General features: G+C 50.5%; 4 protein-coding genes across 8 annotated transcripts in view; all 4 read left to right on the forward strand.

Moving 5' to 3' along the window:
• The window catches only part of S100A16 (S100 calcium binding protein A16), a 6,905-nt gene extending 1,176 nt beyond the window's left edge, over positions 1-5,729 (forward strand). For 2 of the 4 annotated variants that reach the window (XM_003941881.2, XM_010329652.3), the window contains exons 2-3: positions 4,474-4,652; positions 4,962-5,729. In XM_003941881.2, coding sequence (XP_003941930.1) covers positions 4,500-4,652; positions 4,962-5,120 — 312 coding nt within the window. In that variant the 5' untranslated portion in view covers positions 4,474-4,499 and the 3' untranslated portion in view covers positions 5,121-5,729. Of the gene's footprint in view, positions 1-2,819; positions 2,924-3,424; positions 3,578-4,473; positions 4,653-4,961 lie in introns of those variants that run through there. The other 2 variants (XM_010329651.2, XM_010329650.3) reach the window with 2 other exon arrangements.
• A 30,736-nt stretch (positions 5,730-36,465) lies between these two features.
• S100A2 (S100 calcium binding protein A2) lies at positions 36,466-41,192 on the forward strand. The gene is made up of 3 exons (XM_003941889.4): positions 36,466-36,806; positions 38,085-38,238; positions 40,940-41,192. The coding sequence occupies exons 2-3, from the start codon at positions 38,098-38,100 to the stop codon at positions 41,090-41,092; spliced, it is 294 nt and encodes a 97-aa protein (XP_003941938.1). The 5' UTR covers positions 36,466-36,806; positions 38,085-38,097; the 3' UTR covers positions 41,093-41,192.
• Positions 41,193-53,467: 12,275 nt separating this feature from the next.
• S100A3 (S100 calcium binding protein A3) lies at positions 53,468-56,331 on the forward strand. 2 transcript variants are annotated; one of them, XM_010329655.2, is made up of 3 exons: positions 53,468-53,552; positions 55,235-55,380; positions 55,879-56,331. In XM_010329655.2, the coding sequence occupies exons 2-3, from the start codon at positions 55,240-55,242 to the stop codon at positions 56,041-56,043; spliced, it is 306 nt and encodes a 101-aa protein (XP_010327957.1). In that variant the 5' UTR covers positions 53,468-53,552; positions 55,235-55,239; the 3' UTR covers positions 56,044-56,331. The 2 variants fall into 2 exon arrangements, with proteins under 2 accessions (XP_010327957.1, XP_010327956.1); XM_010329654.3 differs by lacking the exon at positions 53,468-53,552 and adding an exon at positions 54,030-54,261.
• Positions 56,332-58,252: 1,921 nt separating this feature from the next.
• S100A4 (S100 calcium binding protein A4) lies at positions 58,253-60,456 on the forward strand. The gene is made up of 3 exons (XM_003941890.4): positions 58,253-58,353; positions 59,303-59,452; positions 60,156-60,456. The coding sequence occupies exons 2-3, from the start codon at positions 59,312-59,314 to the stop codon at positions 60,318-60,320; spliced, it is 306 nt and encodes a 101-aa protein (XP_003941939.1). The 5' UTR covers positions 58,253-58,353; positions 59,303-59,311; the 3' UTR covers positions 60,321-60,456.
• Positions 60,457-60,948: the final 492 nt, after the last annotated feature.

Raw genomic sequence — 60,948 nt, forward strand, 5'->3', positions numbered from 1 at the left:
CGAATTAGACGCAGGAAGATGGTGGTGAGGGTGACGGGGGGCTACCTCACGGCCAAAGCAGGCCTCACCGTGCTCCAGGAACTGTTTCTGGAGAGGGCCTCGTGAAACTGGAGAAAGAGCACAGGAAGGAGCAGAGAATGGAACAGCTGAGGCTGGAGAGATTTCCTTTGAAAGAGCCTTGCTGAGAGAGGTGGTATTGTCAGCCCAGTTCGGATAGCACCTTCCCTAGATATTGAAGGCAGAGGGGACAAATGAGTAAACGAAAAAGGGAATGAAGGAATGAATGTGCAAGAGAGTGAATGCATTATTGAACGCGCAAGTGAATGAATGAGAGTGAAGAAATGAGCCAATGAATGAATGAGTCAGCAAACCATGGTGCCCGAGTGAGCGAACGCATTCCAGGTAGATGGAAGGGACACAGAGAATCCACACTTAGGCTGGACAGTGGGCTAGACTCTGGAGAGAACGGTGGCTAGGAGGGACAGGAGTCTGGGGACATGTCCCAACACTTGGAAAAAATGTAAGACTCGAGAGGTGTGTGTGGGGTGGGAAGAGAAGGTGGACTTAGGAGGGTGCGGTGGACATTCGGGACTCCACCACGTGGGAAGGAGCCTGGGGAGGTGGGTGGTTAGGAGGCATTTGGAGGGCGTGGGGCCCAAACCTGGGGGTGGGAGGGTGCGGTTGGGGTGGCTGGGATCCAGGGGCATGGTGTCAGGGCAATTTGGGCTTTTGGAGAAGTCAGCAAGCTGGGCTGAGGTGGGCGGGGTGGGGGTGGGAGACTGCTGGTTGCTCAGTGATGAATCAGCCAAGCGGAAGACAATGAGAGCACTGGGGTAGGGCCGGAGGCCTGAGGTGAGCGGGCCCGTTGGAGGACACGTGGTCCTCCTGTTCCCACATTTCTAAAAGGCTCTAGTCTACACTGTTCTCTCAGGCCGGGACCTTCGTGTGGCAGGGCCAATGCAGGGATGACCTCCTACTTGACCTTTCTAGGAAGGGGCTGATGGTCTAGAACATCTGCCCAACCCCCTACCCAGGAGACCTGGGCCCTGGCTGGTGGGGGAATGGGGTAGCCTGGAGGAGCAGGTGGCTGTGGGATGGGTGGGGTGGCAGATCCTGTCTTCTGGCCTTAAGGGGAGGGAGGTGGTGGAGGGTAATGCTCCTTAACTGTGCTATCCTAACCTTCCTTCAGAAAAAGCTCCAGAAAAGCCCTTGTCAGATGTTATCTCCAGGGCGGCTCATTTCACAGAAAGTGGGAGAGGGGCAGATTCCTGGGAGGAGGAGCTGGGAGCTGAAGCCCTGAGGTGCCTGGGTCTCCCAGTACTCCTGGGAGCAGGTGGCAGAGTCATCTCTGGGGCTTACCTGTGTCTTGTCTGCTTGGTTGCTGCTGGAGGCAGGCAGGGGTTGGGTCATGATATTGAGGAAGACCAGGAGGAGATAGCTCAGAGAAATGACTGGTGGTGGGAGAGGCTGGCTGGCCCGTGGGAAGAAGGGCACCCATTTCCTTTCCTCTTTCTCTCCCTGACCATTTCCCAAAAGATCCCTCACTTAGGGAACAAGGACTGGGATGGTTAAGTGTGGGGATGTTCTCTGAATTATGATCCCATTCCCAAGGCTTGGTTGGGAATTGGCTTGGCACAGTCCTTCCAGAAAAGGGCACGCTTTTCAGAATCACCTGGAACACTGGTCATGAACCTGAGCCACCTCCAACCCAAGGATGGCACAGCAGACAGACCATGGGTTGAACAATGGTCTTCCTCCTCATTTGTAAATGTTAAAGAGTTTGTATGAAAGTCTTACAACAGTATAGACGTGAAACCACGCAGTTACACACTTAAATCAAAGAATATGGTGCTGTGTTCCATCCTCCCAACCAGGGGCCAGTGGGTTCAGGCAGGCGGAGAAGGGGAGACAAGGGTGGGATTTTCCCTCAGAGAAGCCACAGCCTGAGTCTCCCTCTTAACTGTCCTTCCTTCTTGCCTCCTGGCCTATCCCCTCCTGGTCCCACCCTTACTTCAAAAGAGGCTTCATTAAAGAAAAAGCTTTAAAGGTGGTCAGGGACCTGCAATACCTGTTATGAGGGCTGGAAGGAGGTGGAATATTTATAGAATGTCTACCTTAAGCCAGGCTTCAGGCAGGCGATGTGGGCTGGAGAGGTGCAGAGATTAAAACCATGGGGCAGTATATATCCAGGATTTAAAGACAAGTCTGGGAGTCCTGCTGTTTAGTTCGGAAAATACATTGGCCGTGTTTAAGAAAAACTACGGTTGTCTCAAGGACCGAGGCAAGACACTGTGGCCTCACCAGTTAGTGGGCCCCCGCCAGTGCCAGCTGAATGGTGATGACAGATATGACTGTGGGAGTCAGCGAGGGTGGTGCCCAGGGCAGGGGTCAAGGCTGGCTCCCCTTGGAGGTGTGGTTTGGGCAGGGACTGAGTGATGGGCAGGCTTCAGCTGGCTGGAGAGGGCAGGACAGCCTGCATGGGAGTCGGAATGGCCATGAGGGGCCAATGGCAAGCAGGTGACAGGACAGGAGACTGTGGCCGGGGCCTGATCGAGCAGCCTTTCCTTCCAAATCTGACTGTGGCTCGCTCAGGCCCCTGTGGTGGCTGTGTCCCTGCTTTGTCCATCTCCTTTCGTCAGGACCGGCCAGGCGAGGGTGGCTGGAGCTCATTCCTGGGCTTGGGGGTGGGAAGGGAGTCTGATTTCTCCAGTTTGACAGGCAGGGGCTCTGGGCATGGGCTGTGACTAACAGAGTCTATCCAGACCCGCCTGCTCCCCTCATATCCTGTTATTCAGAAGGCTGTATCCGCTTGGAAAGTGTCTTTTGTCTTGGGGTGAGGGGGTGACGCATGTGCCCTTTGGCAGTCTGCTGTGTCCAGGGTCCGTCTCCTGCTGCGGCAGAACAGGGCCTGGCCCCGCCTTAGGTAAAGCGGACGAGGGTGTTCTTGGGTCCTGCTGTGTATTTAGGGATGGGCGTAAGGGAGGAGAGGCTAGCAGGGTGTGGCGGGGGCGGGGGTGGTGGTGGGAGAGCCGCACAAAATCTGATCCAATGGATCTGGATCTTGCCCTTTCCCAAAAGGGGCAGCCTGGGCCTGAGACGTGGGACTCACTGCCCTGGAGCCCGGCCAGGGCGTGGGGAAGGCCTAGGTTTTCCTTTCTGCTTTGTTGCCTGGGGCTGGGGTCTCAGCCAGTCCTGGGAGTGGGAGGCAGAAGCCTCTGCTTCTTTTTTTTTTTTTGGAGACGGAGTTTCACTCGTTACCCAGGCTGGAGTGCAATGGCGCGATCTCGGCTCACCGCAACCTCCACCTCCTGGGTTCAGGCAATTCTCCTGCCTCAGCCTCCTGAGTAGCTGGGATTACAGGCACGTGCCAACATGCCCAGCTAATTTTTTGTATTTTTAGTAGAGATGGGGTTTCACCATGTTGACCACGATGGTCTCGATCTCTTGACCTCGTGATCCACCCGCCTCGGCCTCCCAAAGTGCTGAGATTACAGGCTTGAGCCACCGCGCCCGGCCAGAAGCCTCTGCTTCTATCCTCCAAGGCTCATCTCAGCAGTCCCAGCCATGCTTGCCCCAGGTGAGGTGGGCCAGCTGCGGAGCAGGGTGGGAGAGCAGGTGGACCCTTCTCCACTTCCCTTGGGAGCCTCTTGTCCCCTAGGGCTCTGACACCAGGGATCTTGCTCCCTAGGGCTGGAAGCTGGTGCCTGGGGCTGGGGCGGGGCCCGGAGAACCTGTCGAGGCAGTTGAACTGGGGAGCACCTGGATTAGAGGAGCCGCATAGTTCTCGTTCCAGGGCTTGCCTCCTTTCCCCCACCCACTCTGTGTCTCCCTTTTCCTGCCACCTTCTTCTCCAGGGACTAGAAGCAGGGGAGGAGGAGGACCAAGGGCCTAGGGTGGGCGTGGACGAGGAGGTATGGCCTGTGGGGGCTGTCAGGCCTCCCAGTCCAAGCCTGGCCATTATAGCCTTGGTGACCCCCGGGGGCCAGAAAGTCTGAAGTAACCAGATGGCCACAAAGAGATGTGAAACAACTTGTTCCTGCCTCAACTAATTGCTCTCCCCCCCGGCAACCTGCAACCATTGCTCCTGCTGAGCCTTTCGAAATTTTCCCCCTGGACATTGGGTTTCTCAGGACCCCGACCCCTGTAACTGTGTAATTTACCCCACCCTCCCCTCTGCTTGCAACCAATAACCCTCACCCTTATAATACCCCTACCCTTGTGACCATGCATCCCGTGACGCCCTTCCCCTCCCTAAAATAGATGACTACCTTTAACTAACCATTTGCCCCAATCTACATAACCAGTCCCCTTTCCCACTCCCCTTGCCTAACTCCTGTCTCAGACTTGGCCCGCTTGCATCCAAGTGCGAGATAAAAAGGCTTCGTTGCCCACACCAAGCCTGCCTGGTGGTCTCTATGCGAGAGACACGCCTAACAGGGGTCTCCTCTCATCTCCCCTCCTCTTGGTGCCCAGGCCCGGCGAGCAGGCGAAGCAGGGAGATGTCAGACTGCTACACTGAGCTGGAGAAGGCGATCATCGTCCTGGTGGAAAACTTCGACAAATATGTGTCTAAGTACAGCCTGGTCAAGAACAAGATCAGCAAGAGCAGCTTCCGTGCGATGCTGCAGAAAGAGCTGAACCACATGCTCTCGGTAAGGCCTCACACCTAAGGGCCTTGCCTCCCTCTCCCCTTCCCTCCCCTGCAAGCCTCTGACCTCTCAGAGTGTCCTTCCCTGCCGAGGCCTCTATCCTTCCATAGCTCCCCTAGCTCCAGGGTCTCCTCCACCCCCAGGCCTCTGTCTTCTCAGGATGCAAAGGCCTAGCCAGAGAAGACGGTGTTTGTATTTTCCAAGGGAAGCAGCTGTCCATGCCAGATCCTGGGACTCTGCCTAGGGTCCTCCTGCCTGGAGTCTCTCTGGGGCTTCCACCCTCAGCATTGCTGACTCTTGCTTCCTCCCCAGGACACAGGGAACCGGAAGGCTGCGGATAAGCTCATCCAGAACCTGGACGCCAATCATGATGGGCGCATCAGCTTCGACGAGTACTGGACCTTGATAGGCGGCATCACCGGCCCCATCGCCAACCTCATCCGTGAGCAAGAGCAGCAGTGTAGCAGCTAGAGGACTCCTCTGGCCACACCTTCCTGGCACCGGCCTGATGCCCCGCCCTGGTGTTGCCCCAGGCTCCCTCCTCAGCTTCTTGCCCACCCGGGACCCTTTACTCTCTTATCCCTCCAGACCTTCCTCTGACCCTTGCTGAACTGGGGTCCCTTTGTGAGTGTCTCAGTCTAGGGGTACCTCCCTACCTGGGAGGTCTTAGTCCCTGGAGTTAGCAGGCCCTTGGGGCCCCTCTATAAGATCTCAATGCTGTCTGGGGACCCTAAGAGTTTTCTCACCTGTTCAGTCTCATCTCACCTTCCAGTGTCTCATGTTCCTGCCCAATTCCTGCCTGATTCTGGGTCCGTCCTGACTTTCAGCTTATTGCTTGAGGTCTCCCTGCTCTTGGTGGGAACAGCAGCAGAGACCTCTCCACTTTCCCCTAGCCCCTCTGCTGGGTAGAGAGGCACTTTCAGGGACTTCCCTCCGGCTGCCTCTTCATCTGGGAATGAGCTAAGCAAGGCTGAGCCTCCTCCCGTTGCCTGAAATAATGGTGATACAAAGGCTGGATTTGGAGTTTGTATCCCCTGGTCCCTTTGGGATGATCATTAAAACCTTCCCACCCCTTGGAAACGTTTTATGCCTTGTTAGTCTTAGCCCTGGGCCCTGTGACAAGGGAGAATCTCACAGAAAAAGCTCAAAGCAGAGCAAGAAAGAAGCCAGGATTCCTGGATTCCAACAGGCACTGTCAGCTGTGGGTCAGCACCTCCCTCCATCCCCCTCCATGAAGGGCCAAAGGCCTTAGGTCACCATCTCCAGGCCCTTTTAGCCCAGACTCAGACTCATATTCAACTTCCAGGCGCACAGTAAGACAGTAAGTCCCATTTAGTCCTCACTGCAATTCCACGAGAGAGGGACCATGACTCTTAGTCTTTTTTTTTTTTTTCTTTTTGGAGACAGAGTCTCATTCTGTTGCCCCGGCTGGAGTACAGTGGTGTGATCTTGGCTCACTGCAACTTCTGCCTCCCAGGTTCAAGAGATTCTCCTGCCTCAGCCTGTTGAGTAGCTGGGACTACAGGTGCACACTACCACGCCCGACTAATGCTTGTAATTTTAGTAGAGACAGGGTTTTACCATATTGGTCAGGCTGGTCTCAAACTCCTGACCTCAGGTGATCCACCCGAAGTGCTGGAATTATAGGCGTGAGCCTCCAAGCCCGGCTTTTTTGTTTTGTTTTGTTTTTTTCAAGGAGTGGGGAGTTTAATAAGTAAGAAGGGAAAGAAGGAAGAGAGAAGATTCCAGTACAGAGACAGAGGGAGGGGCGCGCTAAAGTGGAGAGAGAGAACCCCAACCTGCCACAGACACCAGCTAGGTATATATACAGAGGCTGGAGAAGGCGGTGTCTGATTTGCATAGAGCTCAGGGGATTGGTTTGACTGAGCTGTCATTCACGTAGCCCTCGGAAAAAGCTGGCCCTCCCACCCGTCTTTTAATATGCAAATACAGGGCACCAAGAATTTCTTCTACACACTACATACAGGATATGTGGGGGCGGTCATGTTGCCAGGAACAAGTGGGGAAAGGCCAAGAAGGCGGCCAGAATCGTTCTGTTTGGGTGGACCAGTTTCTGATGGCTTCCATATGCATATCAAAGGTTGCTCGCCTGGCTCTCAGAGCTGGGGGTTTACAAGAAACTTTTCTGGAGATGCTTTAAAAAAATGAAAACTTCCCAATGACTCCTTTTCCTCTCTATCTGCCTAAGATAATTTCTATTTACTTATTTATTTATTGAGATGGAAGTTTCACTCTTGTCCAGGCTGGAGAGCAATGATGCGATCTCTGCTTGCTGCAACCTCGCCTCCTGGGTTCAAGTGATTCTCCTGCCTTAGCCTCCCGAGTAGCTGGGAATACAGGAGCCCACCACCATGCCCAGCTAATTTTGTATTTTTAGTAGAGACAAGGTTTCACCATGTTGGTCAGGCTGGTCTCGAACTCCTGACCTCAGGTGATCCGCCGGCCTAGGCCTCCCAAAGTGCTGGGATTACAGGCGTGAGCCACTGTGCCTGGCAAGATAATTTCTTAATAACTCCTACAAAAGGCTATAGTACAGGGTCCAAATATCAATACAAGGCATACAAGCAAGAGAGCGCTTAATAAAGGGGTTAACCAATTCCATAAAGAAGACTGGAATTTATTTATTTATTTATTTATTTTATTATTTATTTATTTATTTATTTGACTGGAATTTATTTAAGAGGGATTGTAGCCACTTGGGGCTGAAGCTGGCATTTTCCCTGAGCCTGTCAATAATTTTGATTTGATTTTTAAGTACCTATAGATTTTCCCTTCCTTTACTAGAGGTGTTAATCCAAAAGCAGCATGTTTCGTTCAAAACTGCATCACTAGCCGTGTGCGGTGGCTCATGCCCGTAATCCCAGCATTTTGGGAGGCTGAGGTGGGTGGATCACAAGGTCAGGAGTTTGAAACCAGCCTGGCCAATATGGTGAAACCCTGTCTTTACTAAAAGTACAAAAATAAGCTGGTCAGCCAGGCGCGGTGGCTCAAGCCTGTAATCCCAGCACTTTGGGAGGCCGAGGCGGGTGGATCACGAGGTCAAGAGATCGAGACCATCCTGGTCAACATGGTGAAACGCCGTCTCTACTAAAAATACAAAAAATTAGCTGGGCATGGTAGCGCGTGCCTGTAATCCCAGCTACTCAGGAGGCTGAGGCAGGAGAATTGCCTGAACCCAGGAGACGGAGGTTGCGGTGAGCTGCGATCACGCCATTGCACTCCAGCCTGGGTAACAGGAGCGAAACTCTGTCTCAAAAAAAAAAAAAAAAAAAAAAAAAGCTCCAAAGTTTGTTCATAGGAGTACACCTTACTCAATTATTAAAGGCCATACATAGTTTAAAATAAATTTATTTGACTCAGTCTGTTGAATGAATTTCCTTTCCCGGCCAACGCACCAAAATGGTACCGCTCCGATGAATGTAGGAACACCAGGATTCTTGGTCCTCAGGCCGGTTTAGGTAAAATGACACAGACACATGTAGAGTGGTTTTAAGGAGTAGAGAGTTTAATAGGCAAGAAAGGGCAAGAAGAAAGAGAGACGGAAGAAGCTCCCCTGTACAGAGACAGAGGGAGAGGGGCTCCAAAGCCGAGAGAGGGAACCTCCATGACCCTTAGTCTTGAACCATAGCGTCACTTAAGTTCTGAGTTCTCATTAGTAGACTATCCTGATACAGGGAGAAGTTGTGGGATGGGGAGGAAGAGATGCAAGGAAGAAGGAATGTGGGAGGCCAGGGGAAGGGAAGCTATGACTTGCAGCTCCTAGAGGAAACATTGCCAGTTCCTTGGTTTCTCCCCGGCTCTTGCCCTGAGGGAGATCCCAGGAGGAAACTCAGACAGCAGAACTGGGGACCAGTGTTTTTAAATGGGGACAGCTTAAGACTTCCCAAAAGATGCACGGGCGCAATAGTTTTATTGGCAGCTACTTACAGATCCTCAGCCTTCTAAGGTTGATCTGGCATGGAACAGGGTGGCACTCAAGGTGTCGCCCCTCCTTTCCCACCCCAGTAGCTGGAATTACAGGCTGGTGCCATCACGCCCAGCTAATTTTTGCATTTTTAGTAGAGAAGGGGTTTCACCATGTTGGCCAGGCTGGTCTCGAACTCCTGGCCTCAGGCAATCCATCTACCTCAGCCTCCCAAAGTGCTGGGATTACAGGTGTGAGCTACCACGCCCAGCCTACTATATTACCTTGACTAAAAGGTAAAGAATGAGTTCACATTTTTTTGGGGGTATATCTATATCTATATCTATATCTATCTATCTATCTATCTATCTATCTGTATATATCTATCCATCCATCCATCTATCTATATGTCTGTCAATTTATCATCTATCTATCTACCTATCTTCTATCCATCAATCATCTGTCAACTGGTAAAAAAAGACATAACTCATAAATCACTCTTTTAGTGTACATTACAGTATCGTTAATTGTGTATACATTGTACAACAGATCTCTAGAACTTTTTCATCTTGCATGACTGTAACCCTACCCTTTGAACAACAACTGTTTCTCCCTCCCCACAGTGACTACAATTCTACTTTCTGTTTCTTTTCTTTTTTTGAGACAGAACCTTGCTCTGTTGCCGAGGCTGGAGTGCAGTGACATGATCTCAGCTTACTGCAACCTCCACTTCCCCTGTTCAAGTGATTCCCCTGCCTCAGCCTTCTGATTAGCTGGGACTACAGTCGCTTGCCACTGCCCCCGGCTAATTTTTGTATTTGTAGTAGAGAGGGGGTCTCACTATGTTTCCCAGGTGGGTCACAAACTCCTGGGCTCAAGTGATCTGCTTGCCTTGGCCTCCCAAAGAGCTGGGATTACAAGCATGATCCACCATGACTGGCCCTCTACTTTCTGTTTTATTTACTTTGGATACCTCGTATAAGTTGCATCGTATAGTACTTTTCTTTCTGTAACTGACTTAGTTCACATCGCATAACGTCCTCAAGGCTTATTCATGCTGTAGCATATGACAGAGTTTCCTGGAATTCAGTGGCATGATCTCAGCTTACTGCAGACTTGATCTCCCGGGCTCAGGTGATCCTCCCACGTCAGCCTTTTGAGCAGCTGGGACAATAGGTATGCACCCCCATACCTGGCTAACTTTCTATTTTTTTGTAGAGATGGGGGTCTCATTATGTTGCCCTGATTGGTCTTGAACTTCTGGGCTCAAGCAATCCTCCCACCTTGCTTCCAAAATGTTGGGCTTACAGGAGTGAGCCACCATTCCTGGCCACCACATTTTCTTTATCCATTCATCTGCTGGTGGACATTTGGGTTGTTTCCATGTCTACTGCTACTGCTATGAGATTGGTGTGCAAATCTCTCTAAGATCTTGTTTTCTTTTGAGACAGAGTCTTTCTCTGTTGCCCAGGCTGGAGTGCAATGGCACGATCTTGGCTCATTGCAACCTCCACCTCCCAGGTTCAAGCAATTCTCCTGCCTCAGCCTCCTGAGTATCTGGGATTATAGGCGTGCGCCACCACGCGGGGTTAATTTTTATATTTTTAGTAGAGATGGGGTTTCACCATGTTGGCCAGGATGGTCTTGATCTCTTGACCTCATGATCTGCCCGCCTCAGCCTCCCAAAGTGCTGGGATTAACAGGCATGAGCCACCGTGCCCAGCCAAGATCTTGTTTTCTATTCTTTAGGAGCTGTATTCAGAAGTGGAACTGTGAGGTCAAATGTAGATCTGTTTTGAATTTTTTGAGAAACCCCCATGCTGTTTTCCATGGCGGCTGCACCATTTGACAATCCTGACGACAGTGTGCAGTGTCCAGTTTCTCCACATCCTCACCAATGCTTGTTATATTCTGTTTTTTTGGGAGTGGTCATCCTAATGGGTGTGAGGTAATTGTGGTTACCTCCATTGTGGTTTTAATTTGTATTTTTCTGATGATTAATGATGTTGAGTATTTTTTTTACCTACTTGTTGGTCATTTGTATATCTTCTTTGAAGAAATGTCCGTTCAAGTTCTGTGCTGGTATTAGAGGTGTGAGCAACCGTGCCTGGCCTCTATTATACATATATATTTTAAATAAATAATCTGGGCTCACTGCAACCTCAGCTTCCCGGGTTCAGGCACTTCTCCTGTCTCAGCCTCCCGAGTAGTTGGGACTATATTTATAGGTGCATGCCACCACGCCTGGCTAATTTTTGTATTTTTAGTAGAGATAGGGTTTCGTCATGTTGGCCAGGCTGGTCTCGAACTCCTTATCTCAAGTGATTCATCCGTCTTGGCTTCACAAAGTGTTGCGATTAAGTGGTATGAGCCACTCTACCTGACTATTCTTTTACTTATTTCTGCTCTAAACTTTATTATTTCCTTTCTTCTGCTAACTTTGAGATTAGTTTATTCTTCTTTTTCCAGCTCCTCGAAGTGTAAATTTAGGTTGTTGATTTTGTTCCTCCTCCTCCTCCTCCTTCTCCTCTTCCTCTCCCTCTTTATCTTCCTCTTCTCCTTCTTTTGAGATGGAGTCTTGCTCTGTTGCCCAGGCTAAACTGCAGTGGCACAATCTGGGCTCACTGCAACCTCCACCTCCCAGGTTCAAGCAGTTCTCGTGCCTCAGCCTCCTGAGTAGCTGGGATTACAGGCGCGCACCACAAAACCTAGCTAAGTTTTTTTTTTTTTCAATTTTTAGTAGAGACGAGATTTCACCATGTTAGCCCGTCTGGTCTCGAACTCCTGACCTCAGGTGGTCTGCCCACTTCAGCCTCCCAGAGTGCTGGGATTACAAGCGTGAGCCACCACACCCAGACATCTTTCTTTTATTTAAATTTAGCATTTACCACTATAAACTTCCCTGTTTATACAACTTTTGCTGCATCTCATAAGTGTTGATATGTTTTTGTTTTTATTTTCTCAAGATATTTTATAATTTCCCTTGTGACCTACTGGTTGTTCAAGAGCGTGTTGTGCAATTTCCACATATTTGTGATTTTTCCAGTTTTCCTACTGCTATTGATTTCTAGTTTGATTTCATTGTGATCATAAAAAATACATGGCATGCGAGATCGAGCCATTGCACTCCAGCCTGGGTAACAAGAGCAAAACTCTGTTTCAAAAAAAAAAAAAAAAAAAAAATACATGGCATGATTTCAATCTTCTTAAATCTGGGAGTACAGGCGTGAGCCACACCTTATTACGTATATGTATATATATATAGACAGAGCTTTGCTTTTGTTGCCCAGGCTGGAGTGCAATGGCACCCTCTTGGCTCACCCACAACCTCCACTTCCTGGGTCCAGGAAATTCTCTTGTCTCAGCCTCCTGAGTAGCTGGGATTACAGGCATGTGCCACCATGCCCAGCTAATATTTGCATATGTTTAGTAGAGATTGGGTTTCTCCATGTTGGGCAGGCTGGTCTCAAACTCCCGACCTCACGTGATCTGCCTGGCTCAGCTTCCCAAAGTGCTGGGATTACAGGCATGAGCCACTGTGCCTGGCCTCTATCATATATATATATATATATATATATATATATATATATATATATAATTATTATTATTATTATTATTTTTTGAGACGGAGTTTTGCTCTTGTTACCCAGGCTGGAGTGCAATGGCACGATCTCGGCTCACCGCAACCTCCGCCTCCTGGGTTCAGGCAATTCTCCTGCCTCAGCCTCCTGAGTAGCTGGGATTACAGGCACGCACCACCATGCCCAGCTAATTTTTTGTATTTTTAGTAGAGACGGGGTTTCACCATGTTGACCAGGATGGTCTAGATCTCTCGACCTCGTGATCCACCCGCCTCGGCCTCCCAAAGTGCTGGGATTACAAGCTTGAGCCACTGCGCCCGGCCTCATACATATATATTTTAAATAAATGTTGAAGGCAGGACGCAGGGGCTTACACGTGTAATCTCAGCACTTTGGGAAGCCGAGGTGGGCAGTTCACCTGAGGTAGGAAGTTCGAGACCAGACTCGCCGACATGGTTAAACCTTGTTTCTACTAAAAATATACAAATATTATCTGGTTATGGTGGCATGCGCCTGTAATTCCAGCTACTCAGGAGGCTGAGACACAAGAACTGCTTGAACCTGGGAGGTGGAGATTGTGGTGAGCTGAGATCTCATCACTGCACTCCAGGCTGGGCAACAGAGTGAGACTCTGTTTCAATAAATAAATAAATAAGGCCAGGTGTGGTGGCTTATGCTTATAATTGCAGCACTTTGGGAGGCCAGGGTGGGCGGATTGCCTGAGCTCAGGAGTTTGAGACCAGCCTGGGCAATGTGGTGAAACCCTGTCTCTTAAAAAAATAAAATAAAAAAATAAATGGATGGGTGGTGGAAGGTATCAAATCATTGTAATATTTAGAGTTAATTGAACATACATTTAGGACAGAATCTTAGCAATTTTATTTTAAAATGTTGCAATATGTAAAACATTTCAGAAATTACGCACTTGGCAATGATTTAAACATGATGAAAAAAATCTTAGCTGTCAACCTGAAAAATGTGCGAACCAGTACATAGTTTAAGAAATTCCTTTAGGGCTCAAGAAGAAAACAATTTCTTTAGGGCGCACAGAAACACATCTTGTGAAGACAGACTGCTGCTTTAGGGAACAGCAGGATCACCAGCAATGCAGTGGGTGCTACCTGGGAAAGTTTCCTAGAGGAGGCAGGAGCTGAGCTGGAACAGAAGGCAGGAGAGAGGCAGGCCTGGAGGGGGAGAGGAGGAAAAAGCCAAAGAGCCTCTGGAAGATAGAGCAAGGATGATGGTGCCAAGGCCTTGGGGTGGTGAAGGAGGTGGATCCTTGAAGCCCAGGGGATGGGAGATCTGCTGAAAAATCCTGGAGGCGGCCGGGCGCGGTGGCTCAAGCCTGTAATCCCAGCACTTTGGGAGGCCGAGGTGGGTGGATCACGAGGTCAAGAGATTGAGACCATCCCGGTCAACATAGTGAAACCCCGTCTCTACTAAAAATACAAAAAATTAGCTGGGCATGGTGGCACGTGCCTGTAATCCCAGCTACTCAGGAGGCTGAGGCAGGAGAATTGCCTGAAGCCAGGAGGCGGAGGTTGCGGTGAGCCGAGATCGCGCCATTGCACTCCAGCCTGGGTAACAAGAGCGAAACTCCGTCTCAAAAAAAAAGAAAAAGAAAAATCCTGGAGGCAATTCAGGATAGAGCTTCCCTTTCTGCCTTCTCCCTCATTTTCCAGTCCTCAGTACTGTGCCTGCCTGCTCCCTCTCACCCCACTCAGCATTCCTATCTTTCCTTCTGAAGGAGAAGGGGCCAGACAGGATCACCCACGCCTGTAATCCCAGCACTTTGGGAGACCAAGGCAGGCAGATTGCTTGAGGTCAGGAGTTCAAGATCAGTCTGGCCAAGATGGTGAAATCCTGTCTCTACTAAAAATACGAAAAAATTAAGCAGGGCGCGGTGGCTCATGCCTGTAATCCCGGCACTTTGGGAGGCTGAGGTGGGCGGATCACGAGGTTAACAGATCGAGACCATCCTGGTCAACATGATGAAACCCCATCTTATTAAAAAAAATAAATTAGCTTGATGTGGTGGCTCATGCCTCTAGTCCTAGCTACTCAGGAGGTTAAGGCAGGAGAATCGCTTGAACTTGGGAGGTGGAGGCTGCAGTGAACCGAGATTGCACCACTGCACTCCAGCCTGGGCAACAGAGGTAGACTCTGTCTCTAAATAAATAAATTAATAAATGGAGATGGAAACTGAGGAGAGAGGGCAATGTTATCTCTGTATCAGAGACAAGACAGAGACTCTTTCAGGAGGGTTGAGGGAGCAGCTGCAGGCTGGATAGGCTAGCTCCAGCCCTGTCCCAGGACCACTTCTGCCTCCTTGAGGGAAGATGGGCTTTGCTCCCCTCACTGCCCTTGGTACTTGGATGGATTCCACCCCACCAAGACTGTAGAACAGCTGGCAGGAAATGAGTCTGTGTGTGATTCTAATTAGAAGCCTGTTGCTAGGGGGTTTAAGGGCTCTGGGGAGGAAGCCGAACTTCAGAGGAGGTCAGAGGACTGTAACAGCAGGCAGGGCTTTGGCTTCAGAGCCTGGAGCCAGAGAGGTCCCAAAGGAGAAAAAGCAGCCACTGGAGGGTCAGTGGGCTCAGCCTGCGGTCTCCCTCGGGACTGCTGGGGCAAAAGAACGGCATGCCTGCCTCACCCAGGAGCTGTGAACCAGATGCTTCCCTGAGCAGATCAGGAGAGAGAAGGGCCAGAAGCACGTCTCTGTGAGACTTCACAGTGGGGCTGAGAAGGCGCTTCCTCTGTCTGGGGTCCAGTGCTGGCCTGGCCCAGTGTTTAACCCTCTTGGGACTGAAGTGGTGGATGCCCCATAAGTTGTGCCTGTCAAACCCATTTGTAACAGAGCTGTCATTGTTTTTTTTTTATTTTTGAGACAGGGCCCCGCTCTGTTGCCCAGGCTGGAGTAGGGGTGCAATTACGGCTCACTGCAGCCTCAACTTTCCCAGCTCGAGCAATCCTCCCACCTCAGCCTCCTGAATGGCTGGGACTACAGGTGCAGGGTTACCATGCCTGGCTAAATTTCAAAAGTTTTCTGTAGAGATGATGTCTCTTTATGTTGGCTAGGCTGGTTTTGAACTCCTGGGCTCAAGTGATCTTCCCACCTCGGAGTCCCAAAGTGCTGGGATTATAGGTGTGAGCTACCACGCCTGGCCTCAGACCTATCATTCTTTAGGGTGAGAGCCTGGCTCATTTTGCCACATAGAGTAAGAAACCTAAAACTATCTGTGTCAACTTTTTTTTTTTCTGTAAATTTGGTTTTAGTTTACATTTAGATTCCTAGTAAAGTCCCTTTTGAAAAACTAAACAAGACTTTCTTTGCCCAGTGTTAAAAGTGTTGTTTTTCGCTCAGCATGGTGGCTCATACTTGCACTTGTGAGCTCCTAGCACTTTGAGAGGCTGAGGACAAAGGATTGTTTGAGTCCAGGAGTTTCAGACCAGCCTGAAAAACATAGACTACACACATACACACACACTCATGTGCACACATGCACACTCACACACACCCCCCACACTCAGGCACGCACACACTCACACACACACTCACGCGCACACACACGCACGCACGTATACACTCACGCGTACAGTCATGCACACACGCACACACACTCACACGCACGTGCACACACACACTCACACGCACGTGCGCACACACACACACACGGATTTCTTTCTTCCATTTTCTTTCTTTTTTTTTTTCTTGAGATGGAGTCTGACTCTGTCGCCCAGGCTGGAGTACAGTGGCATGATCTTGGCTCACTGAAACCTCTGCCTCCCAGGTTCAAGCGATTCTCCTGCCTCAACCTCCTGAGTAGCTGGGATTACAGGCATGTGCCACCACGCCTGGCTAATTTCTGTATTTTTAGTAGAGTTGGGGTTTCACCATGTTGGTCAGGCTGGTCTCGAAGTTCTGACCTCATGATCTGCCCGCCTTAGCCTCCTAAAGTGCTGGAATTACAGGTGTGAACAACTGCACCTGGTCTCTTTTCTTTTTTTTTAGAGACAAAGTCTTACTCTGTCACCCAGGCTGGAGCGCGGTTGTGTGTTCCTAGCTCACCACAGCCTCAAACTCCTGGGCTGAAGTGATCCTCCTGCTTCAGCCTCCCAAAGTGCTGGAATTACAGGTGTGAGCCACTGCATCTGGCAAAGTTTTTTTTTTCTGAGATAGAGTCTTGCTTTGTTGCCCAGGCCGGAGTGTAGTGGTGTGATCTCCACTCACTGCAATGTCTGCTGCCCAGATTCAAGCAATTCTCCTGCCTCAGCCTCCCAAGTAGCTGGGTTTACAGGGATGCACCACCATGCCTGGCTTATTTTCTTGTATTTTTAGTAGAGACGGGGTTTCACCATATTGGCCAAGTTGGTCTCAAACTCCTGACCTTGTGATTCGCCTGCCTCGGGCTCCCTAAGTGCTGGGATTACTGGTGTGAGCCACTGCGCCCGGCCCGGTAAAAGGTTTTTTTTGTTTTGTTTTGTTTTTTGTTTTTTTTTTTGAGACAGAATTTTGCTCTTGATTCCTAGGCTAGAGTGCAATGGCATGGTCTTGGCTCACTGCAACCTCCGCCTCCCAGGTTCAGGTGATTCTTCTGCCTCTTCCTCTCTGGTAGCTGGAATTACAGGTGCCCACCACCACCACCAGCTAATTTTTTGTATTTTTAGTAGAGATGGGGTTTCACTATGATGGCCAGGCTGGTCTCGAACTGCTGATCTCTGGCGATCCACCTGCCTCAGCCTCCCAAAGTACTGGGATAGGCGAGAGCCACCATGCCTGGCTCGGCAAAAGTTTTAAGGAGCACTTTCACATCCAAGGTTCATTTGGTCCTCCTGACAACCAAAGTGAGATAAGAATCATGATCCACATTTTACACGTGAAGATATCAAGGTTTAGACAAGTGATGTGACTCAGCCAAGGACTCACTGCTGGTGACCAGAAGACTTGTGACTCACACCCCATCTTTTACTAACTCTGTGTGGACTGCCCAAAGGGGAGAGGTTCTTGTCAGGTCTTGGCCCCAATAATTATGGAGGACTAAGAGTGCCCCCAAGAGGCCCTGTATAGTGGCTTGTTTCTTCTGCAGACTCATGTACTCATTCAATAAGAATAAAGGATCTGGGACATGCCAGACACAGTAGATACTATAGCAAAAAGAGTAAAAACAGCATGCCTCCTGATTATATGGGGCTTACAGTTTAGAGGAAAAGTCAGCAGATAGTCACATGGTCACACAAACAAGTGGATAATTATAAACTAAGACAACTTCTTTTTTTCTGAGACAGAGTCTCACTCTGTTGCCCAGGCTGGAGTGCAGTGGTGTGATCTTGGCTCACTGTAACCTCTGCCTCCCAGATTTAAGCAATTCCCCTGCCTCAGCCTCCTGAGTAGCTGAGATTACAGGTGCATGTCACCATGCCCAGCTAATTTTTTTGTATTTTTAGTAGAGACAGGGTTTCACCGTGTTGGCCATGCTGGTTTCGATCTCCTGAACTTGTGATCTGCCTGCCTCGGCCTCCCAAGGTGCTGGGATTACAGGTGTAAGCCACCATGCCTGGCCCAAACTGAGACGAATTCTGAAGGATCACATCTGTAGGAATTTTTAACAAAGAAACCTGACTTAGTTTTGGTGTGGAAGATCCTCGTGGAGGGACACTTGAGCTGAGATCAGTGTCCTTCAGATGAGCATAAGTTATCCATGCAAAGGGTGCAGGTGAGAGTGGAGTTGGATTTTCCAGATAGAGGGACCATGATGGGCAAAGGCCCTGTAGCAGGAGAGAGCACGATGAGTTTGTTAGAGAGAGCAGGCATGGTTGAAGGTCAAGAGCAAGGTGGAGGGAGATACCAGGCAAGGCTGGAGAAGGAGGCGGGCCTTGGGGCACACAAAAACGATGGAATGTTTTTTCTAGCGATGTGAATGAATGTGTGTGTGTGTGTGTGTGTGTGTGTGTGTGCATGCGTGTGCGCTTGTGCATATGACATAGACTTGCATTTTGGAAAATGTCACTCAGTCTGCAACATGAAGAGGGGAAGAATAGATGAAGGGGGACCAGCTAGGTGGCAAAAAATAACACCTAGTGCACACACACACACACACACACACACACACACACATATATAGTTTTTGTTTGTTTTTTGAAATGGAGTTTCACTCTGTTGCCCAGGCTGGAGTGCAGTGGTGCGACCTTGGCTTACCACAACCTCCATCTCCTGGATTCAAGTGATTTAAAAATTAGCTGGGTGTGGTGGCAGGCACCTGTAATCCCAGATACTTTAGAGGCTTAGGCAGGAGAATCACTTGAACATATGAGGTGGAGGTTACAGTGAGCCGAGGTTGCACCACTGCACTCCAGCCTGGGTTACAGAGCAAGACTCTGTCTTGGAAAAAAAAATAGTTATGAAAATAGACAATAATAAATGTTATTTATCAAAAAAGTACAATTTAAATTATTTTACTTGTAGTTGCCAAAGGGAAAAGAACAAAATCTTGAACTTCAGGTTTTTTTTTTGAGATGGAGTCTCGTTCTGTCACCCAGGCTGGAGTGAGGTGGCCTGATCTCAGCTCACTGCAACCTCTGCCTCCTGAGTTCAAGCAATTCTCCTGCCTCAGCCTCCTGAGTAGCTGGGATTATAGGTGTCTGCCACCATGCCCAGCTAATTTTAAAAAATATTTTTGTTAGAGATGGGGTTTCACCATGTTGGCCAGGCTAGTCTCAAACTCCTGAGCTCAGGTGATCTGCTCACCTCGGCCTCCCAAAGTGCTGGGATTGCAGGCATGAGCCACTGTGCCTGGCCTCACTACATGTTTTTATTTTAGACAGTGACTTACGAATTCTTCTGGGGGATGAGGAAAATAATATATTTGCATTTCCGTTTCCCGTACCCCAGTCTAGCACTATCTGATAGTTACATATACAGTATTTACATTCTGTTTTTTTAACCATGGTTTCCATGTAAGTTTAGTCTCAGTTCTGTGAATGCGATGCTCACAGACAGACCGTTTAGCTTGGCTTCTTAATTCCTGCATCCTTAATGTGATTTATTATTTGGTTGGTTGGATTTCAAAGGGCCCTTGTTTTATGTATTCCCCAAGTTCTTTCAGCTTGAGACTGTTGCTGCTTGGCAGGGAATACAATTCTTCGGTCACTCTTTCTCTCTGAGCCCTGTAACTATTGCTCTACTGTTTGCTGACATTGTGTGTTTCATGGGAAAATCTCAGGGGAACTGGACTTTCCTCCCTGATATGCAACTTGCTTTTTGTTCATGGATGCTCTTCCTTTTTAAAGATTCTTTTTCTTTTCCTACTGTTCTAATGATGAAGTATTTCAAATGTACAGAAAAGTACAGAAAGTAACACAGTATTTCATCATCAGCTTTGTTGAATTTGTTCATTTTTCTATATTTGTGTTAGATCACTTTAAATAAATAACTAGGCTGGACGTGGTGGCTTATGCCTGTAATCCAAGCACTTTGAAGGTCAAGGTGGGTGGATCACCTGAGGTCAGGAGTTCAAGACCAGCCTGACCAACATGGTGAAACCCCATCTTAAAAATAAATAAATAAATAAATAAATAAATAAATAAAACTTACAGATCTAGTTAAAGGCCTCTGTGTACACTTCCATATTGTACTCCCCCTTTCCACATCTGTAGTCACTATCCTGAATTGTGTATTTATGATCCCCTTGATTGAAAAAGTTTTTGTTCACGTGTATACACATCTCTAAACAATATATTATTATTATTATTATTATTATTATTATTATTGAGATGGAGTCTTGCTCTGTTGCCCAGGCTGGAGTGCAGTGGCACAATCTCAGCTCACTGCAACCTCTGCCTCCCAGGTTCAAGTGATTCTCCTGCCTCAGCCTCCGGAGTAGCTGGGATGACAGGTGCCTGCCACCACACCCAGCTAATTTTTAAACAATATATTATTTAGTATTGCACATTTTTGCACTTTACATAAATGGTATCATAACGTATCAATGCTTCTGCAACTTTCTTATTTAAAATAAGCCATTTATTTTAAGATTCATATTGATGGAGTTCATTCATTTTCACTACTCTATCATATTTCGTTGTATGAAAACACCCTATTTATCTATACTCCTATTGGTGAACATTGGGCCGTTTTCAGTTTTTTTGGGTGGTTTATTTAAAAACGATTTTATTATCTAAAATTTTTATTGCATTACAGTCAGAAAACATAATCTGTATAATAATGCAACTTTTGGGCCGGGCGTGGTGGCTCATGCCTCATGCGGTGAGCCGAGATCACACCATTGCACTCCAGCCTGGGTAACAAGAGTGAAACTCCATCTCAGGGGGAAAAAAAAAGCAATTTTTTTTTTTTTTTTTTTTTTTTAAGAGACAATGTCTTACTCTGTTGCCCAGGCTGGAGTGCAATGGCACAACTGTAACTCACTGTAGCTTAGAACTCTTGGGCTCAAGCCATCCTCCTGCCTCAGCTTCTCAAAATGCTGGGATTATAGGTGTGAGCCAACACATCTGACCTTAATTCGATAATAGTGAATCTTTGAAATTTTCAAGAGTTTCTTTGTAGTATCAAACATATTCAATGTAACCTGATCCATACATGCTAGAAAAGAATATGTAAATATCTGAAATTCTATATACACCAATAGCTTGAATTTTGCTGTTATTGAGATAGAGTATTGTGGGTTGCCCAAGCCGGAGTGCAGTGGTGCAATCTCGGCTCACTGCAACCTCTGCCTCCTGGGTTCAAGCCATCCTCCTGCCTCAGCTTCCCTAGTGGGACTACAGGTGTGCGCCACCATGCCTGACTAATTTTTGGATTTTTGGTAGAGATGGGGTTTCGCCATGTTGTCCAGGCTGGTCTCAAACTCCTGTCCTCAGGTGATCCGTCCACCTTGGCCTCCCAAGGTCCAGAATGTACAGATGTGAGCCACCATGCTCGGCCCATTAGCTTGAATTTCCCAATGATATTACACAGCTACTTTTTACCTCTGTTTATTTTTGTCTCCTTGATCAACTGGTTTCAGGGAAGGGTGTATAAAACTCTCTAATCATAAGTAATCTATTTCTTCCAGAAAACATTTTTTCTTTTTAATTTTTAATTTAATTTAATTAAAAGAAAAAAGAGATGAGGTCTCACCTGGCGCGGTGGCTCATGACTATAATCCCAGAAATTTGGGAGGCTGAGGCAGGTGGATCACTAGGTCAGGAGTTCGAGACCAGCCTAGCCAAAATGGTGAAACTCTGTCTCTCCTAAAAGTAACAAAAATTAAGCCGGGTGCGGTGGCTCATGCCTGTAATCCTAGCGCTTTGGGAGGCTGAGGTGGGTGGATCACCTGAGGTCAGGAGTTCAAGACCAGCCTGGCCATCATGGTGAAACCCCATTTTTTTTTTTTTTTTTTTTTTTTTTGAGACGGAGTTTCACTCTTGTTACCCAGGCTGGAGTGCAATGGCGCGATCTCGGCTCACCGCAACCTCCGCCTCCTGGGTTCAGGCAATTCTCCTGCCTCAGCCTCCTAAGTAGCTGGGATTACAGGCACGCACCACCATGCCCAGCTAATTTTTTGTACTTTTAGTAGAGACGGGGTTTCACCATGTTGACCAGGATGGTCTCGATCTCTTGACCTCGTGATCCACCAGCCTTGGCCTCCCAAAGTGCTGGGATTACAGGCGTGAGCCACTGCGCCTGGCGAAACCCCATTTTAGAAAAACAAAACAAAACAAAAAACAAAAATTAGGTGGGCGTGGTGGCGCTGGCCTATAATCCTAGCTACTCAGGAGGCTGAGGCAGGATAATTCCTTTACCCCGGGAGGCAGAGGTTGCAGTGGGCTGAGATTACACCACTGCACTCTAGCCTGGGAGACACTAAAACTCTGTCTCAAAAAAAAAAAAAAAAAGGGTCAGGAGTTCAAGATGAGGTCTCACTATTCTGCCCAGGTTGGTCTTGGAACTCCTGGGCTCTAACAATTCTCCCATCTAGGCCTCTCTAAAGGCTGGAATTAAAGGCATGAGCCACCGCACCCAGCCTTAGGAATTTTATCAGTTGTTTTATATATTTTGAGGCTATCTAAGTAGGTGCTTTTATGTTCCTGGTGTTTGTATATTCTTTTTTTTTTTTTGAGACGGAGTTTCGCTCTTGTTACCCAGGCTGGAGTGCAATGGCACGATCTCGGCTCACCGCAACCTCCGCCTCCTGGGCTCAGGCAATTCTCCTGCCTCAGCCTCCTGAGTAGCTGGGATTATAGGCACGCGCCACCATGCCCAGCTAATTTTTTGTATTTTTAGTAGAGACGGGGTTTCACCATGTTGACCAGGATGGTCTCGATCTCTTGACCTCGTGATCCACCCGCCTCAGCCTCCCAAAGTGCTGGGATTACAGGCTTGAGCCACCACGCCCGGCTCTTTTTTTTTTTTTTAATGTGAACTTAGCTATGAAATAAAAAAAAAAATCAGTCTTTTTTTTTTTTTTAGAGATGGGGTCTTGCTATGTTGCCCAGGCTGGAGTGCAGTGGCTATTCATAGGCGCGATCCCACTACTGATCAGCACGGGAGTTTTGACCTGTTCCATTTCCGACCTGGGCTGGTTTATCCCTTCTTAGGCAACCTGGTGGTCCCCTGCTCCCGGCAGGTCACCATATTGATGCTGAACTTAGTGCGGACACCTGATTGGCATAGCGCGACATAGCCCAGAACTCCTGGACTCAATAGATCCTCCAGCCTCAGCCTCTCGAGAGTAGCTGGCACGCACCACTGTGCTTGGCTCACTGTCATGTCTTAACCAGATAGATTCTATTGCAGAAGCCCCTGTTGAAAATGTAAACAAACAAACAAACAAACAAACAAAAGAACACATAGAAATGGAAGTCTAGCTATTTTTCCTTGACACAATAACTTCATCAGAATACATCTTGGCTTTGAAAAGTCTGGGTCATTTTCTTTATTCTTCTTTTTCTTTTTGGTGGGGGGGGGAGCAGTTTTGCTCTTGTCACCCAGTCTGGAGTGCAATGGCATGATTTCAGCTCACTGCAACCTCCGCCTCCCGGGTTCAAGCTATTTTCCTGCTTCAGCCTCCCTAGTAGCTGGGATTACAGGTGCCCACCACCACACTCAGCTAATTTTTTGTATTTTTAGTAGGGACAGGGTTTCACTATGTTGGCCAGGCTGGTCTCGAACTCATCACCTCAGGTGATCCACCCGCCTCAGCCTCCTAAAGTGCTGGGATTACAGGCGTGAGCCACCATGCTGGGCTTGGATCATTTTCTTTTCTCAGATCTTTTTTTTTTTTTTTTTTTTTTGAGACGGAGTTTCGCTCTTGTTACCCAGGCTGGAGTGCAATGGCGCGATCTCGGCTCACCGCAGCCTCCGCCTCCTGGGTTCAGGCAATTCTCCTGCCTCAGCCTCCTAAGTAGCTGGGATTACAGGCACGTGCCACCATGCCCAGCTACTTTTTTGTATTTTTAGTAGAGACGGGGTTTCACCATGTTGACCAGGATGGTCTCGATCTTTCGACCTCGTGATCCACCCGCCTCGGCCTCCCAAAGTGCTGGGATTACAGGCTTGAGCCACCGCGCCCGGCTCTTTTCTCAGATCTTGATTACAGTGCCTCACACCTGTAATCCTAGCACTTTGGGAGGCCAAGGTGGGTGGATCACAAGGTCAGGAGATTGAGACCATCTGGCTAACCGGTGAAACCCAGTCTCTACTAAAAACATACAAAAAAATTAGCCAGGCATGGTGGTGGGCGCCTGTAATCCCCTCAGGAAGCTGAGGCAGGAGAATCACTTGAACCCGAGAGGCGGAAGTTGCAGTGAGCCAAGATCACGCCACTGCACTCCAGCCTGGATGACAGAGCAAGATTCCATCTCAAAAAAAAAAAAAAAAAAAGGCAATAAATGAATAAATAAATAAATAATAAAAGGAAAGTTCCCAAGTTAATTCCTTTCTGATTACTATTTACTTTGAATGGGGCCGGTTATCTATTGAAGGGTGGTGTGGAGTGGAATTGTAGTGGGCTTTCGTGGCACCTGGCGGTGGGGGGTGGGAAACACATCTCTTCATTTGTGGTTTTTGGCAGATAGGGTTGCTTCACAGCAAAACTTTTGTTTTTTAAATGAGCTTCCCCAGGCTGAATCACAACAGAGCTTGGTGGAATGTGGTCTGTCATTCCCCTTTTTTTTTTTTTTATTTTTTATTGTAATTTATATATATATATATATATATATATATATATATATATATATATATATTTATTTATTTTTGAGACGGAGTTTCGCTCTTGTTACCCAGGCTGGAGTGCAATGGCGCGATCTCGGCTCACCGCAACCTCCGCCTCCTGGGTTCAGGCAATTCTCCTGCCTCAGCCTCCTGAGTAGCTGGGATTACAGGCATGTGCCACCATGCTCAGCTAATTTTTTGTATTTTTAGTAGAGACGGGGTTTCACCATGTTGACCTGGATGGTCTCGATCTCTTGACCTCGTGATCCACCTGCCTCGGCCTCCCAAAGTGCTGGGATTACAGGCTTGAGCCACCGCGCCCGGCTATATATTTATTTTTAAGATGAGGTTTCACCATGTTAGTCAGGCTGGTCTTGAACTCCTGGCCTCAGGTGATCCGCCCACCTTGCCTCTCCTGCTTCATCCCAGCTCACCTCTGATGATGTCCCTGACAAGGCAATAGGAATGTCACGCCTGCATGCTTTCTTCTTAAGCCTCCCCACCCTGCTGCCCTGGGGTGTCAGAATCTTCTCAACCCCAGACAGGTAGGCTCCTTTCACCGGGCGGGTGCTCCACCAAGGGCTTGGGTGGCATGTTCTGCTCTCATTGAATGTCCTTGCTTAGCTCCGTGCAGAAATACATTCAGCAGATGCCTTTTGTGATTTATAGCCCGGGGTTGTATCAGTTTCAGTAAACATGGCTTTTCCCCATTTCTCTGTCTTGTTCTGTTTGATTATTCCTAGTGATGTCCCAAAGGTGAAGAAAGAATACCTCTAATGTGCCGTCCTTTGTTGAGAGTTTCCTAGAGTATCTTTAAAATCAGATAATGTCATTCCATCATTTGAATGGAATGACATTCCACTGGCCTCTTGTTGGAGTTAGAAAAAACCCTAAGTTTCTTACATAGACTACAAGGCTGTGTATGATTTGACCCCTGCTCACCTCTCCAATTCCACCCTGTGCCATTCTCTCTTTCATCCATGCTCCATCCACACTGGCCTTCTTTTGCTTTCCTTATACCAAACTCTTTTTTTTTTTTTTTTTTTTGAGACGGAGTTTCACTCTTGTTACCCAGGCTGGAGTGCAATGGCGCGATCTTGGCTCACCGCAACTTCCGCTTCCCGGGTTCAAGCAATTCTCCTGCCTCTGCCTCCTGGGTAGCTGGGATTACAGGCATGTGCCACCATGCCCAGATAATTTTTTGTATTTTTAATAGAGACGGGGTTTCACCATGTTGACCAGGATGGTCTCGATCTCTCGACCTCGTGATCCACCCGCCTCGGACTCCCAAAGTGCTGGGATTACAGGCTTGAGCCACCGCGCCCGGCCTATATCAAACTCTTTACCATCCCTGGGCTCTGGTCTCTGTGTGGGCAACTCTTCATCCTTCAGTCTCAGATGAAAGCTCTCCTCCTTAGCAAACCCATTTCCTGACTGTACCCAGGTGCGTGCCTGGCACCCCTATGGTTCTCCATCATCACACCTATTTGTATTCATAGCACTTACTACTACTTGTAATTATATATTCTTCCCCTTTCTTCCCCCAGTTGATTATATAATTCCCTGCTCACCAGGGCAGGGAATATGTCTGTTTTATTCACCTCTCTCTCTGCAGGGTCTATCTAGTCCAATGTCAGTACTTAATAATTGTCAAGTACATGAACAGAAGATGAATTAGAGAGTTTTATCCTCGAGAGCCATGTTGAAGAGTTTAAATGATGTGGTGGTCCGTGGAGAGACCCAACAAGTTTTCGAGCAAGGGAGTGACGGAACAAAGAGCTGTAATCACAATGGATGAAGAAGGGAGAGACCGCAGTCCAAGGAGAGGCTAGCCAGGAGGTTGCTGTCCCAGGACAGGCTGGCATGAGGCAGTAGCTACAGGAACAGACAGAACGGGTTGGCCAGGTGAGCTTCCAAGGAAAACCCAGCAGCACCTGGTATGTGCTCAGCGGCTGCTTGGCTGGATCTGGGTTTCTGCAGAGCAAGGCAGAGATGATACCCACATTGGGGCTTGATGCTGGGATGGAGCTGGGGTATAGGGAAGCAGTGAGCTCACTGGTAGAGCCTGGGGCTGGAAGGGGGGAGTTGGTTGAGTGCAGATTCAAACCCTTTTTAGGAGCTATCTAAACCGGAAGGGTGTGTTCAGGTGTGGTGGTGAGTGCCTGCAGTCCTAGCTATTGCTGGTGGGCAGAGGACTGGGGGGAGTTGGGGCAGGAGGATCTCTTGAGCCCAGGAATTTGAGACCAGCCTGTGCAACATAGCAAGAACCATCTCTATTTTTTTTTGAGACTGAGTTTCGCTCTTGTTACCCAGGCTGGAGTGCAATGGCGCGATCTCGGCTCACCGCAACCTCCGCCTCCTGGGTTCAGGCAATTCTCCTGCCTCAGCCTCCTGGGTAGCTGGGATTACAGGCACGCACCACCATGCCCAGCTAATTTGTTGTATTTTTAGTAGAGACGGGGTTTCACCATGTTGACCAGGATGGTCTTGAGCTCTCGACCTCGTGATCCACCCGCCTCAGCCTCCCAAAGTGCTGGGATTACAGGCTTGAGCCACTGCGCCTGGCGAACCATCTCTATTAAAATAAATAAATAGGCTGGGTGCAGTGGTTCAAGCCTGTAATCCCAGCATTTTGGGAGGCCGAAGTGGGCGGATGAACTGAGGTTGGGAGTTCAAGACCAGCCTGACCAACATGGAGAAACCCCATCTCTATAAAAATTAAATAAAAAAAATAAATAAATAATCTGAGGGGTGGTGATGGTGTGAGAAAGAGGAAGAAAGAGAAAGGAGACAGAGGGAAGCAAGCAAGAGAGAAAAGCTCGGAGGACCAACGTTAGCTCCACCAGCTGGGGTAGAGGGAGGGGCTGCAGAAGAAACTCTGTGTGAAGGACTGGCAGAGCCACGGTGATGGAGATGTGGTACTCTGCAGCCAGGCCAATCCAGTTCAAATCCCAGCTCTGCACTTAATCTCTTGTGCTTCTGTTTCCTGGACTAGTAATCACAGACGTTGCCTACATTATAGGAGTGGTTGGGAAGAGTAAATTAGATAATAAATATACACAACTTAGTGTAATGCCTACACAGTATAAGCACTCAGTAAATGATAGTTTCTTCCTGCCTACCTGCCTGGCTGCCTTCTCTTTTTTTTTCCTTTTTTTTTTTTTTTTTTTTTTGAGATAGGGTTTCCCTCTGTCACCCAGGCTGGAGTGAAGTGGTGTGATCTCAGCTTACTGCAACCTCTGCTTCCTGAGCTTAAGTGATCCTCCATTTCAGCCTCTTGAGTAGCTGGAACCACAGGTGCACACTACCACATCTGGCTAATTTTTGTTTTCTTTATGGAGATGGGGTTTTGCTTTGTTGCCCAGGATGGTATTGAACTCCTGGGCTCAAGCAATCTGCCTGTATTAGCCTCTCAAAGTGTTTGGATTACAGGCATAAGCCACACCACATCTGGCCTGCTTTCTCTCTCTCTTTTTTTCTTCTCTCTTTCTCCTTCCTTCCTTCCTTCATTCTTTCCTGTCTCTCTCTCTCCCCCTGCCTCCCTCCTTCTTCTCTTTTCTTTTCTTTCTTTCATTGACAGGGTCTTTTTCTGTTGCTCAGGCTGGAGAACAGTGGTACAATTATGGTTCACTGCAGCCTTGACTTCCTGTGCTCAAGTGATCCTCCTGACTCAGCCTCCTGAGTAGCTGGGACTACGGACATGAGCCACCATGCCCAGCTAATATATATAGTTTAACAATTTTTGAATTTTCATTTTTATATATACAGATGGTCTCTCGTTATGTTGCCCAGACTGGTCTGGAATTCCTGGCCTCAAGCGATCCTCCTGCTTTGACCTCCCAAAGTGCTGAGATGACAGGTCGGCTCCCTGGCTCTTCTTTCCTTCTTAGGAACAGATGTTTATCTAACCAGAAGCTGGGCAGGTTCAGAAGGTCATTCTTTATCACTTCACTGAGGGATGCTTTTGTTCTGAGAGACAAATTCTTGGGCATCTTTATGACCGCAAAATAAACCCAAACATTCCAGGAATTAGCTCAACTTCTTCCCAGAAGTAAAGTTCCTTTGAGAATCCAAATGCAAAGCAGAGGCTTGTTGGTGAATGGACAGCCCAGAGGTGGATGAACTTAAAGGGTTGCTTGAGTAAGCCTAGTTACTGTGAAGAGGGAGACCCAGGCATCTCAGGTCAACTTCCCCCTTTTCATTCCTAAGACTGTAAACTGAGACCCTTTTTTTTTTTTTTTTTTTGAGACGGAGTTTCGCTCCTTACCCAGGCTGGAGTGCAACGGCTCGATCTCGGCTCACCGCAACCTCCGCCTCCTGGGTTCAGGCAATTCTCCTGCCTCAGCCTCCTGAGTAGCTGGGATTACAGGCACGCGCCACCATGCCCAGCTAATGTTTTGTATTTTTTGTAGAGACGGGGTTTCACCATGTAGACCAGGATGGTCTTGATCTCTTGACCTCGTGATCCACCTGCCTCAGCCTCTCAAAGTGCTGGGATTACAGGCTTGAGCCACCGCGCCCGGCCCTGAAAATCTCTTTTGAGAGTTGGGTGTTAGAAGGTTCCCTCCCCAAAACACTGGGATTGGCAAGAAGAGTTTCTGGTGATGTAGGAGAAAGCTGGTGCTGCAGAATGGTAGCAAGTCAGTTTTCAGGAGGTTCTGGGAGTGGAGGGAGAGGATTTAGAGCATATCTGGAAAAGTGGTGTTGAAGGGAGGAGAGAGGATGGTGGTGACGAGGGAGAGCGCTTGTTTCTCTGCGTCAGGCTCTGGGGATACGGGGCATTGACAATACTCAGTGCTACTTCCCAGGAGCCCAGTCTAGTGGGAGAGACATATATATCAACAGTCACAATTAAACATAAGAAATAATGGAGGCCGGGCGCGGTGGCTCACGCCTGTAATCCCAGCACTTTGGGAGGCCGAGGCGGGTGGATCACGAGGTCGAGAGATCGAGACCATCCCGGTCAACATGGTGAAACCCCGTCTCTACTAAAAATACAAAAAAAAAATTAGCTGGGCATGGTGGCGCGTGCCTGTAATCCCAGCTACTCAGGAGGCTGAGGCAGGAGAATTGCCAGATCCCAGGAGGCGGAGGTTGCGGTGAGCCGAGATCGCGCCATTGCACTCCAGCCTGGGTAACAAGAGCGAAACTCCGTCTCAAAAAAAAAAAAAAAAAAAAAAAAAAAAAGAAATAATGGGATGGCCGGGCATGGTGGCTCACACCTGTAATCTCAGCACTTTGGGAGGCTGAGTAGGCAGATCACAAAGTCAGGAGTTTGAGACCAACCTGGCTAATATGGTGAAACCCTGACTCTACTAAAAACACAAAAATTAGCTGGGTGTGGTGACGGGCACCTGTAGTCCCAGCTACTCAGGAGGCTGAGGCGGGAGATTTGCTTGAACCCGGGAGGCGAAGGTTTCAGTGAGCTGAGATCACGCCATTGCACTCCAGCCTGGGCAACAGAGTGAGACTCTGTCTTAAAAAAAAGATAAGAAAGAAATAATGGGATAGAATAATGGCAAGGGGCTGCAGACGCACACAAGAGGAACACTAGCTGTGAGTGCATGTGTGTGTGCACACTCTCCCGCTCTAGCAGGTGGGAGGCTGGGAAGTAGCTTCCGGGATGCTGCTTGGAGGCCATGATCTTCGAGTGAGTTTTTTTTTTTTTTGAGACGGAGTTTCGCTCTTGTTACCCAGGCTGGAGTGCAATGGCGCGATCTCGGCTCACCGCAACCTCCGCCTCCTGGGTTCAGGCAATTCTCCTGCCTCAGCCTCCTGAGTAGCTGGGATTACAGGCACGTGCCACCACGCCCAGCCAATTTTTTGTATTTTTAGTAGAGACGGGGTTTCACCATGTTGACCAGGATGGTCTCGATCTCTTGACCTCGTGATCCACCCGCCTTGGCCTCCCAAAGTGCTGTTGAGTGAGTTTAAAGGATGATTAGGATCAACAGGTGGACCCCCCCGAAGAAGGGCTTTTCAAGAGAATGTGAGGTACAGGCAGGTGCTTGGAAGCACAGACGGGCATGGCACACACATCAGTGTAGTTTGCTGTGCTGGCAAAGTCATGCCATACAAGGTGGCCTTCTTTTGGAAGTTATGGGGGTTCACTAAACGTTTGAATCTGGGGTGACATGCTCGGATTTGAATTTCAGGAGGATTCCTCTGGTGGCAGAGCTGAGAAGGAGTTAGAGTGGCAGGGGGCAAGGGTGGAGGTGGGAGGGGAGTTGGGATGTGCTGGCAGTAGTCCAGGAGCAGGATGGTGCTGAGGGAACTAAGGCAGTGTGGACAGAGCGGAGGGGTATTTACAAGGTGGAGACAGTAGGTTGACTGACCAACATCTGGAGGGCAGGGAGGGGAAACAGAAGGCTAGAGGACTGGGGACAGCCACATTTCTGGTTTGGGTGATCGGGTGGATGGCGTTGTTATTTGTGGTAGGGGGAAGCCAAGAGGAGGTGGGACATCTGAGAAAGGGTTCCTCTAAGCCTATTTTATTGTACTATTATTTTTCTGAGACAGGGTCTCACTCTGTTGCCCAGGCTAGAGTGCAGTGACGTGATTGTAGCTCACTGCACTCTTCACCTCCCAGGTTCAAGCTATTCTTGTGCTTCAGCCTCCCGAGTCGCTGGGATTACAGGTGTGCGCCACCACACCCGGCTAATTTTTGTGTTTTTAGTAAAGATGGGGTTTTGCCATGTTGGGCAGGCTGATCTTGAACTCTTGGCCTCAGGTGATCTGCCTGCCTCGGCCTCCCAAAATTCTGGGATTACAAGCACAAACCACCGTGCCCAGTCTCTTTAATGTATATATTAAATCTAGACTAGGCTGCACATGGTGGCTCATGCTGGTGTCCCAGCACTTTGGGAGGCCGAGGCAGGAGGATTGCTTGAGCTCAGGAGTTCAAGACCAGTCTGGGCAACATGGTAAAACTCTGTCACCACAAAAAATGCAAAAAATAGCTGGGCATAGTGGCATGCGCTTATAGCCCCAGCTACTCAGGAGGTTGATGTGGGAGGATCACTTGAGCCCAGGAGGTTGAGGCTGTAGTGAGCTGTGATGGCACCACTGTACTCCAGCCTTGGTTACAGAGTGACACTATGTCTTTTTTTTTTGAGACAGAGTCTCGCTCTGTTGCCAGGCACCAGGCTGCAGTGCAGTGGCATGATCTTGGTTGACTGCAACTCCGCCTCCTGGGTTCAAGCAATTCTCCTGCCTCAGGCTCCCGAGTAGCTGGGACTACAGTTGCACACCACCATGCTCAGCTAATTTTTATATTTTTAGTAGAGACAGGGTTTGACCATGTTGGCCAGGATGGTCTCAATCTCTTGACCTCGTGATCAGCCCTCCTTGGCCTCCCAAAGTGCTGGGATTACAGGTGTGAGCCACCGCGCCTGGGGAGACTATGTCTTTTTTTTTTTTTTTTTTTTTTTGAGACGGAGTTTCGCTCTTGTTACCCGGGCTGGAGTGCAATGGCGCGATCTCGGCTCACCGCAACCTCCGCCTCCTGGGTTCAAGCAATTCTCCTGCCTAAGCCTCCCGAGTAGCTGGGACTACAGGCGTGCGCCACCATGCCCAGCTAATTTTTGTATTTTTAGTAGAGATGGGGTTTCACCATGTTGACCAGAATGGTCTTGATCTCTTGACCTCGTGATCCACCCGCCTCTGCCTCCCAAAGTGTTGGGATTAAAGGTGTGAGCCACCGTGCCCGGCCGACTATGTCTTAAAAAAGTAAGTAAATAAACAAAAATTAAAAACAATCCAGGGCAGAGGTCATTTGAAGGCAAGAGGAAAAGATGCCAGAATCAGAGATGGGGAGAAGATGGGCTTCTTCCACCTGGTGAGGTTGAGAAATGAGACAGATAGGCTGGGTGGTGGGGGGTGTGGAGAGAGGATGGGCAGAGAGACTGAGGCTGGTCTGAATGGAAATGGAATGTAGCGCTCTCAGGGTTATCAGGGGATGATTGGCGCTTCTAGAAAACATTTAGCATTGTGACCACCTGTGTTCATCAGGCCTTCCCACCCCTTGCTAATTGTGTGAATCTGGGGAGACTTTGAGTCTCAGTGTTTTCCTCTGTGAAGTGGGGTCAGCTGGTTCTAACTTCCTCGGATTGTTGTGTGAATTAAATGGGGTAATTTACAGAGAGAATTAAATGGGGAAATTTCAGTCTGCACCCCTCCAGCAAAGGATATGCACACACCCATTGTGAGTGGCAAATCCAGAATGACCCGAACCCAGTGTAATAACGTGGGTCCTCGCATGCTGGTCATGCTGTCAGGAGACAGCATGGATCCAATTAGTAAAACAGGGGAAATAAATCATTTAATGCAGTTTGCTAAGAGAGAATACTTCAGAACTTCTTTTGTGGGGCAGGGGCATAACAAAGGGGGTCCTTCTGCTGAAAACGTTCACGCTCGGGTTTGTGGCACCACTCAGCCAAGGTCGACGGTCACACAGCGAGCCAGAGGCAATGCCAGGACTTAAACTAGATCTGCGGCCCCCATAGTGAGGCCATTTCTCTTTCCCCTGAATGGCCTGGGGAAGGGGGTGGGTGGGCAGAACTTGGCAGTGGCCAGTCCCTCACTTCTGACACCTGATTTCCTCCTACCTCTATCTCTAGGCTTGCATTGATTGATGGATTGGTTGAGACAGGGTCTTGCTCTGTTGTCCAGGCTGGAGTGCAGCGGCACGATCATGACTCACTGCAGCCTCAAACCCCAAGTTCAAATGGCCCTCCCGCCTCCTGTCTCCCAAGTAACTATATCCCCAGGCTTTTAAAACGGCTTCCAGGTATCTGGCTGCCATCTCAGACATCCATCTGGGCTTCTGGGTAGGGACTGTCCCGGAAACCTCATCTATGTAAGGCAGGTGTGGGTGTAGGAAGGCCCCTTGTAAATGAATCAGCACTGCCTCCTTCTGTGTGAGTGCGGGGTGTGGCAGGGCCTGGCGGTCAAGAGGGAGGGAGGGCGACAGGAGGCTGGCGCTGCAGTGGCACGCCTCAACCACCAGAGGGCACGAAGCAGCAGGGCAAAACCCACGGGGCCGCTGGTGGAAAATTTCTGGCACCTGGAGCCGGGAGAGGGGAGTGGATGGAATGTGAGGACCCAGCTTCCTTAGGCTGGGCCTGGGCTGGGTCACTGCCTTGGATGTCCACAGGGTCTGCCTGTGTCCTGACTTTTCTGCCTCTGTAGGCAGCTGGAGAACGTCAGAGTGGGATTTGGATCCGACTGTAGGGGCAGTTCCATACAACTCTCCTGTCCTGCTGTGGAAGTGCTCAAGGGTACACAGTACTTAGTGGCAAATGAATATGATGATCACCAGTCTTGGGAATAAGGCCATTTGACGGACGCATTGGCAGCCTCAGTTCCTGGGACAGAGACATCTGATTAGGACAGGCCTCCAGGAGCTGACCCTGGTGACCCTCGGCCCTGCTGCTGTCTCTTTTCCTCCCTGGCTTTTCCATCTGACTGCCTGTTTGTCTGCTCCTGTCTCTGTCTCTGCCTGCTGGGGGGTTTGCTCGGCTCCCTCACTGGGTCCTGGGAGCCGCGTTGCCTGCTGTCACTCCGCAGGGATTTGTAGCTGTCTGACGCTGTTTTCCGACCCGGCGTCTCCGGTCCACTCTTGGGATCCAGAGGAGAGGTGTTGATTTTGTAGCATAGTTAGTGTTGTGATTTCAGGGGGTGAGAGGGACTCCCTGGCTCCTAAGCACTCCTCCAGTGACCCTGTTGGCATGCGGGTGCTGTAAACACTGGTTGGCACCTGGTGTGGGCAAGACCCTTACCTCATGCAGAAATGAGTAAGACCGATGAGCTCACCATGTGGGGGTGAGGCTGAGAGAAAGCGAGTACACAAGTGATTCAGTCAAAATCGGAATGCTCTAAGTACACACGAGAAGGGCAGTAGGGGTGCTTTGTACAGGACAGAGCAGGTGGGGACTAAATCCGGCTGGGCCCTGGGAGGGCTCTCTGCCGTGGGTGGTATTTTGCTGGCCTTCGAAGGGTGGGGTGGGATTTCAGCAGGAGTGAGGGCGTGAGTGTGTGTGGGCACGTTCTGCGCAGAGGGGTCAGCGCAAGCTGAGGGGCTTGGCCACACTAGCGGCATGTGCCTCTGTGTTCAAGGGACACCCAGCAGAGGGCTGAGTCTGGAGTGTCTCACCGCCAGGCTTTAAAAAATTTTGAAATTTAAATTTTATTTTATTTTCATTTTACTTTAAGTTTGGGGTACACGTGCAGAACGTTTTGGTTTGTTACATAGGCGTACGTGTACCATGGTGGTTTGCTGCACCCATCAACCCGTCATCTAGGTTTTAAGCCCTGCATGCATTAGGTATTTGTCCTAATGCTCTCTCTCCCCTTGTCCCCCGCCCCCAACCCCAATCCCGCCGACAGGCCCTGGTATGTGATGTTCCCCTCCCTGCGTCCATGTGTTCTCATTGTTCAACTCCCACTTACGAGTGAGAACACACCTCCAGGCTTTAAGGGATAGCCGTGGGGACCGCATTGCAGTTTCTGAGCAGGGCGGGCCCTGCGGAGGCCCTTAGTCCGACGGCTGGGAAAAGCGATGCATTGCGCTCCTTGTCCCTCACTCTCAGTGTGAAGGCTGTTTATTCCGAGTTCTGCCTGAAGTAGGCTTCGTGAGAAGACAAGTAGCATGAGGGGTCAAGTGCTGAGGGGGGCAGGGGACACTAGGTGGCTGTGCCAAGGTGTCGAAGAGGACACTGGGGGCCCCAAGACTTGGCTTCATGTACACTGCTCAGGCTGTTCCCCAGGTGACACAGTGACCTCCAGGAAGGGACCAGCCTGTGCTTGCTCCAATCCTCCTCCAGCTCCCCTGGCAGGCCCATGCGGGGTCTCCATGCCAGTACCCTCCCTGCCAGGCTGGGCGGGGGCTTCCGCCTGCTGCTCTGGGACTGCTGCTGCCTTGGCCCTGGGGGAGGAGGGTGGTGCCGCTGAGTCACTGCCTGGGCATCTGGGCCTGGAACCTCTGGGTGAGTCACCTAGGGCTGGGGTAGAGGGGCTGGGGGAGGGGAAGAAGCTGGGCTACAGGAAGGGCGGTGCCCGGATGCCCAGACTGGGGATGGGATAGACAAAGGGTCAAGGAGGAAGGGGCCCTGGGAGGCGGCAGCCCTCCCTCGGGCCGGGCTCTGAACGGCCACACTGTTGCGTTTCTCCAGGTCCGGGGAGGACAAGCGTGTGGGGGCGGTGAGAAAGGGCTGTGGCTGGGGCCTCGGCTTCAGGCCTGGACTCCGGCTTACGAAGCTGTCCAGCTGGTGTTTTCAGCCCAGGGTGGGGATGTTCCCCTACCCACCTACCCAGCCCTCAAGCTGGAGAAGGGAAGGCCAAAGTTTTCTCCTTCACCTTTTAACAGCTCGAGACTTCCGTGCACTCCCCACAGACTGTGGCCCAGCCCAGCTGCGGCTGTGTGCAGAGCAACCCCGTCTCTCACGGCTTCCCCATCCTTCCAGACCCGGCTGTATTTCTAAGCACGCGTAGTTACTTCATTACCTCATTAAGAGTATTCTGGTGCTGAGCCGGGCGCGGTGGCTCAAGCCTGTAATCCCAGCACTTTGGGAGGCCGAGGCGGGTGGATCACAAGGTCAAGAGATCGAGACCATCCTGGTCAACAAGGTGAAACCCCGTCTCTACTAACAATACAAAACATTAGCTGGGCATGGTGGCACGTGCCTGTAATCCCAGCTACTCAGGAGGCTGAGGCAGGAGAATCGCCTGAGCCCAGGAGGCGGAGGTTGCGGTGAGCCGAGATCGCGCCATTGCACTCCAGCCTGGGTAACAAGAGCGAAACTCCGTCTCAAAAAAAAAAAAAAAAAAAAGAGTATTCTGGTGCTGGCCATTACAAGTAACTGTACTTCGTCCATGCCCCGCCCAGTCCTTCTCCTTCTGATGTCCCCCAGCAGCCATCTCTCGCCTCCAGCTTCCCGAGCGTGGCCCCGGGTTGCTTCTGTGTCACACACACAGGCACATGTATGCACACGAGGACGGGGACATGAAGTCCCGGCGTGTGTCTGCAGTGTCTCGCTCAGGAGCCGGCTGTGACTCACAGGCATGTCATGAGAACGAGGCCTGGCACCAGTCTCCAGGCCCCAGGGAAGGGGCTGCCTCCCCTCGCCCCCGGCCCAGGCCACTCAGTCCCTATGACACCTCCCACTCCCCACTGTGGCTGGGGTGGGCTCAGGGGCTGCCCTTGGCCTGGCCTAGAGCCCTCTGCCAGCTGGTGGTGGAGCTGGCACCCTCTGGGAGGGAGGGGGCTGGGAGGAAATGAGTGGGAATGGCGGGAGGCCAGGCTTTGGTGGCAGCAGGTCCAGGCAGGTTTGGCTTCCTAAAAATGCCAAGTCGGGGGCCAGTGGGGCAAACATATAAATCCTCACCCTGGGAGCCTGGGCGCCTTGCTCTGCTTCCTGGGTTTCTCTCTGCCACTTGATCTGGTGAGTACCTCTGTCCTGCTGAGGACAGGGTCTGGAGGACCGCCCCGGGTCTCTGTCTTTGTCTCCATGCTTCTCTCAATCCAGCTTCCCTGGTGGATCAACCCGGGCGTCTCTGGGCCTTCCACGTCGGAGGAAGCCTCTGTGAAGTGTTGACTGGAGGGTCTTTCTCCAGGTTCCTCTGTGAGGTCGCAGTGCAGGGGTTGCTCTGAGCCCCTCCCCTGGATATCTCAGTCTAGGACCCTTCTTTGGGGATACATGTGGGTAGTGTTACAATAAGAATCCTGAGATGGTTTTGCTTGGCTTTTTGTCATTGCAAAGTCCTGGATTCTAACAGGACTAAGGAGCAAGAGGCAGGGGTCTCAAGTGCAAGACTCTGCCTGGGTCATGGCTCCAAGCGGCACAGCTCTGCGCCCTGCCTTGGTGAAGGGAGGGCTGGCAGGATGGGCCCAGGGCGTGCCCTGCCTCTGGCCTAGCTCCTCTGGCCTCACCCTGAAACCTGTCAAAGCTTTCCGGGCTGGTCTGAGCATTCTCACAGGCCTTGCCACTGAGGTCTGTCCCATCCCGCTCCCAAGGCACTGAACATTTCACTTCTTTAATCCTAATTCCAACAGGATCCTTCCTGGTGGAGAGGATGTTCAGTTGCCCCTACGACACCCAGGCCCCTGTCTGTATGCAGGCAGCACCCCATGACTCAGGGGCCTTCAGGGTGAGGAGAGACACATTCCCCGCCCTCTGAGAGCCCCTGGTCTGAGAGAGGAGACACCCCTAGGGGAGCTTCCAGATAGATGGCAGAGAGAGACGCCTCTGGCTTCAGGAGCCCCGAGTCTGAGGAGGGAAATGACTCCTTCCGGGGTCTTCCCGCTCATAGCTGTAGCTATGGCGCCCCTGGGCCCGCACATGTGGTCTGCTCCCCAGTCCCTGGGCAGATGCGGTCAAAATGGGACCCTGGTCACCTTGTTATTTTCCTTCTGGCAGACACTCAAGCGGGGAGCCCTGCCCTCAGGGGGGTGTCCCAAGTGCCAGCAGAGGAGGCTTGGGGCCCTGCCATTGGTGACTCCCAGACACAAGGGAAGTGTTAGCGTCTGCCCTCAGGGTGAGGCGGAGGTATGCCCCCGCCCTCAGGGAAGAACAGTCTGAGGGGGAGATGCAGCCCCTGCCTTCCCATTCAGAGAGGGGCTTTGTGAGGTGTTTTGCGGGCATAGGGCAGAAGTGGGTTCTGCAGGCTGAGCCGAGGCCCCAAGAGCCTCAGCAGATCCCCATCACCTGGCACCTCTGCAGCCGTAGGTCCACGATGTGCAGTCCCCTGGAGCGGGCACTGGCTGTGCTGGTCACCACCTTCCACAAGTACTCCTGCCAGGAGGGCGACAAGTTCAAGCTGAGTAAGGGGGAGATGAAGGAACTTCTGCAGAAGGAGCTGCCCAGCTTTGTGGGGGTGAGTGGCACAGGCCGTGGGGGAGCTCCTGGTGTGAGTGTGGGGGTGCAGGTTAAATCTATCCTCCAGTTCTGGGTGCCTACCGATGAAGGTGCCAGGCTGGGGCCCAGCCCTCTCCCCACTTTGGCTTCATGGCCCCACTGGAGTGGGAGTGAGGCCTGAGTGGGAGTGCTTTATTTTTTTATGTATTTTTATTTATTTATTTTTGAGATGGAATTTCACTCTGTTGCCCAGGCGGGAAGCGCAATGGCACGATCTCGGTTCACCGCAACCGATTCTCCTGCCTCAGCCTCCGGAGTAGCTGGGATTACAGGCAGGTGCCACCACGCCTGGCTAATTTTGTATTTTCAGTAGAGACGGGTTTTTTCCATGTTGGTCTGGCTGGTCTCGAACTCCCGACCCCAGGTGATCCGCCCGCCTTGGCCTCCCAAAGTGCTGAGATTACAGGTGTGAGCCACCATGCCTGACTGGGAGTGTTTTATTAAGGGCCGTTTCCTCCAGCATCCCAGAGAACTGTGTGTTGTTAGGGCCTTCAGAGCCCATCTGCCTAATCCTGTCATTGGAGAGTTGAGAAACCAGAGCCCAGAAAGGAAAAGTGATTGTTCCAACATCACACAGCACTGGCACATTCTCTCTCTCTCTCTTTCTCTTTCCTTTTTTTTTTTGTGGGGGAGGGGACAAGAGCTCATTCTGTCACCCAGGCTGGATCATAGCTCACTGTAACCTCAAACTCCTGGGCTCAAGAAATCCTCTCAAGTAGTTGGGACTACAGACGTATGCCACCATGTCTGGCCAGTTTTTTAAAAAAATTTATGTAGAGATGGAGTCTTGCTATGTTGCCCGGGCTGGGCTTGAACTCCTGGGCTCAAGCAATCCTCCCTTCTCGGCCTCCCAAAGTATCGGAATTACAGATGTGAGCCACGGTGCTTGGCCTTTTCCCATTTTTATATGCCACACTAAGAAAATATGTAGGGAGAGAAAAGCCCAGCTGAAATATATAGTCTGGGACATTTTGTGGAGAAATGCAGTCAACCCTCAATTTGTCCCCGACCCTCCCTAGCCTGACTCACTGGTGATCCCAAGGTTAGGTGTCGGGCTTTGAACCCATGAGGCAGGCCCTTCTTTCCTTTTTTTGTTTTGTTTTTGTGGTTGGTTAAACTTTCCTTCCTTCCTTCCTTCCTTCCTTCCTTCCTTTCTTTCTTTCTTTCAAGACAGAGTCTTGTTCTGTTGCTAGGCGCCAGGCTGGAGTGCAGTGGCATAACCTTGGCTCACTGCAATCTCCGCCTCCTGGGTTCAAGCAATTCTCCTGCCTCAGCCTCCTGAGTAGCTGGGACTACAGGCGCGTGCCACCACACCACATTAACTTTTTTTTGTATTTTTTAGTAGAGATGGGGTTTCACCATGTTGGCCAGTATTGACCTCGTGATCTGACCGCCTCGGCCTCCCAAAGTGCTGGGATTACAGGTGTGAGCCACTGTGCCTGGAGGTTAAACTTTTCTAATTATTTTGGCTAGTATTAAAAAAGTGTTTTTCAGCCGAGCACGGTGGCCCATGCCTGTAATCCCCACACTCTGGGAAGCTAAGGCAGGAGGATCTCTTAAGCCCAGGGGTTCGACTAACCTGGGCAACACAGCAAGACTTCATTTCTACAAAAATAAAAATAAAAATTGGCCAGGCACGGTGGCATACGCCTGTAGTCCCAGCTACTTGGGAGGATTGATTGAGCCCAGGAGTTTGAGGTTACAGTGAGCTATGATCCAGCCTGGGTGACAGAGTGAGATCACTCTGGTTGCCGAGACCAGCATAGGCAACATAGTGAGACCTTGTCTCTACTAAAAATAAACAATTAGCTGGGCGTGGTGGCATGAGCCTGTGGTCCCAGCTACTTGGGAGGCTGAGGTGGGAGGATTGCTTGAGCCCAGGAGGTTGAGGCTGCAGTGAGTTGTGATGGTGCCACTGCACTCCAGTCTGGGCAACAGAGCAAGACCTTGTCTTAAAAAATAAAGTGTTCTGGCCGGGCGCGGTGGCTCAAGCCTGTAATCCCAGCACTTTGGGAGGCCGAGGCGGGTGGATCACGAGGTCAAGAGATCGAGACCATCCTGGTCAATATGGTGAAACCCCGTCTCTACTAAAAATACAAAAAATTTAGCTGGGCATGGTGGCACGTGCCTGTAATCCCAGCTACTCAGGAGGCTGAGGCAGGAGAATTGCCTGAACCCAGGAGGCGGAGGTTACGGTGAGCCGAGATCACGCCATTGCACTCCAGCCTGGGTAACAAGAGCGAAACTCCGTCTCAAAAAATAAATAAATAAATAAATAAAGTGTTATTCTTTTCTGAATCCACCTGGCTGGTGTTGGGGAGCAGCCGTCTGCGGTTTCCTCATCGACAGAATGGGGTGATGGTACCTTATCTTGCTGGGCTCCTGTGGGATTTGAGCTGATGTGTGCTCAGAGGAGCGCTGAGTGTCTTCCTAGTGTCCAGGAGGAGGGCACACTGGAGGGGCTCGCCAGTGCGCATCCGTTTCTCCTTACTCACTGGGCCCTCTTAGTAGCTCCCAGGGCCTCCTGCTCACCATGTAACCAGCTGCCCAGTGGGGAGGGAGAGCTGGGAACCAACTGGAGTGTGTGTGGGGTCTGGGTGTTTGGTGGAGCTGGGGTTGGGAGCTGGCTTGGTGATGAGCGTATTTCCTGTCACTTTCAGGAGAAGGTGGATGAGGAGGGGCTGAAGAAGCTGATGGGCAACCTGGATGAGAACAGTGACCAGCAGGTGGACTTCCAGGAGTATGCTGTTTTTCTGGCCCTCATCACTGTCATGTGCAATGAATTCTTCCAGGGCTGCCCGGACCGACCCTGAAGCAGAACTCTTGACTCCCTGCTGCAGATCTCTTGAGCCCAGGACGCTCGATGCCTTTGAGTTTTGTATTCAATAAACTTACTTTTATCTGTTGATAATATTTTAATGGCTCGGTGATGTTCCATAACCTGGCTGGCTTGGCTGGAGTGCTGGAAAATGAGGGCCTCCAGGATCCTGCTCCCTTCTGGGCTCTGACTCTCCTGGAGATCTCTCCAAGGCCAGAGCTGTGCTTTAGGTCTCAATTTTGGGATTTCAAATACTAGCAAAAATTTGGAAATCGAGATAGGGTGCTGACTTTTATTTTGTCAAATAAAGATATGAAAAAGGGCAAATACCATCTACCATCACTATCATTTCATAAAAAAAGAAAATTTCAGTTCCAATAAAGGAGGAAAGGTATAATCTCAGAATAAAGGACAGCTCTTAACTTTCAATACTGTAAGGAATGAGTTGTACCAGGATCTGTTCTGGAGATATGAATTAGTCTAATCAAACCCGCAAAGCTTTGTTTGAAGGATTCCTTGTCAGACCAAGTGTGGTGGCTCACGCTGTAATCTCAGCACTTTGGGAGGCTGAGGCAGGCAGATCCCTTGAGGCCAGGAGTTCGAGACCAGCCTGGCCAACATGGTGAAATCCTGTCTCTACCAAAAAATACCAAACAATTAGCTGGGTGTGGTGGCGCATGCCTGTAGTCCTAGCTACTCAGGAGGCTGAGGCGGGAGAATCACTTGAACCTGGGAGACGGAGGTTGCAAGATCAGGCCACTGCAATCCAGCTTGGGCAACAGCAAGACTTTTTCTCAAAATGAAAAGAAGGATTCATTGTCAGAATACAGGCCATAGGCAGTGCTGTGGTTTGAATGTATTCCCCAGAGTTCATGTGATAGAAATTTTATCTCCAAAGCCATAACATTTAACAGATGATTAGGCCATGAGGGCTCTGCTGTAATGAAGGGATTAATGCTGTTGTCATGGGAGTGGGTTACTTACAGAAGCATGAGTTTGTCGCCCACCTTTTCTCTCTCTCCCTCTCTTTGCCCTTCCACCATGAGATGATGGAGCAAGACGGCCTTCTCCAGGTGCTACCCCCTCCAGCTTAGATTTCCTGGCCTCCAGAATTGTAAGCCAATAAATATCTGTTTTATTTTGACTACCAGTCTGTGGTATTCTGTTGTAGCAATACAAAACAGGCCAAGACAGGCAGTACACCTGTTTTCAGAAAACAAGGGTATTGTGTTCTACACAATACATTCTATATTGTATTTAATATTCTAGTATTGTAGGCTGGGCGTGGTGGCTCATGCCTGTAATCCAAGCACTTTGGAGGCCAAGGCGGGTGGAACACCTGAGGTCGGGAGTTCAAGACCAGCCTGACCAACATGGGGAAATCCTGTCTTTAAAAAAAAAAAAATTCTAGTATCATATATTCTATATTGTATACAGTACTGTACCGTATTACTTTTAATATCTGCTTTTAGATTGGCTAGCGCTTCTATTGGGCTCTGCTAAAAGCCACTAGGAGCCAGCTAATGTCAACGTTCTAATTTTTTCCTACTATTTCCCCTACAACTGTAGGCTAGGTTGTCATATATTCTGTATTTTAAGGTATATTGGGGACAGTTTGACCAGGTGCTTTGCCATCTCATAGCAAGGATTGCCAACGTTCCAGCTTGCAAAGGTTAGGTCCTCATATTTTATCCTTTCTTATCTTCATTTAGTCCCACATTTTAGGTTATTTTCTTGGTGGGTCCCACTTCCAGTTACCACATTCTCTATCAGTTGGGAATGTATTCAGTTGTAGGATACAGAAAACCCGATTAATATTGACTTAAATAAATTGGTCTCAATTTATTCGAATTTAAATCCTTCATACGAAAAATAGTGTAAAATAGGCAGTTCTGGTTTGGTGACCCTCAGATGTTGTGCTGGTGCATCACACATCACCCCAACATGTGGTGTCTTAAAACGTGATTTTATGGGCCAGGCACAGTGGCTCACGTCTGTAATCCAAGCACTTTGGGAGGCTGAGGTAGGCGGATCACTTGAGGTTAGGAGTTCGAGACCAGCCTGGCCAACAAGGTGAAACCTGTCTCTACTAAGAATACAAAAACTAGCCAGGTTGGCCGGGCGCGGTGGCTCAAGCCTGTAATCCCAGCACTTTGGAAGGCCGAGGCGGGTGGATCACGAGGTCAAGAGATCGAGACCATCCTGGTCAACATAGTGAAACCCTGTCTCTACTTAAAATACAAAAAAAATTAGCTGGGCATGGTGGTGCGTGCCTGTAATCCCAGCTACTCAGGAGGCTGAGGCAGGAGAATTGCCTGAGCCCAGGAGGCGGAGGTTGCAGTGAGCCAAGATCGCGCCATTGCACTCCAGCCTGGGTAACAAGAGTGAACCTCCGTCTCAAAAAAAAAAAAAAAAAAAAAAAAAAAAAAACTAGCCAGGTGTGGTGGCGTACACCTGTAATCCCTGCTACTCAGGAGGCTGAGGCAGGAGAATTGCTTGAACTCAGTCAGCTGAGATGGCACCATTGCACTCCAGCCTGGGTGATAGAGAGAGACTCCATTTCAAAAACAAACAGAAAAACAACAACACACAAAGAAGAGCACAAATTTATTATCTCTTATGGTTCTGGGGGTAGTCTGGACTTAGTTGGTGGTTCTTGTGTGGGGTCTTCCATGCAATTGTAGATGGAAATTGGAGCTAGAATGATCTGAATGTTTGAACAAAGTCAACATCTATGGTAGCTTGCTTAACATGCGTGGCAATTGATACTGGAGGCTAGCTGGAAGCTCAGCTGGAGTGCTTACCATGGACTCTCTATGTGGCTTGGGCTTCTTAGACCATGGCAGCAGGGTCCTGAGAGGTCAAATCCCAAAGTGAGCATTGCATGAGGCCCACATGGAAGCTGGTAGGCTTCTTAAGATTTATTTTAATTCTAATTAAATTTATTAATTTTTTTTCTTTTCTTTTCTTTTTTTTTTTTGAGATGGAGTTTCACTCTTGTTGCCCAGGCTGGAGTGCAGTGGCATGATCTCGGCTCACTGCTATCTCCGCTTCCTGGGTTCAAGCCATTCTCTTACCTCAGCCTGAGTAGCCTGGATTATAGGCACACACCACCATGCCCAGCTAATCTTTATATTTTTTAAAGTAGAGACAGGGTTTCACCATGTTGCCCAGGCTGGTCTCGAACTCCTGGACTAAGTCCCACCTGCCTTGGTTTCCCAAAGTGCTGGGATTACAGGCATGAGACACTGTGCTTGGCACTTTTTTTTTTTTTTTTTTTTTTTTTTTTTTTTTTTTTTTTTAGTTAGAGTCTCGATCTAGGCTGGAGTGCAGTGGTGCGATCTTTGCTCACTGCAACCTTAAGCAATTCTCCCTCCTCAGCCTCCCGAGTAGCTGGGACTATAGGTGCACGCCACCATGCCCGGCTAATTTTTGTAGCTTTAGTAGAGACGAGGTTTCACCATGTTAGTCAGGCTGTTCTCAAACTCCTGATCTTGTGATCCTCCCGCCTCAGCCTCCCAAAGTGCTGGAATTACAGGCGTGAGCCACTGCACCTGGCTACTTCTTAAGATTTATTTCAGACATCCCAGGACATCATTTCTGCTGTATACTAATGATAAAAAAAAGTCATTAAGTCTGGCTCAGATTAAGGGGAGGAGAATTAGACATGTCTTAATTTTATACATTAAGAGATGTCTAATTCTTATGAATGGCATGCATAAAATTGATGGTGACTGTCTCTGGAGACTAAATACCATAGTCTGTCTTCTAGCAACTGAAATTCACATCCCTCCCATATACAAAATACACTCATCTCCTTCCCATGACCCACAAAGTCTCATCTCATTCAGGCATCAATTTGAAGTCTTTGATTGTATTATCTGAGACAGGCCCAGAGATATGAACAAGGCTTCTCACGTGCAGTTCCTCCAGGACAGCTCCTCAAAAGCGGTTCCTCTTGGCCTGAAGCCCCGTGAAGAACACAGTCAATGTTCACAGGTGAGATGAAGATAGATAATTGCCATCCAGGCTTGTTGGCTCATGCCTGTAATCCCAGCACTTTGGGAGGCCGAAGTGGGTGGATTACTTGAGGTCAGGAGTTCGAGACCAGCCTGGCCAACATGGCAAAACTCTGTCTCTACTAAAAATACAAAAATTAGCTTGGCATGGTGGTGCACGCCTGTAATCCCAGCTACTTGGGAGGCTGAGGCAGGAGAATCGCTTGAACCTGGGAGCCAGAGATTGAAGTGAGGAGAGATCACATCACTGAACTCCAGCCTGGGCGACAGAGTGAGACTCTGTTCAAAAAACAAACAAACAAACAAAAATATAGCAGCCATAAACACTCCTTTTCTAAAGGGGGTGGTGGTGTATTGGAGGCACAGATTGGTGCACTGGGTCCATAGCAATTCTGAAATTGAGTCATATACGTGTCACCAGATTCTTGACTAGGGCCCAGTTCTGCTCTCTATAAATGGTTCTCGGCTCTTGGCTTCTAGGTTCTTGACTTCATTTTCTGAGTTAACTCTCTATTTTCCATAAGAAGTATCTGTGTTGGTTGGGCATGGTGGCTCATGCCTGTAATCCCAGCACTTTGGGAGGCCGAAGTGGACGGATCACTTAAGGTCGGGAGTTCAAGACCAGCTTGACCAACATGTAGAAACCCCATCTCTACTAAAAATACAAAATTAGCCAGGTGTGGTGGCGTGTGCCTGTAATCCCAGCTTGAACCCGTGAGGCAGAGGTTGTGGTGAGCCGAGATTGTGCCACTGCACTCCAGCTTGGGCAACAAGAGCAAAACTCCATTTCGGAAAAAAAAAAAAAAAAAGAAAAAAAAGTATCTGTATTGATAGCTAAGTAGCTCTCTCAGCCTGGTTCTTGCCCATTTGACGTTAAAGACCTAAAAACTTCTTTTGATTTTAAAAAATCTATCTCAGTCCCTTTTCGTTCAAAATGATATAATTCATGTAAAAATGTGACCTCACTGTGCATCAACTTATAATTCACTTAATAGACAATGCCACACCTACGAATCTTTTAAAGATTGGCCTCTCTCCAGCTTGGACTGAGAGTCAGGGTGCTGGGAGTAAATGCCCTTGAGATTCCTAAAAGCCTTCTAGTCTGAAAGAGCCTAAGAGGCACACTTCTAGAATTATTAGACATTGCATTATTTATCTGAGATCGAGGAAGCTTGCCCTTAAATCTTTTTGAGGTCTTATTACAAGGTTTTACCTTTGACTTACTTCACCTTTATCTCGAGACCCTTTTACCGACAGGGATCTGGATTTGATATTTGTTTCAAAGCCATTTATTAGTTTGAGAGCCATTTGCTGGCTGGAAACACTGTACTGAGCCCTCTATATTTCCTCTGAATTCTCTAAAAAGCTGAGTAGTTTCTTCTTTTTTTTTTTTTCTTTTGAGATGGAGTCTCACTCTGTTGCCCAGGCTGGAGTGTCCTTGGCTCACTGCAACCTCTACCTCCCGGGTGAGAAGCTCCTTCTTTAGTTCAAATTTCTAGTCTTACATTTTCAGCATAGGCAGCTAGAAGAAGCCAGTTGGTTCTTTCCCTATTCTGCCTAAAAGTCTCCTTAGCCATTTCCATAAACTCATTAGGTACCTTTCTATTTTCCACGTAACCACAGACAGCAATGTGGCCAGAATCTGTCATTACCTAATATGGTCTGTTTTTTTCTAGAGGAAATTTCTAACAATTTCCTCACTGTCCTTCAAATCGTTACTAATAATCTTCTAGAGACCCTCCCAGCCTTCACCCATTGCCTGCTCTCAAAGCCAATGCACCTGCTTCAGTTTCTTTGTAACAGCAGCATCCTGCCCTTGTAGGGGTTTGCTGAAAGATGGAAGGAACCAGCTCGTGCTCCTCCACTTCCTCTTTCATGACATCTAGGTTTCTATTTGGTCCATATTCCAAGATATGCCATGGTCTGACCAAATATTTTGTGATTTCACAACCAAGGTCCTGACTTTCCAGCCTGACATATTGGGTCATCATCTCTCAGTACCTTTCTCCCTCTGCTTAGCCAAGTTCACATTTTAGATTCTTTTGCTTGAGGATTCCACTTTAAGATATCAAATCCTCTACTAGGTAGGGTTTTTTTTCAACTGCCACAAATTACAGAAAACCTGACGAATGCTAGTTGCTTCAATTGTCTTACCCAAGAAGTCTGGAATAGGATGTTCAGGTTCCATTCAGGGGTCCCGAGAAAAGACATCGGAGACCCCGTGTCTTTTCATTTTTTGGCTCTGTAGCATATAGGACGTTTTGTGATCACATCATGGCTGCTATACTTCCAGACCTCACTGTCCATGTTCCAGGCTGGAAGACAGAATAAGGGGGAGGTGCAAATGCCTTTTCCACAGGAGCCTTTGCCTTTTCATTATGATTGAAGTGCCCTCCCCCAGAGACTTCCGCTTATATCTTTGACCTCAACTGTGTAATTTGGCTAGTCTTAGCTGTAACCAAGTGTTTTTAGCTGACCATGTTGACATCTTAGAAGAAAAAAAATGGGTCTTAATAATGAAGAAAGAGGAGATGGATAGTGGACAAGTAATACACAGTGTTTTCCTGAATTGTTTTCTTACTTCCTTGGGAAACGGATGTTTCAGAACCACTTCTAGAGTATCTCAGAGAGGGTCCCCAGAGACGACAGAAAAGGCCAAGTATGGGGCTGCTGGGAAAACTGCTTGTTCTCACTTACGATTCTGCCGTAACTGCACATCTGGGGCTGGTGAGGCAAGGCAGGCCAGGCCTTCAATGAGAAATGGTCTCTTTTCATAGCAGTAAAAAGGGAGAAGCCCACTTTCCCACTATCCTGTAGGAAAGGGAGCCAGTAACTATAGCTCAGAAAATCATGATGATGGTAATTAACATGTCTATAGCAGTTCTCAAAGTTCCTTTCATGCACTGTGGTTTCAGCCTCATGGTAACCCTGAGAGGAGCTATCATTAGCCCATTTTACGGATGAGGAAACTGAGAGGAAGCAGCATCTGTCATTCGAGGAACACTCCCTCCAGCCAGGTACTCTGCTAGGCCTATTCAAGCATCATCTCTTTGATTCCTTGGAGCAATTGAGTGAGGGCTATGCTATTAGTTTCTGCATGTCACAGACGAGGAAACAGAGGCCGGGAGAGGTTAAATCAGGAGTAGTGTCAGGACTTGACCCATGTCTTAAGAAAGGTCCTTGGCTGGGTGTGGTGGCTCATGCCTGTAATCTAAGCACTTTGGAGGCCCAGGTGGAAGGATCACCTGAGGTCAGGAGTTCAAGACCAGCCTGACCAACATGGTGAAACCCTGTCTTAAAAAAATAAAAATAGGGTTGGGCGCGGTGGCTCAAGCCTGTAATCCCAGCACTTTGGGAGGCCGAGGCGGGTGGATCACAAGGTCAAGAGATCGAGACCATCCTGGTCAACATGGTGAAACCCTGTCTCTACTAAAAATACAAAAAAATTAGCTGGGCATGGTGGTGCGTGCCTGTAATCCCAGCTATTCAGGAGGCTGAGGCAGGAGAATTGCCTGAACCCAGGAGGCGGAGGTTGCGCCATTGCACTCCAGCCTGGGTAACAAGAGCGAAACTCCGTCTCAAAAAAAAAAAAAAAAAATAAAAAAATAAAAATAAAAATAAAAAAAGCCTCATCCCTGTGGACACCGGGTGGCAGCCTGGGCCTTCCTCCCCTTCCCACAGCCATCTCCAAAGCCTGGGGCTTTGTGTAAGGTGAAGGGGACCTGGATGAGCAGCATCTAGACCCTTGGTGTCCTTATCCTGCATCAATGGGAGAAGCAGGTCCGCTTGCTCCTGGTGGATTAGTGCAGTCTGGTTTCTTTTGGGCCTTAGGCTCACAAAATGTCCTGGCTTCTCTCGGGACTCAGTTCCAGGTTCTGGGGCTGTGCTGGCTGGTGGAGACTGGTCTCAGCCGGCTGCCCCGGGAGCTGGGCAGGCTCTGAAGGAGGTTGATTTCCTTTCCTTCTGGGCATCTGACAAACTAGCAAGCACTACTTTCCCAGACGGTCCCAGCAATCTCCCCCCCATTCCGTTTTCTCTCCCCAGACCTGCTCTATGTGCAGAGGCACAGAGAGGAGGGTCTAGAAACAGCTCTGCTCAAAGGTCTGTTGGCCCGGTTCTTTCCCACCTCCTCCTAGAACTGCGGCCGGAGGAGAGCCTCAGGAACACATACCTCAGCCCCGATGCTGCCTCGCTTTGGCGTTTGCTTTTTTGAATTAATCCCCGGCAGCCTGTTAGCCCTCCAGGAAAAGAGAGAATAAAGGCAAAGGTGGGCTCTGAGACCAGGGAGTGGCTGAAGTAGGGCCCCCATGCCATGTCTTTAGGTCACTTGATTGCTTCACTAACTCACTGCTGTCATCTATGAATTGCTCACCATCTGACATTGACCTGGTAGTCAGAAGAAGCAGTAGGTCTAAGCAGTAGGTCCACAGGCCTCTTTGATCTCAGTTCAGATCCTCTTCCCATCTCCCGAGGCCCCATCCCCGATTCTGTAGCAAAGGCCTCCCTGGCTGCACATCAGTCCCAGTAATCAAATGCCCCTTCCCACGCCTTCCCTATATTTGGCTCAGATGATGAGAAAGGAAGCTAGTGATTTTGAGAAGGTTCATTGGTCCCGTGGGGCTATGGGATTGGGGTGGGCTCACCCTGTCCTTGGGGCCTAGACCCTTTTGGCACAAGCATGTGCCAAAATGCTCAGGACACTCCATCTTGTTCCTCCCTGAGGGGCAGAACCAGACACTGACCTTCAGGGAGGCAGTGCAGTTTCCGGGAGCATCTGGTGATGGTGGTGATATCAGGGAGACAGAGCCAGGGAGAATGGGTGCGGGGAGAGAGAGTCTGCTGTAATAAGTCCTGCTAGATCGGACAGTATCTGCTCTCACCCTTCATGCATCCACAGGCTGCCCCTATGGGGAGAGAGCTCCTTGCATTTCTCAGCGGTCAGTTCCACATCTTCAGCGGTGGAGCTCTAGAAGGTGAGCAGTAAGGGTGCTGGGCTCAGCCTGAGTGTGTGGATTCTGGAGCAGGTGTGGGAGGGGGTCGGCCCCTCTCCAGGCCCTGGAGGGGTGGTTATGTGGGACGAATTCCGATCCACTGCAGATAGGGAGATGCAGGGGAGATGGGGGTGGGGGGGATGGTGGGGGGTGGTGGTGGGAGTGGTGGGGGGTGGGGGAGGGGAAGAATTTCCAGCAGGGCAGAGTCCATCACCCCAAGGAGAGTTTGCGAAAGCAAGGGAAGGGAAGTTACAGCTCTCCCCTCCCCACCTGCACGGAGGAGGCAGGAGCCAGTGATCTGGTGAGGAAAGGCTGGTTCTTTCCCTCCCCTCCTGCCCTCCCGGGAGCCTCCCTTGAGCTGACTCAGTGTCTGCTTGTTGAGTTGGACTGAGGCCTCGGCCCTGACATGGTCCACAGGTAACAGCAAGTGATAGCGCTTTCACGTTGGATTCTTAGGGAAGGAATCTTCCAAATCCATTTTGGAGGTAAGGAAATGAAGGCCTTAACAAGGTAAAGGATGTAACATGCTTGAGGGCAGGTGGCAAGAGGAAGGTAGAGCCTCGAGGTTCTTTCAATGACGGTCCGCCAACCCCAAAGTCCTGACCACTCTGTCCGTCCGCCCCACCCCTCAGGCCTCGCCTCCCCACAGTCTCGGTCTGAGTCTCTCCCAGTTCTCTCCCAGTGGGCAAACCCACATGCTGCATCCCAGAGAGGTCTGCCAAGCTGAGAAACGCCAGGGGCTGGTGGATGAGGACATGGGCGAGGAACTGGCTGCTGGGCTCTTCCCTGACCACTCATATGTTAGTAAAGTGCCTTGTTTCCTATCATCGTCTTCTTTCTCCCAGCCCTGCTTTATTTTTCTTCATAGCATTTATATCAGCAATCTACGAAGCACCTATTTTGTTAGTGTCTGGTTTCCCCCATAGACTGTCATCTCTGTAGAGCAGGGACTTTTGTTTATGGCTATACCCCCAATGGCTCTAAATATTTCTATGAACAATGAATGCCTTTTAGGCCTGCCACTTGCTAGTTAAGTGACTCTGGGCAAGCTACCCATCTCTCTCTTTATTTTTGAGACAGTTTCTTGGTCTGTTGCCCAGGATGGAGTGCAATGGCACGATCTCAACTCACTGCAACCTCCGTCTCCCAGGTTCAAGTGATTCTCCTGCCTCAGCCTCCCGAGTAGCTGGGACTACAGGTGCGCACAACCATGCTTAACTATTTTTTGTATTTTTAGTGGAGATGGGGTTTCACCATGTTGGCCGGGCTGGTCTTGAACTCCTGACCTCAGGTGATCTACTCACCTCGCCCTCCCAAAGTGCTGGGATTACAGGTGTGAACCACCTCACCCGGCCTCACTCACCTCTTAACATTTCTCAAGCCCTTACCATGTGTTGGACATTATTTATTCTATGAGCTTCATCTGTATTAGTTTATTTAAGCCCCACACAAACCTGTGAGGTAGTTACTATTATCATCCTCCATCATTGGCAGATGAGTGAAAGAGCTGTGATATCCTATGATATCCTGCTTAAGAGAGGTGGCTGGTAGCAGAGCTGGGATACCATAGGTGCTTGACCTAAGCTCAATTAATTGCTGGTCCACTCTGGCCCCTGCTTCTGCTGCGTGACTGTCTCTTGTTCTCTGCCCCCTTCTCCCCATATTTCCTGGCCTATAAAACAGGGCTAATCACAGCTTCGCCTTTCCTTCCCTCCTCCATTGCTCACTCCTCTCCCCAACAGGGAAGGGAGTCCTCCCAACACTCCTTGCTCCCAACACTCCAAGCATCCTCTCCTTGCTCCCGCTCCAAAGAGAGGATGGCCCAGGCAAGGCTTGGTGCTGGGGGCCGAAGGCCAGGCCGAGGTATCATTGGCGCTCTGGCTGCCTGCAAGGGCAGGAAGCCTTTTTAGTTGGCCTGGGAATCAATCTCCTTCCTCTTTTCCCTCTCCGACTCTTCGAGGTTTTAGGTTCTCTTCCAATGAAATGGGGAGGAGTTTCTCAGTCTTCGGTGTGAGGGAGAGAATAGACCAGAGATGTGAAAGGGTATCTGTTTCTGGTCATATGGTGGTCTGTGCCCACTCCAGCTAAAAACAAAGAAAAATCCTGCATATAATTAGATCTTTTCAAAGCATTGAAGAGCCACAAGGCAGTAAGAAATGAGTAGGTAAAAATCTAAGTAAAAGCAGATTCTGGCCGGGCGCGGTGGCTCAAGCCTGTAATCCCAGCACTTTGGGAGGTTGAGGCGGGTGGATCACAAGATCAAGAGATCGAGACCATCCCGGTCAACATGGTGAAACCCCGTCTCTACTAAAAAATACAAAAAATTAGCTGGGCATGGTGGCGCGTGCCTGTAATCCCAGCTACTCAGGAGGCTGAGGCAGGAGAATTGCCTGAACCCAGGAGGCGGAGGTTGCGGTGAGCCGAGATCGCGCCATTGCACTCCAGCCTGGGTAACAAGGGCGAAACTCCGTCTCAAAAAAAAAAAAAAGCAGATTCTGTACTGGGGCCCTTGGTGCCCTGAGGTCATTGGCCAAGCCAAGCCCGAGCTTTGACTTTGATGGTTTGGGGAGTGAGGAAGAGAGAAGCGGAAGCCCAGGGCTCACCCCAGGAGGGGACACAAATGGGTGACCCTCCCATGATGCTGAGATCTGAAAAGGCTACATGCTCAAACTAAAAGCCAGAGGGATTCCCATCTTGCCACCCACAAGACTTCATGGAAAGTTGTTTCAGTGCTGAGCAAGCAGGGGAAGAAGGAAAACACCCTAAAGGAGCTCCAGCCGCGGGCAGCCTTCGTGAAACTGTAGCCCAAATTCATTCCCATCACCTGGGGTGGAAGGACTAGAAAAGTCAACTTAGACCGCTGGAAGTGCCCCTGGGAGGAACACACTTCTCCCTATGCCTCAAAGACATCCCACTGACAATTTCTCCCAGGGAGGCAAGCAGTTCACAGCCAAAAGCTTCGATCTGGTTAGGCAAGATCAGTCTTCTCATCTGTAAAGGGGAGGCTTAGCCACGTGCTCTCCAAGTTCCCCCCGGAATGGAGATTTGTAGGGGTGCAACCTCAGCGAGGCGGAAGTGTGCCCCCACTTGGTATTCTGGGGGGCTCTGCAGAATGAAGAGATGGGGCTGTGATGTGATGTGATGGATAAGCCAGCCCATCTCCTCCAATAGAGCTGAAGGGCTGTCCTCAGTTCCCGACTCTGGGGGAGGGCAGAGGGGGAATGAATGGGGAGTGGTGTCTGAGCCCAGACGGGCCTTTGATGTGCGCGTGGATGGGTGGGCAGGTGGCGCCTGTAATGCGGTTGCTGAGGGCTCCCCGAGGGCATCCTCAGTGTTGACCTACTTGAGTCCCCCATAATTGCTTCCTTCCTTTCTTGGGAGGCTACAAATAGGGATGTGAGGAAGCTGTCTCTAAGCTCCTACGGCTGAAACGCCAGTGCCAGTGGTGAGTGGCAGCTGCTTGGGTCCCACCCAGGGTTGAGCATCAGGGCAGCTCGGGGGACCCCCAATAGCCAGCCTGACTCCTGACCCAGGGTCTGGCACTGGGAGCAGAGAGATGACTATAGCAGGACTGTCGGGGGAGGGAAGTCAGACACGGTGGATGCAGAGGTTGCCCTGCACAGTGAAGGGCTGTCGGGGAAGTTTGGGCTTGGGGGTGTGCAGCGCTGAGCTCTGCCTTGGAGGGGAGTACTGGGCTCAAGGTTGCGGTGTTCTCCTTAGTCAGCCCCTCACCTGCCCCTTGCCTCTTTGCTGCATTCCTGGGGACAGGTCAAGACTGGCTAAGGCTGCAGGGGGAAGAGGGGATTCCCGCAGCTCCAGGCACTGTGCTTCTGAAACAGCAGCAGTGGTGGTGCCAGGCAGGCTGGCAGGAGCCCAGAAAGGTGTGCCGAGCCGCTCTGAGGCTCCTCATTCCCGGGGATCATGGCCCTTTCCTCTGCTGGGAACCTGAACACCTTGCTCCAATCCTGGGCTGTTTACAACAAATTAAACCCTGGCAGTGCTTGGCACCTCCCTCTCCTTCCCCTTTCCTGCCAGCCACAACCATGCCAGCCATTTGCTCCCAGCAGCAGGCCCAGCAGTGGGCGAATCTTCGGGGAGAGTCTTGGCCCTGGTCACCCTGTGCTGAGGACTCCCATCCCGTGGGGGAGCCAGGAGTGAGTCACTGGTCTTGCATGGAAAAAACTCTTGCCTTCCTGGCTGCCTTCGGGTTTTCCCAGGCTGGAGGCATCATCCCAGAAGGGCGGTGGAAAGGGACAGTGGAAGTGCGGGGAGCTGAGCAATTCCAGGAAGGGCTTCCCCTCCAGTAGAACAGAGTACCCCTGTACAGAGCCTTCCCTCTAAGGGTCAGGGGGGTAACCCCAGGGGAGGCCAGTCTCAGATTGGTAAATTCCTGAACCAGTCCACTCTCAAGCGACCATCTGGATCCGGTTCCTGACTGGGCCTGCGAGGTGGGATGAACCCCACTTCACAGATCAGGCCCCTGAGACCCCGAGAGGCAAATGGCTCACTAGGCTGGCACAGCTGGTGAGAGGCAGAGGAGAGCCCACGAGATTTTCTCTTGGATGCAGCTTCCCTGAGTTTAGGGCAGGAGGCAGGGTGAGGGGAGTGGTGGTGAGGCTGTGGGGGCTCCTCTCAGGCCTGCGCCTCCCTCCTGCTAAGGCCTAGCTTCTCCACGGGCCTGAGGACAGAGCAGCACAGGGCCAGGCTCTCCCTGTGCAAGTCCCTGCAGGGCAGGAGGCTTCTAGGGCATCTCATGGGCTGGGGCAGACAGAGACCAAGCCACCCCTGGGTGGTGGGGATAAGCAGAGAACCCGAGAATGCTTAAGGAGCCCCACGGTGGGGTGTGTGGGTGGTGGGGTAAGATGCTGTCTCTTTAAGGAGTTTGCAGTGATGTTGGGGCAATCAGACCTCTGCATGGGGCAAATAACAAGAGAGCAGCAGGGAGATAAATTAATAGGGGCTGGTGTGGTCCGGGAGGGCTGCTCAGAGGAGGGGGAGCCATGATGCCTGAAGCCTGGTGGAGGTTAAGCTGGGTCTAGGAACAGTCTTGGAGAAACATGGAAGGCAGAGGTGAGCAGGGGGCTGGCCTGGAACTCTGCTGTGAGTCACGCCCTTGTTCTGTGACAGTGAGGATGGCCAGGCCTCTGGAGCAGGCGGTAGCTGCCATCGTGTGCACCTTCCAGGAATACGCAGGGCGCTGTGGGGACAAACACAAGCTCTGCCAGGCGGAGCTCAAGGAGCTGCTGCAGAAGGAGCTGCCCACCTGGACCCCGGTGAGTATGCAGAGTGTCCATCCCCTCCTTACCAGGCAGGAGGCACAGCCTGGACTCTGCAAAGAGAGACCTGGGGACGAGCCTGAGCACAGGTCAGCAAGGGGAGGAGGCTGGACTGCGAGGAGGGAGTGGGAGGAAGAGAACGGACACCGCAGAAGCCTCAGCTTCCTTATCTGTAAAATCGGAGGACAATCATCACACCTGCTGCCTTGTAGGGTTGTGAGGGGACTGAGCGAGAGCACCATGAAGAACACCTAACGTGTAGTAGGCACTCAGTAGCAGATAGTAGGTGCTCGATTAATAATCTGAGAGGGCGGATTTGGGAGGGGATCGCAATGGGTGCATGATCGGAACAGGTAGGTTGAAGTTGGCCCTCGGAAGGGTGTCGTTTGGGGTAGGGTGGGTCCACTCGGGAGAGGAGGGAGGGAGGTGGCGTGCGAGGCTGTTCCGCCCTCCTCATCCTGCTCCCCCGCCCTTCCCCACCCCTCCTTTGCACAGACCGAGTTTCGGGAGTGTGACTACAACAAATTCATGAGCGTTCTGGACACCAACAAGGACTGCGAGGTGGACTTTATGGAGTATGTGCGCTCACTTGCCTGTCTCTGCCTCTACTGCCACGAGTACTTCAAGGACTGCACCCCAGAGCCCCCCTGCCCCCAGTAGCCTCTGCTCTGGGGGTTGCGATGGCTGTTACATCTCCCATAACCCCTCCTACCCTCTCTCCTGTGCCCCTTTCAATCTGGACTTGCCAAGGTCTTCCGTGATCAGTTAACCCATTTTACCCAGGATACCCAGTGAGTGAGGGGTAGAGCCGCTCTGGGCCCCAGCCTGCCCACCGCACCCCTGCTGCCTCCCTTGTGGTTGGGAGGAGGCGGGATCTGCTCTGAGGCCCCAATGGGATCTCAATGGAAAAGGGCCTATTTGACTCCTAATAAAAGACTGGCATCAGCTTGCCTTTGTTTGGTTCTTCTCCGGGGACGTGTCTGCTGAGCTCTTTGCTCCTCTCTGGACTTTTCCACTGCAGGAAGGCAGCTGAGGGCAGGCGCAGGAGGCCCCCCCAGGGACGTTTCAGACCCTGCAGAAATGCAGTGGCCTCCAGAGTCCAGCAGGAGGGCGTGGGGCCAACACTGGGACTCCCATCCTCCCTTCCTCTCTCTTTCTCTGGGGTCTTTGAGAGGGCTGCCTGAGTTTCCCCTGGGACTCAGGTCTCTCGATCGGGTGATCTGAGGAGGGTGGGGTGGGGGTGGGGTGGGGGTGCTTGTTCCCTGCCCCGGGCTGTGGGAGCCCAGAGAGCAGCACTAATGGGATTAGGGTGTTTGAGGTGTTTACTCCCAGCCAGGGCGGGGTGCCCGTGTGGAGGGGGAAGGGGGTATCTTGAGGCAGTCCCCATCCCTGAAGCCACAGCCCCCATCCCTGAAGCCACAGCCCCCTGAGGGCCTTAACCCCCTACTTCCAACCCTAACTGAGCTTACGGCCCACCCTGAGAGGTTGACCCAAATCCTGACTTCCGTATTTTGTGCCATTTCACCTCTCACTCTCCACCCCGACCTGGGTTCTTCATTCCTGACACTCATCCCAACTTTAAATGGCACCCCGGATACCTTCTCCGAACCTGGGGCCTATCCATGAGTGCCCACGCCTCATTGCTACCCATTCCATTACTACCTCACCCAGGAGCTTTCCCAACGACGTTTCTGAGGTGGGCCCAGACCCTCCTTTGGGTATGAACCTCTTCCCCTCCAGACCCCCCCAGCTCTGGCCCTGGGCCTTCCTTAGCATGGCAGACAGTACTGGGTCTGGGGATCCCCTCCCCCATTTTTGTTTTTTAATTTTAATTTTTTTTTTGAGACAGAGTCTCCCTCTGTCACCCACCCTGGAGTGCAGGCATGATCTCTGCTCACTGCAACCTCACCTCCCAGATTCAAGCAATTCTCCTGCCTCAGCCTCCCGAGTAGCTGGGATTACAGGCGTGTGCCACCACGCCTGTCTAATTTTTTTGTAATTTTTACTAGAGATGGAATTATACCATCTTGGCCAGGCTGGTCTTGAACTCCTTACCTCGTGATCCACCAGCCTCGGCCTCCCAAAGTGCTGGGATTACAGGTGTGAGCCACTGCGCCTGGCCTTAATCTTTATTTTTTTAAGAGATAAGGTCTCGCTGTGTTGCCCAGGCTGGAGAGCAGTGGCTTGAGCATAGTTCACTGCAGTCTCGGATTCCTGGGCTCAAATGATCCTCCTGTTCTAGCTTCCTGACTAGCTGGGACTACAGGCTCCAGCCACGCTGTCCAGCTAATTAAAAAAACTTTTGGCTAGGCGCAATGGTTCATGCTTGTAATCCCAGCACTTTGAGAGGCCGAGGTGGGTGGATCACCTGAGGTCCGGAGTTCAAGACCAGCCTGGCCAACATGGTGAAACATGGTCTCTACTAAAAATACAAAATTGGCTGGGCGTGGTGGGACATGCCTGTAATCCCAGCTACTCGGGAGGCCGAGGCAGGAGAATCCCTTGAACTCGGGAGGCGGAGGTTGCAGTGAGCCGAGATCACGCCATTGTACTCTAGCCTGGGCAACGAGAGCGAAACTCCATCTCAAGAAAAAAAGAGGAGACTACTCTCTCCCTGTCCCCAATACTCCAGGCACAGGCTGCTACTTCCTCCACCTCTCTAAAACTCAGGCTATGTGCACTGGGTAGTGCCTATTACATCCAGGTCCCTGCTGGTGGTAACCATTGGGGCTTACCCCTTGCCCACGGGGGCCCACCTGGGGACAGGAAGCTTGGTTCCCAGGCTGGGCTGGTGGAGGGTGCTGTGGCATTTACCATGTCAGCCCACAGTAGGAGGGCAGTATCTGCTCTCCCCCATCCCCTGCTATGGGCAGGGCCTGGCGGGGGTATAAATAGGTCAGACCGCTGGGCCGTCCCCGTTCTTCCTCTCTCTACAACCCTCTCTCAGTCTGCTTCTTCTCTCTTGGCCTGGTGAGTTGTGTTGGCCTGACTGGCATGCGAGGGGTGTCAGAGACCAGGGCTGGGGCGGAAGAAGGGGAGGTGGGTGGGGGCCAGATGTGCTAAACAGATCCAGATGTGAGATTCTGATGTGGAAGCTCTGGATAGAGTGTGTGTGTGGGTGTGCATGTGCGTGGGTACACATGTGCACACACACACACACGTGCATGTAAGAGGGAGGAAAAAACAAACAGAAAAGTGAGCAAGTGGCTGGATTTGGGCTCTCCAGGCGCTTCTGAGATGCGGCTTGCACGCGCTGTTGCTCTAGTGTGTGTTGGTGTGTGTGTGCCCATGGGTATGCACACGGGCTCACATTTGCTGGGTTGCACGCTCGGGCTCAGGAAGCAAAGCCAAGGCCGAAGGTAACTGTGGGCGTTTGGTGGTGTGCCCAGGAGCCTCTGCCCTGCAGCCAGCAGCCCAGTTCGAGAGCATGGCCTCTGCACCTTCTCCTCCAACCCTTGACTCTGCCACCTCACTCTGCCCCTCCCTAGGCTGAGCGCGAGGCGGCTGGTTTTTTCCGCTGCAGGCCTCTGGGCAGGCCTCCAGCAGCCGCACCCAGTGCTGGGAGGGAGAAGAATGGCCAGGGCGGGGCCTTTGTGGCTGAGCTGTGGGAGTGGATTGACTGAGTGAGAGGTGGAAAAAATGCTGTTGTTGAGGAGAGGCCTGGGAGCTTGCTGCCTCAATCTCCAGAGCCTGTGCAGTGGGTCCTGCAAACATTCACTGTTCACCGTTCACCGCCCAGAGCATGTGTTCCCCACACCCTTCTACCAGGTGCTGGGCCCGCTGCTCCGAGCTCCCCCAGGGAGGGAGCAGAGTCTCACCAAGTGCTCCCATCAAAGGGATGTGAGTGGAGCTGGGCATTCTGAATACATCTCTCGGGGTGTGGGGTAAACAAGAGGGTCTCTGTGCCTCCTGCCCCCAGATCCAGATCATGGCGTGCCCCCTGGAGAAGGCCCTGGACGTGATGGTGTCCACCTTCCACAAGTACTCGGGCAAAGAGGGTGACAAGTTCAAGCTCAACAAGTCAGAGCTAAAGGAGCTGCTGACCCGGGAGCTGCCCAGCTTCTTGGGGGTGAGTGGGTAGTGCCTGAGTGTGCCCTCACGTGGGCCATTTCCCACAGAGGAGGCAGCAGTCCTGCTATAGAGCATTAGCTACAGAGGGCATCCATCAGTGGGGTGGCTGCCTGGGGTGGAAACACAGTGAATACCACCGCTCAAGGACTGGCACCCTGCTGAAAGAGGGCTGAGAATGAACCGGTCAGACACCGCCAGGTGCTCTGCACTGAAGGGAAGACTAAGCTCAGAGGGTTAAGTAACTTCCCAAGGTGGTCGGTGTGCAGGACGGCCATCCGGACCCGGACCGTCACCCCAACAATGGACACTGAGTTTCTGTTTGGCTTGTAGATGTGACGATACAGATGCGGAGATGATCACACGCCCACAGACTTTCCCCTCAAACGATAACAATGTACATTTGTATCAAACATGATACAGTTTACGTATTGCTTTCGTGACTATTATTACCTTACGGGATTATTAGAACGATCTTGGGTGAAAATGTTGTGGTCCTGTCATTTTTCCCTTGCACCAGGTCCTCAGACTTCCTCATCCAAGGAGCACCTTCTCCACCCTAGCTTAGCCTTGAGGGTGGGAGCTCCAAACTGGACCTCCCAAAGGAGCCTTCCCGAGCTCTGGGCCGGAGGTAGAAACTGGGTCTGGTCCTGGCGCCACCCACTGGGCTTCTGTTTTTTATGTGGAGCCTCTTTTCCCTCCAGAAAAGGACAGATGAAGCGGGCTTCCAGAAGCTGATGAACAACTTGGACAGCAACAGGGACAACGAGGTGGACTTCCAGGAGTACTGTGTCTTCCTGTCCTGCATCGCCATGATGTGTAACGAATTCTTTGAAGGCTTCCCAGATAAGCAGCCCAGGAAGAAATGAAAGCTCCTCCCATGTGGTTGGGGGGTCTGCCACCTGGGGCCTTCCCTGTCGGCAGCGGGTACAGGGCCCCTCCCGGGCTCCTTCAGACCCGTGCTTGATGCTGAGCGAATTCAATAAAGATTCTTGGGAGTTTTGAGGCTGATGGTGTGAGAGACTCTGGGAGCGTGGGTTGGAAACTGAGGGATATGTTGTGGGGTGGTGGTGGGGAGCAATGGGAGCTGAGCTGAAGTTTTATGGAGAGCAGATCGGGGAAGTCAGGGGAGGGAGGCGGGGTGACTAAGAGTGTGTGCAGGGCCCGGGCGCGGTGGCGCATGTCTGTAATCCTAGCACTTTGGGAGGCTGAGGCGGGCGGATCACCTGAAGTCAGAAGTTCCAGACCAGCCTGACCAATATGGTGAAACCCTGTCTTTAAAAAAAAAAAAAAAAAAAAAAGAATGTGTGTGCACAGGCAACAGTGTTGACTCAGTGTGGTCAAAGCCGGGAAGAGGGCTCCCCCCACCACCCCAAGGCTTCGAAGGCCCCAGCTGTGGGATCTCAGCCAGCCCACTCACCCCTCCCGTCTCTCTCCAACCTTGCCTCTGGCAGGATCTTGAACCGAGGTTGGAATTAAAGGCCACATCTGCTCCTG

This window comes from Saimiri boliviensis, chromosome 19, assembly GCF_048565385.1.
Source record: "Saimiri boliviensis isolate mSaiBol1 chromosome 19, mSaiBol1.pri, whole genome shotgun sequence".
Lineage (NCBI taxonomy): Eukaryota > Metazoa > Chordata > Mammalia > Primates > Cebidae > Saimiri > Saimiri boliviensis.

Bases quoted from the DNA above. Each gene is read 5' to 3' on its own strand.
- S100A3 (XM_010329654.3), top strand. The intron at 55,381-55,878 runs GTGAGTATGCAG...TCCTTTGCACAG, and splicing joins AGCTGCCCACCTGGACCCCG to ACCGAGTTTCGGGAGTGTGA.
- S100A4 (XM_003941890.4), top strand. From the start codon at position 59,312: ATGGCGTGCCCCCTGGAGAAGGCCCTGGACGTGATGGTGTCCACCTTC. The intron at 59,453-60,155 runs GTGAGTGGGTAG...TTTTCCCTCCAG, and splicing joins AGCTGCCCAGCTTCTTGGGG to AAAAGGACAGATGAAGCGGG.
- S100A2 (XM_003941889.4), top strand. From the start codon at position 38,098: ATGTGCAGTCCCCTGGAGCGGGCACTGGCTGTGCTGGTCACCACCTTC. The intron at 38,239-40,939 runs GTGAGTGGCACA...TGTCACTTTCAG, and splicing joins AGCTGCCCAGCTTTGTGGGG to GAGAAGGTGGATGAGGAGGG.